We start from the raw sequence: 72,089 nt of genomic DNA on the forward strand, positions 1-72,089 counted from the left end.
TGCCATAGTACCTACCAAGAAGACAAGCATACGTGTACACTCAATCTAGGTCTCAACTGCCTCCAAATCTGAAAACATGAAGTTTAAAAACGTGAGTATAAAACTCAGTGAGTGAACATAAGAAGGGAACAAGCAATCGATAAGGAGAACTTGGAAATCATGATGCACTTGTTTCAAAAATAATGCAATTGATTTAATTTCTTACTAAAAACCCCTCATTTCAAACTTTGATTAATAGCCTCATACTATTGAAAAAACTCATGATCAATCCATGAAGTTAAATGGGTGAAAAATATGTCAAAATCAGGCAAGGTAGCAAGCATGACAGCAAGTTTCTCGCTGCAACGAGAAACATTCTTAGTTTGCATATGTTTCTGTTTTTCTAGTATCTCTCCCACTACAGAAGTTCAATTGACATGACTTTTAGACCATTAGAAAGATAAGAGGCTGGGCTACAACTTTTATGTTTATCACTTTGCCCAATTCTGACCGAAAGGTGGTCAAATCTGTGTCAAAGTGAAGGCACTGCACTAGAAAATTGGGAACCACCCGAGAGTTTCTCGCTGCAGTGAGAATCCATTTTCGCTGCAGCGAGAATTCTTTTTCCCTGCAGCTAGAAACAGGGTTGATTTGTGCCCCCACCACCCGAGAGTTTCTCGCTGCAACAAGATTCAAGGCAGATGACAATTAAGGGATTTTCACATGCCACAAAAATCCATTTCTACCATATTGCACATCAAAGTGAACACATTGACAACAATCAAGTTTCTCATTATTCATTTCAATCACATATTATAATCATAAACTTTCTATCACATATACATATATAAACATGTACACCACCCCGCTTCATTCATCATCATGTGCACTCCATACTCGCACATTTCAACATCATTATGTTTGTGTGCTCCCCCATATCGCGCACAACTAATGCCATCATGTGCTCCCTCACATAGCGCACAACTAATGCCATCATGTGCTCCCCCACATCGCGTACATAGGCAATATCATCATCATTGTGTGCTCCCCCACATCGCGCACATAAGCAATATCATCATCCACACTCCCGCACCCCGTCATCACCAACATGTGCACCCCCACATCGAGCACATGCGAGGTTATAATTATCACATAATATCAACTATCAATGCACAACATATATATATATATATATATATATACCAACATAATGTAGTAGTACTTGAATCCATAACAGCCACATGTCACAACATAGAGACAATTTATCAAGGGCTTGTTCCCATGCATAATTTAATGAAAAGCCAAGTAAAATCATTTAAATGTTTCATCCCAACACATATGTATTTCCCAAAAACACTTTGATGCAAGTTCACTCACTGATATTTGTTGAATCATTACTCGATTCCAACTTCGACTATTGCTCCAAATGAAAATGTGAGGTATTGTTGGAACCTATCACACACCAACATCACAACCAACTCAATTTGCATAAATATAATTCTAAAAGTTATTTCTTAAATCAAGCCCCACTAGTTATTCCCAACTAGCTTTCAATTACCATTTGACTTTCTATCTATTCTCTCTACTCTAGTAACACTAGAAATAAATCAACAAACCTCAACAATAAAACACCTCACAACTCCAATTACTAGCCTTTATCAACGAGCTAAAATCAATCCTCATTCATTACTCACCTTGGTGGATTTGTAGTTGAATTCCTTCTCAAGAATACTCAAGCTATCATGGAAAGTCTCTCTCTCTTTCTCTCTCTAAAATGTTCGACTAGTGAGAGAAAGTGTTGAAGAAAGACTTTTGAGGGTTTTAAGGTGAGAGAGTGAAAGAGCAAAAAAGTTATATGAAAGTGTGCTCAAAAGCATGAAAATTGAAGCTAGAGAGAGAGAGTTATGGAAGCTTTAAGGGAGGCTTCCATGGAAGATGAAGAAACGTGAGATGGGAGGAAGAAGAAGAAGAAGAAGCTGCTTGAGAAATGAGATGTTTATAGCCTAAGCTTATCCAAACTTCACTTAAATTATGAAAATGCTCTTAACAAGTTAGATTTGTCTTCCTCCAATCGTTTATGCAATCTTTTTACTCTTTTGACACTAAAATAAAGTCCATAATAGTCTAGAAATACTTGGGTACACGAAAACTTAAAAATTTCGACCTGAGATGAAAAATGACTATTTTGCCCCTACCTTAGAAATCATCATTATTTCTATATCCTTCATCATTTTATCCTTATTTTCATCATTCATTTATTTCTTAGGCCTACTTAGGCCTTAATAACATTAGAAAGCTACTTTCAAGAGCTCACTATGAGAAATGACAAAATTACCCCTAGTCAGTGATATCGTGTCTACTTCTAGCTACGAGTCTATAAAGATCAAGATCTCATAAATCACCTCAATCAAAATGAAATTTACAATGTTTCACATATACCACAACATTCGGTCCCTAACTCACAACAATGGCAATTGACGTATGCACATGAGTTTGTGCAGCTTGGTAGATACATGACATTCATAGAACAGTTGGCTGCACAATTTCGATCAGTAGGTGCATCGAACCAATTACTTGCTTTTGTCTAACAAATGCAACCATCGGGTGAAACTGTAGAGGGTGTAATGCCATTTTCAAATGAGACTACAACACTTGAGGATGACACTGCGACACTAGATGATGACACTACAATGCTCGAAGTGATACTGCATCTGATCAAGGAAATGAGGATTGGTTCGCTGCCGGTGAAGATAGATTTGATGACAATTCAGATGACGGGCCTTATGAATGGCATGATGATAGTTTAGATGATGATTGACTTTATGATAGTGACATTCCAAATTGCAATAATGTTAAAGGTGAAATAGAACATGTTGGAGGTGTTGATGTAGGAGATGTTCAATGTGATGACCCCATAAACAATAATCCCATCGCTGGTGGCAACGGGATTGATTCACCTGAGACATAACTCCATGACAGTTATCAAAAAAGGGAAAAAGTAGGGATATCTCGTACGTGACTTATTCCAGGTGTAGAAAGGTTCTCCTTCCAAACAATTACCATTGAGGAGTCGACATGTGCTGATGATTGCTTATACAAAGGAAGAATATTCCTCCAAGGCTGAGTTGAAACAAGCTTTGAACATGTTGGCACTAAAAGAGTAATTTGAGATAAGAGTAAAAAGGTCTTGTAAAGGTCGTTTTGAGGTTGCTTGTAAAGACAAGGCATGCAAGTTTGGTGTGCATGCAATGAAGTTACCTAAAAGACAATATTGGCAAGTTTGGACATTCCACAAAGTACACATGTGTATTGTCGATGGTTTGAAAATGTGATTTCGAACTGTGAGTGCAAAGATAATTGGTGAACTTATGTCTCACAAGCTTCAGGCTAATGGAATAACATTGAGACCTAAGTACATAATTGGTGAAATGAAGGTTCAGTGGGGATTGGAATGCTTGTATGGTAAGGCCTAGCAAGTGAAGAAGTATGTGGAGAGGCTTGTTTTCGATCCCTCAAAAGAGTCATTTCAACTACTACCCTTGTATTTTTATATGTTGGAACGAGAAAATCTCAGTACAGTCATTACAGTGGTTATTGATGAGGCACAACAATTCAAATATTGTTTTTGGTCATACGAGGCTTGTATATGAGGGTTTAGGGATGTAATGCGTCTTATAGTTGTAATTGATGTGACACATCTGAAAAGCAGGTTCATGGGTATTTTGTTTGTTGTTGTATGCAAAGATGGGAACGAGTGCATATCCAGTTGCATTTGGCATAGGCCATGTTAAGGATGAAGACTCGTGGACGTGGTTTCTTAGCAAGCTGCATGATGCGGTTGGTTGTCCTAAAAATACTATGTTCATTTCGGATCAGCATTTGGGCATTAAGAAAGCAATCCAAAATGCATACGCAGAAGCATACCACGGTTTATGCGGTTACCATTTGAAGAAAAACTTTAATGTCACAAACCCTAAACCTTACCATGTCACATATTCTCACCATGTCGTCTCACATATTCTTACCATGTCGTGTCACATATTCTATCCATATTGTCTCACATATTCCCTTCATGGCGTGTCACATACTCTCACCCTATCGTGTCGCATATTCTCACCCTACCGTGTCTCACATATTCTTACAATGTCGTGTCACATATTCCATCCATATTGTCTCACATATTCCTTCCATGGCGTGTCACATACTCTCACCCTATCGTGTCACATATTTTCACCCTACCGTGTCACTATTAGATTATAGGTGGCTTTTTCATATCAAAAGTTATGTCTCTTAGTAAAGTGACATATTAGAAAAGCACCTTTAAATCCAAAGGTTATGAGACAATTGAAAAACATCAATACTCAAAAGTTTGGATATGAAAAGTTATCTTTTCATATGGTAACTCAAAGGTTATGCCTTATGGTATTAATGATTATCCTTTCATAAGGTAATTATTGGAACAATACTTTTATCCAAAAGGTTGTTGGTCCCAAAACGAGTGCTAGAGGGGAAGTGAATAACACTTAAAAATATTTTTTAGGGTAGTTATTGATATTTAAAATTCGTTTAGAAGATTTAAGATGGATGGTTTGAAAACTTGTTGAGGTTAGCAATCACCAAGTAAAAAGAGGTTAAAAGAAATGGATAAAACATAATATTTATAATGGTTCTGTCCACTTAACCTACATCCACTACCTTGATCTTCCCAATCAAGGATTTTCAACCTAATTTTACTAGAACTAGTGGAATTAGTAGCTCCACCAAGCTATTACAAGGTGAACTTCTAACTTAAGCTCCAACCCATTCACAACAAGTCTTAAGTTTACCTTAGCTTAGCCTACCCCTTAGAATGTCTCGTACACTCTAAATAAACAAGAAATAGAAGATAAAAGGAGGTAAAAATGATCACCTAACTGATCTAAGTTGTACAAGCTTCAACTCAAACACTTTCACAAAGATAGGAAGGGAATACAAGTGTAAAAGAGAAGGTTTTTGCTCTTCTAAGCTCTTTTAAACTTTTTGAAATTTCACTTTATCATTTTTGACTGTTGGAGAGGCTTTAAATACTTGAAAGATCACATCTGGCCATTGAGATAGAAACTAGCCATTACAAACAATTTCTAGTCGTTATTTTGTCCTTTAGTGCTTAAATTCAAATCAACAGACAATGTTTCATTAATCAGTTAAAGATAAACTTTAACCAATTAAGTCTTCTCTAACTTGCAAACTACTTCTCTGTGTTAATCGATTAATGACAACTTTAACTGATTAAAAACTTTCTATTTTCAAGCACAGTTAAACACTATTTTTCATCAATCGTTCTTCAACTTATTAGAGCTCTTAGTAACTGATTAAGGCCTCTTTCCTTTCATTCTTAACTAAATAAAATGGGCTCCAATCAATTAAGAATTCTTCAACTTTGAATCTCTTGGTTTAACACCTTTTAATGGTCATCAACATTTTAAACTTGGATTTGGCGCTACTTGATACTTCAAGCTTGACCTTTAACCAATTAATTCCTTTGGTTAACTAATTAAAAAGCTTTTATTTTGCATTCAATATATTCTTAATCAGTTATGCCTTATGCTAACTGATTAAGGTTTTTCTTCCTTCCTTTGATGTAGCGCCCTGTATAGCGTTAACTAATTAAGGCTTCATGTTAACCAGTTAACGTTTTTCTAACTTTATTTAGCCTTTTGTTTATAGCTCTTTTAACTAGTTAACCATTCCTGTAACACAATAAGCTTCTTGACTTGCTTTCAAACAATAATTCTATTAAGGGTTTTAAACTTTGTCCTACACACTTCAATAATGTAGTTAGACATCAAAGAATGAGGAATGTTTGTTATCATAAAAAACGTATGGAGTCAACAAAGGTTGTGTCTTGCAAACAGGTAGAGGTGCCTTGATAAAAAAGTTGTCCTTAAAGAAAAAACACTAGCAAGTTCATAAAAAGGACTTGCTATCAACCATTTTGACACACCAAACAAACAAGACAAAAATTGAAAAATCAAGAGCAAAAAAAGCGTTATGTTCTGAATAAAAATTTAGAAAATAAACATAAACATTTTAAGTTCCCATCATCTGTCAAACGAGTCTGAATTCATTATAATCTACTTGTTGTAAAAAGTAGGCTCAAAGTCTAAACAACTTTGCAAACCTCAGGTGTGTCTAGTGATCACTCTCATAAAATGCAAGATAAAGTTAGACATTAACTTCATTGTATGCCTAAAGCTATTCGCATAATTCCCCTTTACATGCCGAATAGTGAGGGTAAAATAAGTCTTCTAAATAGCGTTTATTAAAGGCACGACTTGAAGTCAATTCTTTTGATTCTCTTTGAATTCTAACTAAACCCCATTTGCACCAACAGAATGTTTAGTCACTGTATAATTAAATTTTTCATGGTTTTAAAATTTTGGTTTTTTTACCTTTTGACCTAGAATAAGTATGTTTAAATGGTGAATTAAGGTTGTGAAATTGCTATATGGTAAATAGTTCAATGGGACAAAAATTATGACCCACTAGTCAAGGTGTCTGTAGAGTTACTTTCTAAATGAGATTGTGGAAGTTGCAAGAGAAAATAAGTTAGTGCCAATGATTGTTGAAACTAAATTAAATTGAATTAAAGTGGAACTAAAAAAAAGTAGTAGAGGTCAAAGTTTCATCAAAGACAACATGCCTAGATATATAAACTTTCTTTGCTTAAGGATTCAAATGTTTATAGACATTTTGATGGGATGAATGGCAACTCATTATCATTCATCTTTATCGCAAATCTATTATTTGGCGGATTTTCTTGCGAATATGGCTTTTCAATATCTTATTTGTATGACGCTTCTCAAGGATCCTCCTAAAGTAGTGCTTCAATTTTATTAAATTATGTTATGAGAATTTCATTCCTTTACATTACTTTGACATAAATGTACTATTTTATTTTCGTATAAAAAAAGTACAAGTGAAGCCTCTAGTTTATGCTTAGTATAAGAACCGCAACCAAGGATAACATAAACAACTAAATATATACTTGTAACTTAGCATAATTACCATCTCCATTGGAATAAACTGAAATAATAAAAATGTTAAAGAAATTATCAGCTAATTTTTTTAAATTTAGGAAATTAGAGAATGCATCATATTTTTTCTTTATAGGGTAAAAGACCAAAAAATAAATCAAATATATTTAGAATAATGATCTAAAAAAAAAACATAATAAGAATAACCATTAATAAAATTTTATTAGTGCTAGAACTCGAGCATCAAAGCAAAATAAGTTGGAAAGGACGATTGCTAACTAAACTTCACATCCCAAATGACAAGAGTTACATATAGAAAGTAAGATTGAGAGGAATATAGAAGAGAATTAGTCCTTAAAATATGATGGAGAATGTTATGTGAAAGGGATGACCAAGATGTTTGTGTCAATCATGAATTGGAGTAGCCATTCCCTCTCTATTCCTAAGGAACATTTGTTCCTTTGTTTAGTTGTCAAATATTGCAAGGAACAACCATTCTTCTGGAATCTCTATTCCCCAAAATCAACTAAAACCAAAGAAAAGCTAATACCAACCCTCCCCCCATGGTATTTGTTATTTCATGGCTAAGGAATAGCCTTTAAAAATGATAAGACCAAAATATCCCTTACAAGTTTGAAAAATTATAACCCTATCTATATAAAAACGTTCTTTTTTTCTCTCTCTCTCTTCCTCTTCTCCCTCCATTTCAACTTCTGCCTTTCTCCTTCTCTCTCTAATCTTTCACCCACCACTGAAGGGGGCGACGACAGAGGCAACGATAAAGGTAATTTTATGGTCAAATCTAGAGCTATTCATCCAGATCTTATCAAGAAAACGCTAAATATGGCATCTGCGGCTAAATCTAGTCGCAAGAAGCATCGGATCTAACGTTTCCAGACTAGATCCCCATGGACGGATCTAGCATTCCACTGCCAGATCTAGCCACGGGGAATGTCGATTTGGTGCCTCAATGGTCAGATTCAACCACAATGAGAGCCAAATTGACGCACCATTTCGTCAGCCACATCTTTGGTGGCCAACCAAAGGAGAAAAAGGAAAATAAAGAAAAAGAAAAAAAAATTTAAAATAAAAAGGTTAAGTTTTTAATTATATATTATAAAAATAATATTTTAAATTGAAAAAATCAATAAAAATTATTAATATTTTAATCATAATAATATTTAAACTATAAATAAAATATTAATATTTAAATTATTAATCTTTAATATTTTAAATAAATTATAAATTATTAATATTTAAAAAATAAAATAAAAATAAATAATCATATATTATAATAAGGAGTATTTTTATCTTTTTACCATCTATTCTTTTATTGTTCCAAAATTATTTTTTTCAACCAAATATTGTAATAAGTCATAATAACAATTCCTACCTTATTTTTTTTATCAACTAAATTATATAATAATATTTTCATTTTATTCCTCTGATCTATTCTCATAAAATATCTATTTTATTCTATTTCATTCTGTTACGGGAACCTAAATGGTTTAACTAAGGATAGAAGCTATCAAAGACCTTTAATTAATGTTCCAACAGCTACGTAGGATTTCCCTCATGGACAGATCCTTTACCACAAGAGTACTAGAACGGGACCTTCATCTTGCCCATGGTGAGCCCGACATGATTGGATTAAATTTGGGTAGTGACACAATATACCAACCCAACATACCTCTACCCAAACCATCCCAAGTTAAGAAAGGGATGGTTGAAGTTGGAAGTGCTATGGTGGTGGAAGTGTCGGATTCGGCTGGTGAAGAAGGCAAAAGATTATCGAAAAATGACAAGGTACTGAGTGAGGTGGATGTATTTGAGCCCATCATCAAGTTTAAATACAAAAAATTGGTGAAAAGGGGGAAAAGAAAGACAAGAATGTGGTAATGGTTTGATGGATTTTGTTCCATGATGGTTTGGGAACCGTTTGATGGTTCCTGTAAGGTGAAAATTGGGATTAGATAGTTTGATATGCAGAGAAAAGTTAAACGCATATTGTTGTTGGATGAATATATACAACACAAATGAGACGATAAGATTGCTACCTAAAGAGGTACAAAGTTATCAACAAATTATTTGAATTTTAACTTTATAAAATTGTCAACAACTTTGGATTAATTAAATCTTATGTACTTTTCTCATGGAGTATAGTTTACATAATACTGAAATGTTCTTGGGACACAAGCTTGGAGCTATATGACAACAATTATGAATCATAACTCATAGGTCATAAAACACTTGATCATAAATTTTGAAGGTGAGTTCACATTATTCCAACCTTTGTCTCAGAAATATTTTGACAAATTTATCTCTTTTTAAGACGAGTTATTTCAACAACTACTTTAAAGACATTTTTTAATTTATCATATAGTGTCTGGTTAACGGATGCTTTTATTTGTTAAGCAAAAATCCTGTGCTCTATAAATGTTAATGGAGGTCTCTAACTTTAAAAGCCAAGGATGTTATCGTTTAAGATTACGAGTATAATTATGTTGAAAATTTATAAGATATTTAATTTTATTATGGATATGTTTTTAGTTATTTTTCAAGTTTATGATATATAATATTTTTGAAATTTGAAATTCTTATAGTGTTATAACACTGAAAAACTTTATGATAAGAAAAAACAATTTCCAATTATCAAGCAAACCTACATTAAACTTAAAACTTCATTTTGTTATGTAAACAGTATGATCTGTCAAACGTTGGACCTAGGCGGCCCATAAGGCTCATGATTATCACCATGGCATGCCTGGCTCGCAACTCCAGCCAAACAAATCCATTCCATGGAAAAATCTCCCAACTTTGAACGTGTCATCTTGGCTCCGTGATTGGAACAACCAATCAAATCCTCTGCTCTTAACTCCCTAGTTCCAACTGAACTCCCCATGGCGCTGGCAACCGCGCCAAGCTCACCTCCTCAACTTCTTCCATCTAAAACCATCAACACCCAAAATGCTTCTTCATTCGACCACCACGGCCGCATCCTCTTAGCCTTGAAACAATGCACGAACATGTCTTCACTCAAACAAATCCACGCCCAAACCCTCCGTTCCGCCTCACCTCACCATCCAAAAACCCTCTTTTTGTACTCTCAAATTCTCCTTCTGTCTTCCTCCCTTGACTTCAACTACGCCCTTCTGCTTTTCAATCAAGTTGAAAACCCCAATTCCTTCATGTGGAACACTCTTATAAGAGCTTGTGCCCTTAATGTTAACAACAAAGAACAAGCCATTAGACTTTATCAGGAAATGCTAGAGCAAGCTCTGGTTTTCCCTGACAAGCATACATTTCCGTTTGTTTTGAAAGGTTGCGCTTACTTGTTCGCTTTTTCTGAAGGGAAACAAGTTCATGCCCATGCTTTGAAACATAGGTTTGGTTCCGATGTTTATGTGAATAACAGTTTGATTCATTTATATGCAAGTTGTGGGTGTTTGGACTTAGCTGAAAAAGTGTTTGTTAAAATGTCTGGAAGAAGTTTGGTTTCTTGGAATGTTTTGATTGAAGGTTTTGCTCAGTTTGGTAAGTTTAATACTGCTTTAGAACTGTTCCGTGAAATGCAAAATAGGTTCGATCCTGATGGGTACACACTGCAAAGTGTTATAAGCGCTTGTGCTGGTCTTGGGGCTTTGTCTTTGGGCGCGTGGGCTCACGCTTATTTGTTGAATAAGTGTGATTTTGATTTATGTAGCGATGTTTTGATCAACAATTCGTTGGTGGATATGTATTGCAAATGTGGATCTTTGGAATTAGCTCAGCAGGTTTTTGAGAGGATGCCGAGACGTGATTTAACTTCATGGAATCATATGATCCTAGGATTTGCAATGCACGGCCAAGCTGATGAGGCAATAGGATGTTTTGATAAAATGATTAGGACGGAGAGTTTCAGGCCGAATTCTATTACATTTGTTGGTGTTTTGAGTGCTTGTAATCACAAAGGCATGGTTTTTAAGGGTCGTGAGTTTTTTGATTTGATGATTAATGATTACGAGATTAAACCTGGATTAGAGCATTATGGGTGTTTGGTTGATCTTCTGGCCCGTGCTGGGTTTATTGATGACGCTCTTGACATTGTATCAACGATGCCTATGAGACCTGATGCTGTTATCTGGAGAAGTCTTCTTGATGCTTGTTGTAAGAAGAATGGAAGTGTTGAGCTAAGTGAAGAGTTGGCCAACCAAGTCCTTGAATCAGAAGGAGACATTGGCAGTGGTGTCTTTGTGCTGTTATCAAGAGTTTACGCTTCAGCTAGCAGGTGGGATGATGTTGGATTGGTAAGGAAATTGATGACTGATAAAGGTGTAACAAAAGAGCCTGGTTGTAGCTCACTTGAGATAGATGGTGTTGCTCATGAACTTTTCGCAGGGGACACATGTCATCCTCAAACTAAAGAAATATACCAGATGCTAAATGTGATTGATGAAAAACTAGCGTCGGTAGGGTATTCACCTGACCATTCACAAGCACCTATGGTTGATGAGCTTGATGAGACTAGACAACATTCTCTTAGGCTGCACAGTGAAAGAATTGCCATTGCTTTGGGCCTTTTGAAGTTGCAACCAGGCATGCCAATACGTATTTTTAAAAATCTTCGGGTATGCAATGACTGCCATGAGGTAACTAAATTGATCTCTAGAATTTTCAAGGTTGAGATTTTTGTACGTGATCGTGCCAGATTTCATCACTTTAAGGATGGCTCCTGCTCATGCTTGGATTATTGGTGATGATTGTTTGAAGTGTAAAGCAATGTGTAAGTTGCACAATGTACATGACATAAATTTTAGAATATCTATTGAAGCTAAGATACAGTTAGACGGTTGTGTCGTGCTGCTGTATCATGTAACTGAAATCACAACAGGAAGAGGTTATGAAATAATTTTTTTTTTTCCTTTGGATGCATTCATTGCTTGCTAACATATGACATCCGTGATACGGACAGGACAGCCAATCTGTTGCAACAAGCTGAGATCTCAACATCTTCTTTTTGCCTCTTGAAGAAGTCTATATACATACCTAATTCAGTTGCTGAAGCTCAATTATAATACTTGTATTGCAATCATGTATGCGTATAACTGTGTAACAATTGACTCCAATGAACTTACTGGAAGTGCCTTATCCGAGGTCAACTGGACATGGTTTCATCATCATCTTAAGATGAAAATGGGCAATCGGTATAATAGGATGCAGTTCTGGGATTCGGACAAGGATAGATGAGAGCTGTACAGCTAAGAAAATGCTTTCTCATGTGCCTCCCTCTCCCTCACATTGAATAGATCTCATTCTGCCAGGATGGCTAGCAGGAGAAGAAAGATGGTTTTCCTGCTTTTAAGTTCGCTTCAGCTCCAGGTCAATATATTGAGTTTAACTTTATCATTAAATAAATAAATAGATAATGGCTTACGACAGCCACTCCCATTTATCAATTTTAGTTCCATTGTTTGAACCACTTGCTTCTGCTTGCATTGGCAAATCTTGACTTCCCGGTTCCCACTCCAGCCTGTCATGCGTCCAAAGTCATCAGATTTTAGATTGCTCCCAAAAATCATTTAACCACCATTTGCGAATAAAACTGCTCCAAGTTGTTTAACAACCGTGAAAATTGGAAATTTACTGCCCTTCTACAGCTAAATTATTTTCTCTTGAAAATTAGTTGCTACTTTCCTGTGAAGAAATAACCAAACCATAATCCCCCTTTAATGTTTATGACAACATCATGTTTTCAAGTACAACGCTTGAAGCTTAAAGCCACTTGATTTTGCAGTCTGCTGCAAACGTTTTATGTGCTAATGGTAACATAAAATAAGACAAGTTCATAGCACAGCAACTAAAATCAACTGCAATAATTTCATTGATTAACCATGAGCCAATTTTGTAACAACATAAGCTCCATAATACCTTATTGGTCAAACATAGAAACTGCAGGAAGTTGGAGATAACAAGCAATCAGTCATCCATATCTTGAATTTGAAATATGTTTGGCCAAAAAATTCTACATCAAAAACCAATTAATGAAGCACATAAGGACGCAAGTATCAAAATTAATATTTTACAAAGGATAAATTTGTTGGCAGTGTGCTATAATTATCCTCTGCTAAAGCAAGAACATTACTCTCTACTGGATTTTACCCAACTTTATCGCAGTGAAAATGCAATGGGATGAAGGTTACTCACTGAATGCTTTTAGCTAGCATAAGAAGAGACTTAAGTAGAATGTACAGAGCATGTATTTTTGAATCTGTGTCGTGAACAAAACTATGAAGTTCCTTCAAAGCAGCTCACAAATTAATTCCTTGTTTTGCAAAATCTCTCGCCACTGCAACACCCAAAGAAAAGAAAGTAAATGATAAGGCACATAGATAAAGAGAAACCATGTCATATGAAGCAGAAAGAAAGGGCCAAGAAAATATAAGGTATTACAAGGCCACCATAACCAATGGAGCTATACAGATGATATAGTGAAAAAGAAACGTCTCAATATTATGTTAAAAGAATTTATCGAATCAGATGCAGTTAACATTAAACTGTTCCAAAACATTTCCCCAAGGCTATGCCTGTTAGGAGAGAGTGGGGAAATGGCAAAAGTTAGGTGGAGAAATAGAAAGATGCCCGGTATTTTGTTGGCCTCGCAAAAACTAAACCAAGTTGGAAAGATCAGAGAAAATGATAGTGTCGTAAGTCAAATTTATATATTTTCCAATTTGTTCTTTTTCAAAATTTTCCTTCTCTATCTTCACTTGTAAGCAGCATACTGGTAAATTAAACCAGTTATAATTCTTTTCTCTCATTTCATTTTACTTCTGCAAGCAAAGAAAAGAAAAGGAACTTCTTTCTTTCAATAAATTTTCTGTCACAACAAATAGACCACATCCCTTAATACACATATTTGGTGTTAAGATTGTGAAGGCAGCGTATTTGGACCTATACAAGAATTACATTTGCAAATACTTAACATATTGCAATTGTTCTTTGCAAGTTGCAACTAGTCCACCAAGCAGAACATGACTAATAGATAATCGAAGTATGAACACATAAGAAAGGCAAGCAAAATGGCAATACACATCAATATTATTTATCGCATCGACTTTATTAAGCTCTCAACTTCATGATAAGAAATTCAACTTCTATCACAAATGGAAGAGAGAATTTACTATGCATATGCATTAAGCATAACATGTATTGAAAAGAGTTGATAGAAAAATCATAGCAACTCAACGAGAAGTCTCACCTTTTGATGCTAATGGAACTAGAACAACATGCATATCTGCATTGTTGGGAGGAAGCTGCAAGCGAAGAGGAAAAAGCTTCCCATTTAACGGACTGCGAGTACACACCACAACATCCTCAAGGCCTGACTCTTCCTTCAATTTGTGAGTCAATTCATCCACACTATTACCCTTAAAACTAAAAGAGTAACCCTCCACTGCCTCATCATCAACCTCCCCATTATCATCTGCTACATGGTAGTATATTGTCCGACCTTCCGATTTTGGCGGTGAACCCACGTATGAATCACTTGACTACAAATAAAAAAAATAAAAATTTGAGTAAAAAACCCACATAAGAATCACTTGGCTACATATCAAACAAATGAAATGAAAAAACAATTAACCCAAAAGTTAAATTATTAAAAGAATAGATTTCAAGAAATAACTTTGGCCCTGCCCTAACTCTGATACTAGATTGCAAGCTAAATGAATGTACAACCAATGTGTATCAAATACCGTAATTGATGATTAAGAAATACTAACAAAAGGTTAAAGACAAGTTTAGATCTTTCAACCTCTTGTCTAGAAAAGTTTCCAGATTTGCCTGAAACTGCAGAAGGCGAAGTAAATTCAAAGTCCAATGAATCAGCGTGACGAATAGCAGGAGGAAACGAGGGCTGATGGCCACTCCCTGGAGACTTGACTTGAATCTCCACAATATCCACATCCCACAACACCCAATCTTGTGTAGCAGTCCTATGAGGAATATCGTGCGTCACCGAGTTCCTCCAAGGCGGTAACCCTCCATTTGCTCTCAAGAAGTTACCGTACCGAGTCTTGAGCTTAACCTGAGACCCTTCTCTAATGGGTTCCCACTCGACCGATGAGTCGAGCCTCCTAGGGAGTGACTGAATCACCTTTCGACCGGTCATCCCAAGTAAAAAGGGTTGGTTCGAGGCAGTGAGATACTTGTTGTAAGAGCTTTTCAGGCGGATGATGTTTTGGGATCCGGGGACGAACTCGACGGTCCATCGGGCGTTTTTGGAGGATCCGTTTCGGTCTTGAGTAACGGAATCCTCGTCTTCCTCGGCGAGGAGATACTTGTCGTGGTGGCTGCGGAGACGCACCGCTTTGGCGTTGAGGAACAAATCCATTCCCGTCCGGTAATTGTTGGAATTGACCTGTTGAAAAAAATGGAAGAAGAAGGAAGAGGAAGTGATTAAACAAAGACCAGACTTTTCTCCTATTATTATCCTAATTATTTTTTTTTATTTACTGGAGATGAAGTCTTTAAAATACGAGGGAAAGTGAGGGTGGGTAGATGGGTGCCAGTCAGGGCCAGCCACTGTGGAACGAATCATGCACACGCGGCAATTACGTGGCAGATTTCCTTCATTTAAGGTTAAAGATTTCGCCCAAGTTTCGTGTGAGTATACTTGGGCCATATTGGATTGAAGGGAAGCATTATCTCACCTTTTCTTCAGTTTTCTTTAAATAAAATCACTTTTAAAGGTTTAAAAGTTAATTAAATCAAGGATTCTTAACTTTACTATCAATATGTTTAACGGATGTCCTTGATATTTACAAAGTTACTATGTGTCCTTATCCATGTGGACAAATTTTATCATATGTCATATGTAGCTAATTAAAGTTTTTTTTTTATTTTTTTCCGACCCATTCCCCGGGCGGCCAGATCTACAGCCCTGCCGATGCCGCTCAGGGGCGAGCGAAAGAAAAAAGAAATATTAAAAAATAAAACTTGATTGTCATGGTATCTAACAGTAGAGTTATTACAAAAGTCTTTAATTGAATTCTAAATTGATTAATAATAAACATTAAGATAGTTTAAGTCCCAAAAACTAAGTTTTACCTGTTTTCAACTAGTCAATTTTCAATATTTTAAAATAGGATAGAAAATCCATTTTTTTATCTAAAGACCTCTAACCTCGACTATCGACCTACTCCCTCAATTATAACTATCACTCAAATAACAGATGTCGACCAATTAAACCGTGTGACTGATCACTGTCGGCTCCGATCAGTTGATTGTATCTATAAGAGCTCAATCTAATCTTATTTTTCAAAAAAAAGAAAAAACTAAGAGACATTTGAAATTATTTATAATGAGAAAATCAATTAGCGTATGCTTCACGTCTTTGCCCACTTCTTAAATCATGTGGCTAAAGACAAGAAGGTTTGTACATATTCAGTTTTCATACGGACAAAACAACAAAGGAAAGGTGATTCAAGGAATCATTCATTGTCCATGACTCAGCAATCTTTCGAAGGTGAACCCCACTCGGGATAGGCTTTCATTTTTCAGCTACTGTGACGCCATTACTTAACCGGTCAGTTGTTTTAAGGATAGTAGGCGGAGATTCACCACAATTGGGCCTATACAATATCTCACAATCTTTTCTTTCTTTTTGTAAATTGCTCAAGGAATGTTTTATTTTACTTTTTCTACATAATAATAATAATAATAGTATATACATAGAGAGAAAAGGGTCTACGATTGCCTTAATTTATATCAACCGTGAAAGAAAGAGACTTATACCCGCCAAGGTGCAGGATTCACGAGCAAAAAGGCATGATTATGGACCTCAAACTCAAAGTTTTTTTGTTTTTTGTTTAACAAAGCTAGTGCGGGAGGGTTGGTGAAGTGGAGTGTGATTAATCCTGCCACCATTCAGCATGCTCTGACTAATTATTAATTCATTTTTTTTACTATTTTAACTAATGGTTTAACGCCCAGAGGAATAAACACATATCTATAGGGACTCTCATGTCCTAGTCTAAGATTACTACTACTTGACTTGTAGTCATTGCCCTATATGAAAATACTGATTTCCAACTCGAGTTTATATATGTATCTCTCTCTTGTTGCTATATTACACCCTATATTTTACACTTGTTCATGTGCTTGTTTGTTGATTTTGTAGTTTGTTTAAAGGAGTAGATTTGGTAAAGAAATTTGATTAAGTTGTTAATGAACTTTCATACTTACACACTTATTATTTTTATTATTGTTTCTTTTTGGTGTGTTCATACTTATATTACATGAATTTGTTACGTATATTTCGTCTGTATATAAAAACATATACATAGTATGAAACTTATTGCACATGTAACCATCACTAACAAATGTCTTCATCAATCCTGACACCTTTTCAACGGATTCACACCTCTGTATATGGATGATCTGACGCCATAATATATTGCTCCTAAGTTTTTTACATTATAATATTTTGAGGTTAAATTTAAAATTACGCATTATATTTTAGGGTAATTGATTAAATTTATCATTTTATTTTTAAACAAGTGTAATTTTATAATTGAATTTTTTTTAATTCTGTTTGAAAATTGTTGAAAGTTAGAATATTCATCTATTAGTTCATGAAATATTCTTTTATCATTTAATTTTTGACAATCTTTTAACCAAATGAAAAAGGATAGTGATAAAATTACACCAAATAACAAATTTGATCCATTATCTAAACTAAAATGATTATCCTCATCAGCATTGAAAAACACTAGTCATATTGGATTTGCATCGCAATCCAAGAGATTAGCCCACTAATTAGTGAGTGCTCCCTATCTTTTATAGAACCCCGAAACCATCCAATACACTTGCAATATGGAAGACTCAACGCAAGCCATGGACATCCCCTAAGAACTTCTGGAATGGTGTATTGCACCTATTATCCTTCTTTGCTTAAAGGAAACGTTGATAAACAGTGTGTGAACTCTCTCTATTCACAATTACATATTAAACGTCTGATTCTAACAATAATACAAATATAGTTTGTGTCCCTTTCGTGCATGTTTTAGTACTATAGATGATAATGTGTTTGCATTAGGCAAACAAGAAAAAGTCTGTTTTGCTGAACCCAGTCAGTCAAAATTTAGCTCTACCCACGATATGCATTCACTACGATTTCATCCCTATGGATTGAAAGTAACTTTGGTTTTATTTGGTGTAGATAGATCGTCAAAAGTAATAACCTGATATAGCTTTCTGTCTTTTCTTCTACGATCAATAATTGAATCAACTTCCTTTTAATTAAACCTTGATACCAATCAAGTAAGAAAACTTAAATTAACAAGTTTATTCAGGGAAAAAAAAGTACCTGTTTGGCTGACAATTTCGGCGACCCTGTTGAAACGATTGAAAACCTTGGAGAATTCACCGATGACACGACCGAAATAGGCGAGTGAGCACCTGACCCTAAAATATCATCGCTCAAAGCCTCCAAAACTTCATCAGACACTGACGAAAAGCTCGAAACTGACGACAAATACTCCATGAACGACCCGGACTCTGGCACCTGCACTGCCTCCATATCCCATAATATCCATTTCTGCGTAGCGCCAGTATGAGGTTCGTCGTGAGTGATGGAGTTCCTCCATGGAGGTGTCCCTCCGTTGGCACGTAAAAATTTACCGCACCAGGTTTTCAGCTTGATCTGGAACCCGTCTCTTATAGGCTCCCACTGGAGTTTCCAATCCATCCTATAGGGTACCGTTTGCAGCACTTTTTTACCTGTCATGCCCAAAAGAAAGGGTAAATCGGTGGCTGTGAGGTACTTGCCATGACAGCTTTTGAGGCGGATAACGTTGGGTTTATCTTGGACAAGCTCGACGAACCACCTAGCTCTTTTTCCTGAGCCGTTGCGGCTTTGACGGACGGTTGCTTGATCATCGTCGGCCACTAGGTACTTCTCCAGGTGGCTTCTGAGTTTCACAGCCTTTGTTTTTGTAAAGATCTCCATGTACGAACAAGACCAAGCTTAGAAGTTATAGAAAAAGAATTTAATGGAAAAGGGCGTTTTATAAGTGAAGAAATATTCTTATGTACACAGAGGCAGAAAAAAGGGTGTTCTTTTGCCTAGAAAGAGTGGAGAGGGGCCAGGAGATGCATGGGATTAATTAATCCAGATTCTGTGGGTAAATGATAAAGGAATGATTTGTTTGATATTTCTTGTAAGGATTAAACTAGTAGGAATTATTTAGTTTCTTAGTTAGCAAGGATGCGAAAGCAGGGCCCGAAGAAGATGAAGGGGAAATGACCAAAGAGGAGTCTAAATCTTGGGGTTGACGACGAAAGTTCCGGGTACATGCCATCGTTTTTTACAACGCAAATGGTCAATTACCCACGCGCTCGGATAGGATGATGATGTGGCAGACTAAAGAACGCGGCATCCAATTTATGGGGCGACGAGGGTGCAAGTATTTCGTTGTATGACGCGTGGGTCTGGCCATTTGGAGGAAGGTCTTGTATTCCCAGTTCCCCCTACCTCTAGAAGCTCAGCTTTAGACCATGACTTCATTTCTAAAATCTATATAGATCAGCGGCAGCGTTCATACATGAAAAGGTTTGGGGAAACATCATCAGCCGCTGCCCTACTCAAGTTTGAATATTGAAGGAAACATTATTTTACTGCATACAAATTTTTAAGAATGATGGCACGGCTGATGCCCCTTCTATTTTTACCCTTTTTAACCTCACCCAAGAAAAGAAAAATGATCATGAAACGTACAGTAAGTCAAGATCTATATTCGTCATTGCCTACAAATCTTCCAGGAAAATGTTATACTTGGGTTTTCAAGAAGGGCGCAAACCTTCCCGCAATAATGGAAGATTCAATCTACACATTGAGAGAGGAAAAGGGCCTTTTATCCCAAATCACAGGGTGACATTACATACATAATTTCAAATTCCTGTTCTTTAATGGCCAGCTCCAAAACTATTGAAATGGCATACTGTTTAAAGCCCAAAATATTGTTTATATGCAACAAGCTCCACGCCTGCATAATTCCCAAAAAAGTAATCAAGCCCAGTGTTGGTGTCAATACAAATACTTAAAATTTCAACCTTACTAAAATTTTAACAAGACGCAGAGGCAGAGGCAGCAATTTAGATTAGTGTTAAGTACTGTAGGGTGTAGGCTCTGGGGAATTAGACCACCACGCACAGTTCCAGATTCCACTGAAAGACCCCAGCTAAATAGGGGGCGTGGTGCTCTGGTCAGTGGATTTGTTTAAGTCTTTTAGCTTATGCTTTTTATCTATGTGTGAACCCAACAAATGTTTAATACTCTAGTTTGAAGAAAGGGTTTACACCTAAGCTATGGAGAGTAGTTTCGTTTTTTCTTTATTATTATTATTATTAGTTTCCCAGAAAACGAAAATATAAAAATAAAAACAGTGTCCCGTGAACGGCGTGAACCTTCCCAGTCTTGACACTACTAAGACATGAAATTTCCGAAGGAATTTCATGGGATATGATGCCATTGTAAGATGGGGGTTTCCTCAAGATCCTCAAACATTTACACTTCGAATACTCCATCTCATCCCAATTTATTACATATGTTTATTACAAGTGACTATCATGGTAGTAAATGGCAATTTCCAAAGTTACCATTTCTTTTATATATTTAAAATTAGACCCTAAATCAAAGCGATTGCACACATTCAAAAAGCAAGCCGTTCTGAAAAAAAGATAAAGAAAGCAAGGAAAGTAGGGCCAGTATTTTCCTTCACCCTGACCCTTGGCTTTCCTCGGGCCCGCGCCCATTCTTTTTCCTTTTTCTTGTCTTCACCTCACCTCAGTTCACGTGACAACTCCTTCCCCACCCTGCTTCCCTCACCACGATACCGAATTGAGGTCTTCCTCTCCCTCTCCCTCTCCACTCCAAGACTCCAAGGACCTAGGCAACCACGCAAGGCAAACATAGATAGCGCTCAACAATTCAGATTCAGATCCCTACCTTTGACCCTTTGATGACCTCTATCACTTGCAAAGTCTCCCATCTTCCTTCATGCCTCCACCACCATCAATCTCCTCTGTATTAACCGCCATCCTCTTCATCTCTCTTCATCAGCTGGTCGCTGAAGCTACTGTAACTCATCACTCATGTTCCTCTCATCCAGAAACCTTCTCTAGATCCCCATGTCCACCCTTCACTTCTACTCCCCCTTTCCCCTTCTCTCTCTCACCGGGCTGTGGCCACCCCTCTTTCCACATCAAATGCTCCACTCCTTACTCTACTATCTCCATTAACAACTTCTCTTTTGCTTTACTCAGATATGAACCCAACTCCACTTCCCTCACTCTCTCCCCCCAACCCCCAACAAAGCCCCGTTCCAATTGCTCTTCTTTCCATTTCCTTTCCATTTCCACTCACTCCATCGATCTTTCAGGTTCCCCATTTCGAATCTCCGACGGTTCTTGTTCAAGACTATCCGTTCTCCACTCTTGTTCCCCTCCAAATCTCCCAAACTGTAGCCAATGCCCCTGGGAATGCGGGCTCATAAAAAACCCAGTCAAACTCCTCCATGGCTGCGGATCCACCCGCCCTCTTCCGGGACAAGGCTGCCAACCTGATGTCTTGGGTTACCTTGAAAATTTCTTGTTCACAATGGGTTTTCAAGTAGAATGGGACGAAGCACAAGACTCTTACTTTTCAAGCTGCAAAAACTGTATATCAAAGAATGGTATTTGCGGCTTCAATTCCTCAGACCCCAACAAACAATTCCTTTGTTTCCAATCCAAAACCACCATTTCCCCACCTTGGATTCACGTAGATCACCCTCACAGAATCGCAATCTTATCCTCTGTCTTCACTTTGACATGCATTTTCGTTATTATTTCAGTAATAATAGCTATTTTTCGATCCAATAAACTCAAATCTCAATCCATAGAAGACCCAACAACTTTATTCCTCCGCCTTCACCGTTCCGCTAGTCTCCTCCCGCCCGTTTTCACCTACGAAGAACTCGAATCTTCAACCAACAAATTCGACACAAAACGCAAAATCGGCGACGGTGGCTTCGGGTCCGTCTACTTAGGCCAACTCTACGACAATCGAATCGTAGCCGTTAAATACCTCCACAAAAACAACCAGTCAGGCAAAGCCTTATCATCCAAATTTTTCTGTAACGAAATCTTAATACTTTCTTCTATTAACCACCCGAATCTCGTTAAACTTCACGGGTATTGCAGCGACCCTAGAGGGTTACTTTTGGTTTACGATTATGTACCAAATGGAACCCTAGCTGACCACCTTCACGGCCGTTCAAAAACCTCGCTGACGTGGCAAGTGAGGCTTGAAATCGCTTTGCAAACTGCTCTAGCTATGGAGTATTTGCATTTCTCCGTCGTGACGCCGATTGTTCATCGCGATATTACGTCATCAAACATTTTTGTGGAAAAAGATATGAGAATTAAAGTTGGGGATTTTGGGCTTTCCAGGCTTTTGGCTTTCCCTGAAAATTCGTCTTCCGAGTCGGATTTTGTTTGGACTGGGCCTCAGGGGACGCCCGGGTATTTGGATCCGGATTATCACCGGTCGTTCCGGTTAACAGAAAAGAGCGACGTTTACAGCTTCGGAGTCGTTCTATTGGAGTTGATTTCCGGGTTAAAAGCGGTGGATCAAAGGAGGGAAAAGAGGGAAATGGCGTTGGCTGATTTGGCTGTTTCGAAGATCCAGATGGGATTGTTGCATCAGCTGGTGGACCCCGTTCTGGTGCATGATGGGGAAGCGATGGACGGTGTTGATGCGGTGGCGGAACTGGCGTTCCGGTGCGTGGCGGCTGATAAGGATGATAGACCGGATGCGAGGGAGATTGTGGAGGAACTGAAACGGATCAGGAGCCGTACACGTGTGCTTAGAGTGTCGTATTCGAATGGGAGTAATACTGACGTGTCAAAGGGTTGATTTGGAGTTGACGTGACGTGGGGGGGGTTAGGTAGGGGTCCACGTCCACATGTGGGGAATTTGACCTGATCATGTGTCAGAGGTGTTTCTTTTTCATATTTACTGTGGTTTTACACGTTCTTTTCCGCGCCTGTAGCTACTTTGTTTGTTCAAGTCTTAAGTAGTAAATTTTGGGAATGTACAGTGGAGTGGTTGGGGGGGAATTTAATTTTGAGACCCCACGAGATTGTAATCAATGTAAGCATACATGGAACAAGTCAAGTAGCAGTAATAATAAGCTTTGTGCAATGCTACGTCCCAACTAAAATTCCAAAGCTAATAGTGGCGTGAATCATTCTGATTTTGGTAGGATAATACTTTTCTTGCAAAATGGGGCCAATGGCAATGGGATGTAGCCTTTGTATCTCAACTGGTTTTTCCCTTGGGTGCTACAATTATTCATCTCTTTCATTACCCCATTAATTGACGTGGAAAGCTTCAATCTATTGCTTGCCCTCCATGCCCCAGTTCCCAAGTTGGCGGAAAACATATTCAAATTTTCTCGCGGGGCATGCACTTTCTTTTCAAATCTCACTTGCCCTCTTTTGCCCACATGTAGCTCTAGCCTGTAGGGCATGGCCTTTGTATAAACAGGGTAGGTGCCTGTGTGAAGTCGGTCATATGCGCTGAAAAAGCTTTGCATCACCCTACCGAACCCACACTGTTGTCTTAAACATGGACACCGCAGAGCAGACTGAACCGCAGAAAGCCGAAGTTTTCATGATTTCATGCAAATCTACAGATCATTTCATGTGCTTTCTTGTTATGTCAAAATGTTGATTCAACCAGATGATGTAATTTACATGACATGTTATTTTGATAGGTTCCTTGAGGTAGTGAACGATAGTTCGACCTCTTATTAGACTAAAGCACCCAGATTATGGTTTATCTAGACAAGTTGTGCTCAGAGAGGCTAGTTGAAATATGCTGCTTCTAATACTCTGGCTTTCTCACCAATAGTTGCAGCTTCCTGCCTGCCACTCAGAGTATAACCTGTCTCCTGGACATTAGATAAAAGAATATACACATGCATTAATATGCATAATGTCATGTTTAAATGAGCATAGCAAACAGCTTATATATGTCAAGGTAGAGTTATATATACCAGCAGACGCCACAGGAAAGGAGCTCCTTCCCTCTTCTGGATCTGTTTCTCAATTGATTCAATTGCTATAATTCAGATAGTGAGTCAGCAACCAAACACCATAAATAACTAAATATAACTATCAACAAGATTAGGTGTCCTACCTTTGGTAACTTGTCCAGTATTCAGCAACATACTGTACCAGACTTCACTAAATACATCAAGCTGTTCATCAGAAGCCCCAATAATCTGACATGAAGAAACAAAAATCAATATTTTTTACCAGATATTTGACAATGCAACCGAATTACCAACAAACAAATTAATAGTTGATAATGGTACCTTACAATTATAAGCATCAAAATCTGGACCAAGTATTTCTAGTGCTTGTTTTTCATTACCTTGTCCATACTCGTATATGGCTTCCGCAAGCTAACAACAAAATTTAAAGAGAGAGAGGTAAGGATAATTACTTGGAAAAAGGATAGGCGGAAGCATGATAAATAAACTAGATCTCGATAAAACAGCTGAGTCTTGAAGAAATAAGAATGACACTTCACACAACTAAGGCTGCATAAGATGATAGTTGCAAATCCTAAACCCATCATAAAATTTTCTAATCCATCTAAAAACATTGAGAAAAAGGAGAAAATAAAGAGAGTTTTGTGAAGGTAATAACAAAAATCTTAACCATTTAAAACACATATCAAGACCTCTGGTTCTCTACAAAGTTCAACTAAAGCTATATGGGAGAAGTGAGACACCTCTGAAGGTTGCTTATAAAGTAAAAACATAAAAGTATAAATACAGCGATTGGAAAAATTTATTATAAATGGCAAAGGAAGAACCAATCAGAACAGACCAGCATTGCTCTTTGCATTACTTGTTGCTTCTTCTTGCTCATCATGGAAAATCTACACAGAGTAATATAACAGCAATGAAGCAACCACACTTAAAAATGTCACAAAGGAAACAGAAAAATCTTTCTAACCTGGATTTCAAGCCCTTCAATAAATCTTCTGCTTTGGCAACTTCCCCAGTAAAAGCTAAGGCCCATAATATCAACACATCAAAGTGCCACTCCATGAACCAGTTAGCCTAAACAATGCAGTGACCACAGACATCACAAAACAACAAGGTCATGACATAACAGTATTGGGTCAAAAGGAAAGAGCATTTACTTTGGGCCTTCCATTAAAACAAGGAATAAACATGACCTAAGGAAGTTTACACCTGAAGTACCATTTTAGTTTTTAAGTAATAGTAATGTCTCCCTCTTGTTGTATAAATGTGATACAGTACTTTAGATCCTCACACTTTTTGGTCTCTGTAAGAGAAAGTGACTTCACTCAGCAAATTAAATAACAGTAACAAAAGTGAGAGTAGCTAGAATCACATCTAGGACATTTTGTGTCTGTCTAGAACATAGAAACTGCTTAATATATGTCAGTAAAACACTGCTATCAAATTTGCATTAAGTGAAGGGGGGATAAAGACCTAAGGATCTAGAAAAGGTACATTATAATTTTATATATTGTTAATCCTTCCCCCAAACTCTTTCCAAATGTTTTGAGTTTTTTCCAGCATAAATCTTTGCCAAAGAAATAGAAGCTGATATTAATCCAGAGCTGATACACATAATCAGAACCAAATCATATAGAAAACTGGGTATATGAATAAACCATGTATTCCAGAACATGTCCAAACTTCCACTTCACTATGGAAGACAGCCAGTCAACCACAGTATCATATACCAATGTTCTATGATGCCTACACATGCACTAAAAATTCATAAATTACAAAGAACTCAAATGTAATTTCAGGTTCAGTCAAGAGGCAACCCAGAACCAAGGTAATGGAAATTTAGCAACCCATATCAATTATTCCAAATTCCAAGCATGCATATAAATTATTGTTCATTAGATTTGCCAACAAATCTTTTATGATGCAGTAGAAGGCAAACATGAAAGGAGAGGCACTTATCAGAAAATTTGACAAGAGTTTTCAAGAATTTCACAGGACATTGCAACCTCAAAATTTCAATTATAAACTGATACAAGCATGAAAAAGTACAATACATAAATAAACTTGTACATGAGAGTCAACTCACTTGATCTGTTAGATGTGCTGCCAATATTTTCAAGCGATCCTCAAAGAAATCTAGCTCTCCCCGCACATGCACCCGCAACAACAGGCCCAGAGCATTTAGGTATACCTAAATGTGCAGGAGAAGTCAGAACTTGTAATTCGAAATTTTGGTGATTTTGAAAATAGATCTAGCAATTTTGAATACATCCCATAAACACAACACAAGAAAGAAATGGAGTTAAGCGGGTTTGGATTTAAGATTATTATCCTTTGTGTCTTGAATGGGTTAAATCCACTTAACCTGCATAAGACATGTTTGACCTGTTTAATTAATCATGTTATCGTGTTAATTCATATAATATGATATGTTTAACCTGTTTATGATACCCACTTAAATAAATTAATTGTGTTAATAGTGTTTAAATGGGTTTGTCATGTCATGTCATATAAAATTTAATTCGATTTCTTTAGTATAAGTATCAATCATGTTGTGTTGTGTAACATGTGTAATAAATGTATCCATGTATATGTTTAGAATCTTGACCTATTTAATTAATTGAGTCATATCCGTGTTTACCAGATAATTGTTAATATCATACCTAAACACAATATGCAACACAAAATTGCCAAGTCTAGTTGAAAATATGGTAAAAGCCAGAGAGAAGAAAGTACCTCTGCACAGATTGCATCACTTCTTTCCAACTCCTTCCATATACAATGGTCGTAAATTTCTCTGACCTTTATAATTGGAGAATGACCTTCCAAATAACAAAGAGCCACATGCCACCAATTGTGGGTCAACCTAGATATTTCTTTTCAAACTCATTAAAACTGAGAGAAGACAAGAAATAAAAGTATCCTTAAAACTCATTAAATGACCTAAAAGGCATACATGAATGATGAACAAGAACCCCATGAAGATGAGCATTCTTCCATGAACTGCACTGCTTCTTTGTAACGACATTCATACTGAAGAACATGGCATAACTGCAAAAGAAAACAGACACTGAGAATTGGCTGAAGAATTAACTGCCTCTGGCAATACTATATGCATACATAATAAATATTAATACCACAATTACTTTCATTTTGTCATAAACAGGATGTGAATGAAATGACCAAACTTTCCCTGGTTTGTTTTACAAATGTAGTGGAAACAGCTTTCAAACAAATTACAATGGAGTGCTTTTAGTGTATACTTAACAATAAATCAGTTGAAGATGCTATTTCAAATGCATATGGTCAAAGATAAATTCATTCAGCATATAAATTCTATGATTGTAAACAAAAACCTCAAATACAAACTACGGGAAATAAATTCAGTGTCTATTTTTCAAAGCATATCACAACAATTAGAACTTACAGCATGTTGTGCCCAAAAGTCTTGCTTGTTGATCTCAAATCCCTTTTCTGCAGCACTCTCTGCATCTGCCATTCGTCCAAGCTCTAATAGCGGGAATGCAAGCATGCCATATATGTAATTTTCTTGTTGATTTTGGGGTAGAACCTATTGAATATACAAATCAGTAACAACTGAAAAGAGCTCATGGAAAAACTGAAAGTTGTTTGAATCACAAATAATTACAACATAATATGGCAAACCATAATATTGCTAGATGTTGTACACATTAATCCACAAGTGCAACAGACACTTGCAAGAAAATGGTTACTGGAAACTAACAATTTCCCCACTTTATTTAAAAATCAGGAATAATAATTCTTTACTGGATAAAAAGTCACCTGCTGGACAAGACCCAAAGACAAATCAGGTCGACCCATATAAAAGCACAGCACTTGCACCCTCTTCAATGAAACAAGATCTCTTGGAAAATCTCTTAAGAGCTGCAATAAATGTATGGGAATCAAATACAACAAACAAAATTTGCACAAACACTCAAGCCTAAATTTAAAGGAAAAGCTTCTATAAAATTGTTAATAATGTTGCACACCACCCCTATCATGTTACAAATTGCTAAAATTATTCAACATGTAAACCATGTTAACAACCACAAGACATTCATGATCTGCTTCTATAATAAGAACACAAGGTAATATGGCAAAACACTTATGAAACGCACAGCCTTTGTGCTGTTTTCCATGTCTTAGTATTTAAGCCCTTAAATTTCGTATCATATCATGGAATGCCTTGTTGCAAGACAAGCATGACAACACCTGCTAAATTATCCGAAATTCTGGTAACTAATAACAATAATATAGTAGAAAGATTAATTTACATACAAATATTTTTTAAGGCATAACAAGAAAACGCAAGGACAAGGTTTTCCCAAGTCATCTAACATTAAACTTATAACGAACTAATGGCTCTAGATTAAATTCTATGAGCGGCAGCAGCAACAACTAAATCTTGTAGTACAGTAGGAATTAGTTTTACGAACAAGAATAGGGATCAGTCATGTAAAGACCAATCTCATTGAGAACAGAAAATACTGCGTTTAGCTAAAGAATAAAAGGAATGTTAGAGGCTAATCTACCTTAGAGTGCAATTCCACGGCTACATCATCATCTCTATTCTCAGAAATCAAATAATTGACAACATCAAAAACAGCCTTCTCATAAAAGGTGGCTTGCTCCTGCTCAAAACAAAGAAATGGAAAATTGCAGCAATTCAATATCAAGATTCTCGTCAGGATTCCTTGCACCTTCCAAGGGAAAACCAAATATAAGGAGAAAAAAATTACAAGTCTAGACTTGGCAGCTTCTATATGGAGAGAAGCCTCAGAAGGGTCAGAGGAGAAGAGAAAATGAGCGGCCAAAATGTTGGCCAAAACGCAGTCCTTGTCATGAACAGGCGCTTCTAAGATCACTCTCCTATCTCTGCCATAACTAAGCACCTGTGACAGTTGCACGCACAGAGTACAATCAAGAAACTCTAAACAAAGAAAAAAATTTGAAAAGAGAGGGAGAAGATTGAAGACCTGGTGATAGTAAGCGTTGATTGCAAATATGCAAGAATCAGAAGAGGTTTTGACTTCATAACCCGACTTATCGAATTTCACTCCTTCCATTATTGCGAGAAAAAACAAAACGAAACAGAAACAGGAGAGAAGAGAAGAGAAGAGAAGAGAATATTTAACAAGGAATGAAAATAGTGATGGTAGCGTGGGTGATGCTCGGAAGTGCGTCGGGGAATCCAAAACCGGAGTTGGAAAAGATTATAAGGCCAGGGGAAAACTAGTAGACAAAAGTCCTATTATGTTTGATAGAGATCCTAAACGGCCCTTAAAAGGCCAACGTGGGTAATTGTCACTTGTCTCAGTCTGCTTGTTTAGGGGCCTGAGATGGCAACTGGCAACAGTGCCTCCTAGGTCCACATGCCAAGCTTGGAAGGGAATTCCTGTTTATAAAATTCATCACACAATTTTCATTTTCTTTGATCCAACTTAATTCGGCTCCTTTGAGGGAATTATTTTATTCCATTGATTTTGTTGGATGTACTACAAACTCATTTAATGCTACTACAAATTACAAATTAATTACTGTTTTAGACAAAACAAATCTTAATTGTTGACAGATTAGCCATTAAAATGGGTACAATCTCAACTAATTATCCTAGGGCTGTTTTTCAATAAACTTCTTTGTTTATTGTAGATACTTTGTTTTGGTTAATATTTATTTTTTAAAGAATTATTTTATAACATGACATTGTACAAAGAATAATGAGAACAATTATTACAAGTGAAATACTACTTCATTGGAACAATTAGAATAAGTGGAGCAATGGTCCATGCGAAACAACTAATACAAGTAAAACTACTGCTTCTTATAGAATAGTCATTTCATAAGGAGAGTAGTGAAAGCAACTTGGAATAAGCGACAAAATTTGCAAGTTACTTTCATCTTGAGATGTTTCAGAGAGTTTAGCTTGATAACTCAAATATGGAAGTAATTAAAAGGTCTTCCTCTTAATCTTTCCTGAAATATAAGTGTTTTTTCCTCTTACTTTGTTCTCATGTACTTGTTCACAAACATCTTATTCTTTTAACATATTGTCGTATAACTTTTCCTATATATCTCCACTCAAGAATAAATCTCATTATATAATTAACGATCACAAAATCCATTACTTTAATAGTCACATAATAGATTTCTAATTGTTACTCAACATTAAAAACTCAATAATAGTCGTCCAATATTAAAATCTTTATTTATTACGTACATTAAAGCCTACTCTCGAATAACCACAAATTTTGTCACTATATAGAGGCTTCACAATTTATTAAGGGGACTTTTTCAGAACTACCTTATTCTTACTCAAAGCTTCTCTCTAATGTCTTTTACCCTTTAATTCTCTAATTATTTTTTACTTATTCTCTTCCTCTTACCATGACACTGAGTAATTCAGGAATTACTCCAATCTTCCTTTCCGTCGCTTTTGGTACATCCTTTACTATTTACAACACTTCCTCTCCTTATCACAAGAACCCTTTTTACATTTTAGTGACTCAAATTGGGAGTAGTGATTGCATTAAGTAAAACTCTTACTACCACAAATTTTTGTTATCAAAAAAAAAATGGAGAGTTCCATTAGCAACCAAAATGCACTTGTTCGCTCATACATTTAGAATCTGATGAGAACAATCCAAGCTTCTCAAGAAAGGATGCAAACATTAAAGGACGATAATAGGAGAATAATGGAGACTATATCCCAACTCATGTCCTCTACTGCCATCTTTGCTAAAGCCCAACCTGTGCACCTTAATGAGATACACTTGACAGAGTCACTCCTTTAGTAACGAAGATTGAGGGGAATAAAGGAAATAGAGAAAGTGCAGTTGATGTAGTAGTTGCTACGAACCCCAATCCAACTAACTCTATTATTGTAGTTACATTGGCCTTGAACTTACCTAGGAAATTGTGACAATGGAAGAGCTTCAAAGGCTGTTAGATCAAAAGAGCAAGGGCTTGAATTTTTCTAAGTTTTATCTCAAGTTGCCTTACTCAACTAGTGTAGTTACAAAACCATACCCTAAGGACTATACTAGCCCCAAGTTCAAACAATTCAATGAAAAAATTAGAAATGCATGGGAATATGTCATGAAAATTTGTGGAGACTCTTGAAGTTGCTAAATTGGATCATGACCTCAAGTTGAAGGAGTTGTCCAAGTCTCTTATTGAAATGGCTTATACGTGGTATGTTAATTTCATCCTTGATTTTGTTTAGTCTTAGAATCAGATGTGTAAGATGTTTGGGGAAAAATTCTTTTCTACTTAAGAGAAAGTTATTCTCGTTGATCTTGGAAAAGAGTTCCAAAAGTCCAAGGAGGATCTCACGAAGTACATCTAATGCTAGAGGTTGTTGGACATAAATAATCTCCTGATGAGAAGGAGTTGGTAAAAGTGTGCATTCAAGGGATGTTTGATGAGTATAGGCTACACTTGGAGAATCTATCTCTTTCAACCTTTGCTATTTTGGTGGAAGTTGCGTGAAAGACCAATAATATGGTTTTTAGACGGAAGGGACTCACTTGCTTCAGTAGAAGGAATACTTCAACGGTGAATGCCATCCAAGGAAGAGGTGGAGAAAGAAAAGGTCCAGTTTGAGCAAATTTGCATCTTAAAAGGGATGTCCTAAGGAGAAGGCTAATGACTTTTCTCCACCATTCTTAGAATCTTTAGATAAAGTGAGAGCTTTTCTCCAAGAATGGATCAAGAATGGATAGATAAATTTACCTTACAGCCTACGACCACCAATAGAGGAAGAGAAAACCAACCCAAGGTACTGTGATTATCATCGAGCAGTTGGTCATCCATTTGCTAAATTTAGAAACCTTTGAAGAATGTTCCATCAACGAGTGCAAGCAGGAGATGTATTGATTGGAAATAATAGAGTCCAGAATAACCTTTTTCCCACTCATCCAAATCCTTAAGGCAAGTAAGCGTAATATTCATCTCATCGTGATGACCCTTCTTCTTCAAACATTCAATTTAGTGATGCAAGGGAAGCTACTATGGTCACTTCTTCGATTTCTAACTTATTCATGAAGACCTATAGCTTCAAGAATTTCTTTGACCAACTTAGGATTTTAGAAGAAGCAAGGAAATATGTGACTATAACACTAGTTTAGATAGTTGGAGAACAGAATGACGAGTGTAACTTAGTAAGATGACCTATAGGGAAAATGGCTAGTGGGTATTAAAATGCTATTGTGTTTATAATAGCAGACATGTGTACACTCCATCCTTATCATAATAAGCCTCTCTACATGGAAAGCACTATAAATGAATTTTCTATTAGGAGAACATTCAGTGATGATAGTTCTTTTGTGAATCTCATACGTCTATCCATTTTGAAGGTTATAAACATAGATCTGAAGAGTTTACATCATCCTATGACTATCATTTTTTTATAATAAGGAGATCATGACTTTAGGTCAAGTGACAGTGAACTTCAAGATAGGGCCAATTCGAGATTAGGCATGTTTCCATGTTATTGATGCAAATGTGACTTATCATGCTCTAATTTAAAAAATTCTTGCACATGCAAAATATCATTCATTTTTCACGCCATCAATGTTTTAAGGGACATTGGAAAGAGAAGGATATTTTTATTATAGCCACTAAAACGTCATTTGAAAGGGATGGGGTAAATTATACAAAGGTTTCTTTCTTTAAGGATCCAACAGAAGATGGGGAAACAACCATTGCTAAACCTATGGGTGTTCCACTTCTGTGATGGGAAGAGTATGTTGGGAATAAGGCAGAGAACAATGGCAAGAATAAAAACAAAATGGGAAGAGAAGAACATGACACACTTCCATAGATAAGGAAGTAATGGAGGAAAAAACATCTAATGGGTTAACCTTCTATGCACATGAAGATGGAAAAATTGTGTGCTGCTTATGATGGGATGCGAGATCTAAAGAAACATTTTCTCTTGACCTCAAACTTTGGGAGCCACCGAATGCATCACCATCATGTCTTTAGGTGGAAGTAGAAAAAGAAGAAGTACAAAAGGTATTACCTATGAGGAACAACTCCAAGATCAACCCAAGCCTCAAGGTGATGAATTAGAGGAAATAAATATGTCGAAAGAAGGAGAAATGACCAAGCTATTTTTTATAAGCAAGATTTTTTCTAATGAGCAAAGGGTTGCACTACTTGAGTTATTGAGAGAATTCCAAGGTGTGTTTGCTTGGACTTATGAGTAGATGCCTAGACTAAATGAAAACCTTTTTACTCACAAGCTACACATTTCTCAACAAAGTAAGCCAGTGAAGCAACATGCTCATGTATTCCGCCATGAGATAAAATGTTAGATAAAAAAAGAGATTAACAAACTTTTCAAGGTTGGATTCATCAAACCCATACATTATCTAACTTAGCTAACAAATGTAGTTCTTGTGCAAATGAAAAATGGAACAATTCGAGTGTGTGTAGATTTCAGAGATTTGAATAAGGCATACTTAAAAGATAAATTTCCTTATCCTAATGTTGATACTTTAATGGATGCTACAATTGGTCATGAGATGTTCTCCTTTATGGATGGGTTTAGTGGATACAATCAAATAAGGAGGGCACGAGAATGTGTTGAGAAAACAACTTTTAAGATTCCATTTGTTAATTTCTACTACACTGTCATGCCATTGAGGTTAAAAAAATGTAGGTGCAACCTACCTACGTGCCATGAAAGCTATCTTCCATGACATGATGCATGACTGTATGGAATATTATATGGATGATATAGTGGTGAAGTCCAAGAAGGCTTCTAATCACCTTGAATACCTCAAAAAAGAATTTGAATAGTGTAGAAAGTATAATTTTCGCATGTATCCTTTCAAGTTTGCATTTCGAGTAACAATTGGAAAATTCTTGTGTTTTATGGTTCATAAAAAAGCATAGTTGTTGATCCTATGAAAAATAAAGGCTAGTCAATCCATGTTGTCTCTAGTGAATTAAAAACAACTCAAAAGCTTGTTGGGGAAAGTCTCTTGTATTAAGAGACTTATTCCAACTTTAGGAGAAATTATTGTGCCTTTCCAAGTCTTACTTAAAAAATGTGTTCCATTCACATGGGATGAACTGTAACAACTAGCATTTGAGAAGACAAAAAAGATTCTCACTTCTCCTGCAATAATGACCATGTCTATCAAAGGAAAGCCAATGATGTTGTATTTGACTTCTACTCCATATTCAATTGGTACTTTACTTGTGCAGGAAGTGGATGGAGAAGAAAAACTTGTGTACTACCTCAATAGATGCTTACACAGAAGTGAGTTTAATTATCCACCTATGGAGAGAAGTACTATCTTGCTTTAGTGTATGCAAGTCAGAAGCTTCGACATTATTTCTTGGCTCATAAGCTCATAATAGTGACAAAGTCAAGCCCCATCAAGCTCATAAAAGTGAAGGTAAAGTCCTCCACGCTGTAATCATAGTATGAGAAAAAGTGCTCCACCATACAAGAATAGCATGCCATATCCATCAATTTTTCTCTACAAATGTTGAGCTTAGAGGTGACACGTACAACATCAAGTATTCCAATAGTTGAGAGAATTTTAACATAAATAGGATTCTTCAACACCTTGTTTACCCACTCATCCCCACCATGAACAAATTGAGAATTAGAGCTTAGCTTTGTAACGGTGATAACTCTATGATATAGAGTTATTTTGCTACATTTTGATTATAAAAAATAGTTAAGTCTTTGTGTTTTAAAGTAATTTTAGGTAGTTTTTATGCTTTTCATTATTAAGTTTAATACATGTTGGAATAATTTAATTTTAGTAATTTTAGCTCGTATTTATGTTAAAAGTCCTAATTTGATCCATAATTGATTTAGTCCTTGTTTTAAAGGTGTGCAAGTACATAAAACTTCGTGGAGGTGAACCGAGCAAGGATGATTCAATGTAGAATTTTCTAAATATATTGTAGTATTTTGAGCATAGCTCTCCCTACAAAACTTATAATTTGTTGATTCTTAGACCATTGGAAATATGAGAGGAAGGGCTACAACTTTCATGTTTTCCACTTTGCCCAATTCGGCATGGAAGAAGGTAAAAATCGCAAAATTTTTTTTGAAAGCCAAGAAAAAATATAAGTAAGAAATCACAAGAAGAAAACTTGCTCAAAAAGATTTGTAAAAGAACAAACTGTGCTCTAAATTTTCTTTTGCTTTGAATTTGAATAAAGCAAATTGTTCATAGCTGCTTCGTATTTATAAGACACATAGAATCAAGGGCTTTATGAAAAAGATTAACTTTCCTTTTACCACTTGTATCTTGAAAATCTCGTTTTATATCGAAAATTTATTATTGTATAATCAATCAAATTTTACACAAGATATGATAACACATCTTACACAAAACAGTAACGTGTTATAACCCAAGGCATTACTATTTAAGGTGTTACTATCTAAAGTAGTACTACTTGAGGTGTTACTGGCTAAGTGTTGTTCAATTTGCCACGCAAGTGCACGTATTGTTAACAAGTAATATAATGAAAAATAAAGTATTGTCCCATGAGGAATTGCACCAAAATCTTTTGTTAACTATTACAATTAATAGAGTTTAATCTTATTCAAACAACCAAATCCAAAATTACTGAAAACTAAAACTAATAACAAGAATAATAGTTTAAACTAGATAAATCAATAAAAAAAAAAGCCTAGAATTACAATCTCCCTTTAACACTTTAGTTAAATCTCTTATACTCTCTCTCTACTTACTAGATAGTTGAGTTGTTAACCTAGAGTTCTAATTTATTTATAAGTTTCTTCTAGTGTTCTTCTAAAAATCTCTCTCTCAACCAATTCATTATATTCCTATGCAAATTGAAATTAAGAAAGACAAATTAAGCTTAAACTCTAATTACGGCTACATATGGCATGTAAGTGTATTCCTACCTTACACGTGAATCAAATTAATCAATTATCTAATTGATATTGAATATATGATATTTCATCCAAGGTTTACACTAAACTCCCTCTTCTAGTTCTGTTGAAGTTACCTTATCTATCTAGTTGGTGGCCAATTAATTAGATGCATTAATCACAAGACTGAAATAAATAACTTAAACACTATCAATCATAAGCAAGAAAGAGTACTAAAAATTCAAACTAAATGTTGGGTTCAATTGCAATCGTAGATAAAGAAATTTAGTTCCCCATAACTACTAAAAACATCATCCCAAAAAGTTTAACCATTAATACAAAACAAGTATAGAAAAACTAAAGAAGAAAAGAAAACTAATATTTGTCAAGTCTTCAATCTTCAATCTTCAAGAGTTTTTCATTGCTTTCTTGCTTGCTTGATGTCTCTTTTTCTTCAGAGAAAATCTATCTTAATTTTTCCCTTCAAGTGCTCTGAAAGAGTCTTTAAATAGGGCTCAAAATCCTACTCGAATTAAACTCCCAAATTTGTCACTGCTCAAGCTACTATGTCGGCACTACGATGCCACTCGCTCAGTGCTGCGGTGCCAAGCTCTTTGTCTTGGCTAGTGCAACTTTCTTTTTCATGGTGCCGTGGCACCCATGTATCCATGGCCGTAATGCCCAAGGTTCTATCTTGTTTTCTTTGTTCTACTTCACTTATTGAAATTGTGACATTATTTTCTCCTTTTTTCAGGCTGAACTAGGCAGAGTGGTAAACATGAAAGTTATATTCCTATCTCTTAGCTTTCCATTGGCTTAAAAATCACATTAATTGGACTTCTATAATGAAAGTTATGCTCAAAAAACTAGAACATGTATAGGAGAAGCATGGACCTTTTATGCATTTTTCTTTAACAATTTAAGCTCTTTTCATTACATACTTACAAAACCAACAAGCTAATCAATAATAACTAAACTAAAAGCAAATTATAATCAAACTAAAATAAACAAACTTAAATTAAATCGACCTTACATGATTTACTAAATTAAACAAATAAATAAAAATACCTAATTTTCTAAGCTAAATCTCAAGAACTTAACCAATTAATACTCAAAATATGACAAAATACCTCTATAACATAACGTTATTAGAATCTCAAACTTAAGATTTGCCAATCATCAAGCAAAAACATAAAAGAAAACTTTAAACAAAACAAAACATGTAGATAATGAAAAGAATTTAAATAAGAAAACAACTAACTAACTAAAGAAGAGTTGCACCAAACCAATGATCTCCCATATATTTTTCTAAAGTCGGAATAACTCTCAAGCCCAGCTCCCTGTTAAATTTTTATTAATAATCAAAAAATAAATTACATTATGGAGAAGGACATAAACTTTACCTCGAAAAATAAAATGAAAAAGAAAAAACCTAAGAGAAATATTACTCTTATAGCATTTAATTTCCTTGTGCATTGAGATGTAATTTCTTTTAAAGTGAACTAATATGCAAAAATAAAATAAAATTGCTAAGAGAGATATTATATTCCTAGCAAATTTTAATAATGCTATGGGAAATAATATTACTGAAATGCCCCATACTTTGATATGGTGATAAATAAATTTGGTCGGATGCGAATTGAGGCATAATAAGGAACTTTGGGAACCAAAGAGACAAGATAAAATTGTTAGAATAACATAATATTTTATTAATGAAATAATATTAAAATATTAATATTTAGCCGGATGTCGAAGTCAGTCATGAAGAAGGATCATATGGCTGATCCAAGTGGGGGAGAAGATGTCAAGCCTGACTCTGTAAAATATTTGTCATGACATACATGTGATAGATAGCATGTTTGCATGCTAGGAGAGTCTAAAAAAATTTACAAAAGTCGATATTGTACTTAGAGGTACAACAAAATTGATTTAAGTCTCGAACTTGATCAAATAGAGAATTTAAGATGAAATTAAGAATTTTAAAGTCCCAGAATGGTTTAATATGGTGATTTGGAGTTCGATGATCAATTTGGAGTCAAACCGAAAATATCACTATCTAGGGGTAAAATGGTAATTTTGCCACTCGAGGACAAAATGGGAAATTTTTTTGAAAGATTTTGATCATATTTGACTTATTGGAGTATGATTTAAGGTTGAGAAGTGAAAATTTGTAATCTCGGTATTTTTTGAAGCATAGGGGTAAAATGGTAATTTTGCCACCCTAGGGGCAAAACAGTAATTTTCCACCACCAGGACACTTGTCCAGCACATGAATTTTATCCAATATTATCATGAATAATTGAAGGAATTTATATGGTGGAGAGAGAAAGCTTAATAGTTAAGAAATAAAAATAGACTTGTGAAATGGTGACACATGGCATATTTATAGCCATTAAATATTTAGCTTTAAAATTTACACAAAATCAGCCCATTTCTCATTCATATGGCCAGCCAAAGAAGAACAAAGGAGGAAAGGAAAAAAACAAGAACCCTAGGTGGGAAAATTGAAGAAAAAGTGTGGGATTTCAAGGGATTAAGCTAATAAAGGTAAAATTTCTTAATTTTGACTTGTGATTTACACTACCCATGCTTTCTTTTTCATTTTCCATGGTTAGATTTCATGTTTTTATGGTGAATTCATGGCTGGTTGGAATGGGTATGGAGAGAGAATGAAGTTGGATTGATTTGATTCTAAGTTATGTTAGTGTTTTTAGTTAGTTTATCATGTCTAGAAACAAACCAACAAGAAAAATTCATTTTCTCCCATTACCCATCATTGGCCAAATTTTCTAGGGAGGATATTGTGGCTGAAATTGATGATATTTTATGATATTTTGGTGGTATTTGATGTTTGGTGAGGCTAGAAATTAAATGGGAAATTTTGGTGGGAAAATCTGAATTTTTGCTTAACGTATAGACATGTGTGATTATTGACCCGAGACTGATAAATTGAATCTCATTCACAGTCACTGAGGTAATTTAGGTATAATTGGAGTATAGAAAGTGACAAGAATTGATTTGGAGTTAAATTGGAGATTTTAGCCGGTTAGGCCGAGTATAGTGTGACTTAGGTTGAATATCACATTTAAGTGATTAATCAGACATTTTGCATCCCATCGCATGCATTCATTTAGAATTAGAGAGCCTGAAATAGTTTATGATAAATTGACACAATTTATTGAAATTCGTGTCACGTATAATGTATAGGTAGTGAGCCTTCAAACAAGGGTAAAGAGATTGTGCCCGAAGACTGAGAATAGGAGTATATCGAACTCCTAGTACTGTGAGTAACCTTATTATCATTTTTATTATCTAAAGTACATCTTAATTCGATTTTGGTGAAATTTTATGAAATGAGTTAAATGACAAATTTTAGGTTTTATAAACAAAAATGAGTTTAAATAAAAAGATTTTATAAATTGTTTTGGAAACTGAATGATGATTTTGAAAATAGAGTAATTGGAGACCACTGATATACTGTAAATTTAAGATTGAATTGATGGCTTATGTTATTGTGTTCGCATGACTGACTGGGCTGTGTTTTATGAATTGTATGAATTGTTTTATTTTACCCTTGTAGGCTGGGTAGTAATATATTAGCCCTGTCATGCTGTCAAGATTTTATTGTATGGTGGGTTTAGCTTACTGTAGTAGGTGGGTTTCCGTGGACTAGCTTATTAGAGGGGCACAGTAAACCCCGTTATATTTTACCTCGGTTGGAGAGGCGAGTAAGGTAACTCCCGAGGTATGATTTTAGAGTTCACTTCATACCAAACCACCACGTGAAGGTGAGCTCGGCCAAACGCCAAGGAACGACTATATTTTCAAAATGAATACATGTTTTATGAGTACATGACTTTCTAATAGCCTTGGCGGACTCAGTTAGGATAGCCCTCGGCCAAGGTATCTCAGATAACTGAGTATGATAATAATTTTTGGCATAAGCCAAGCTTTTTAAGAAATTCATAAGCCATACTGATTACTTGATTTAAATAAATTGATTTCATTTGGTTGAAATAAGTTGAAAAATGATAAATTACAGTTTGATGAAATGTTTAATAGTCTCATTTTACTCACTTTTAGATATTTTAAATGATATTTGTTTACTCATTGGGATTTTATAATCTCACCACCCTCATTTCCACCCATTTCAGGCATCAGGATAGTCGGTAAATAACTCATTTCATCGAGGACTACAATTGGATTGACATCCTCAAAATATGTAGGTTCAATTCTTTTGACACTTTTAATCGCTTGTGGGCCCACGTGTCACTGTAAATTTAATTTTATACTTTGGTTATCTATATTACAATATATATGAATCTATTTTGCTTTTTCTCTGTAAAAATTATTTACGCAGTGTTCTAAAAATATTGTTTTATGAAAAAATTGAATATTTTATTCTATAACTTTATTATATTCAAATAGTTATAATTTTATTTTAAATGAAAGTTTTAGACGTTTAAATTTATTTTTGATTATGAATTATGTGTTTTATACTTGCATACTACATTTTTAACTAGTTTCGAAACTTTTAAGGAAAAATGACCAAAATGCCCCTATGAGACATAAATCATTTTTTTATTGATTACAGTTGGAAATAGCTTAAATTCTTTTAGAACATGATAATTGGTAACGGTTGCTCATTAGGAAAAAGAGAAACTGATATTAAAGCCTTGCGGGGTTTCGGTTGATAATCTGGATAATGAGTGTCGATCGGGATAACGAGGTGATTGTCACAGGCTCGATGGGAGTTCCGGGTTGTGACAATTACTCTTTTACAATAAGCTAATGTTAAACAATAAATACTAAGCATTATTCCCTTACATTTATTTGAACTTAACATATGCTAAATTCATTTTATCTAATTTTAAGATGCCATATAGCTCACCTTCGGCATGATGAAAAGCCTTAAGTTTGCTATGTGAATGGCCTTGGTTAGATAAGAAATCCGCTGCTTGATTACCCTTACGATGGATATAAGTGATTCAGTAGTTGAAATGTTGTAAACAGTTTTAAATATAGGCAAAAATGTACCAAATATCATAAGATCCATGAGTACCTTGGGCTATCATATGGACAACCACCTTTGCATCCATTTCAATCCATAAAGTGTGAACATTGTAATCCTGACATAGAAAGAGACCTCTTTGAAGAGCAAGTAATTAAGCTTTCATTGGATGTTGTGCACCAAAATTTTTAGAGAAGCCAAAAATAAGTTTACCTGTATTATCTCTCGCTACACCTCCTCTTGCTGCATTTTGACAATTATCTCTCGAACTTCCATCTACATTCAATTTAATTTCAGACCTACCTAGTGTCAACCATGTGATTATTTGTGGCGGAATGGGGGCAGGTTGATTCTGCAAGGAAACATTCCACAACTTCCATCTACATGTCCCTTTTCCATTGTCGCTTGCATATAAGATCTCCTTTATGAAGCTGCATCAACAACTTCATGATCCACTGTATAATTTGTTATTGATAAACACCTAATTACCTGTGCTTAGAATCATTCCTTTCAACCCATAAAAACCAATATATAAATATTGGTAATAAAACATGAATATGTCTTGACTTTGTAAAGCTGCTTGAGTAATACCAAGCCCATAAGATATACAAAATATTACGTGGTTGTTCAATTGAAACTTGAAAAAATTGTGAAAAATATTTCCACACATACCTTGCGACAAGATTTTCCCAAAGCACATGTAATAGTGCCTCTTCAGATGTACAACACTTACATTTTGAAACCTTTAGCCTTTAATCTTATATCAACATGCAACCAGTCATGTATAACTCTCTAAAAGAAAAGGGAAATAATTAGAGGAATACTTTTATGCCAAATTAAATCATAGGCATTATTTTCGAGTTGCTTTTGATGAATTGATTCCCATACACTTTTAGTATAAAAAACCGCATTAGAAGTATAGATCCAGTATGCTACATCATCACTATCATTTTCTATTCGAATTTCAATAATATTTTCCACCATGCAATTAGGTAAATAGCGTTTTAATTTCTCCACATCCCATTTGTCGTCCTTATAAAAATAATGAACTTTAATAGAAGAATGCAAATGGGAAGAGAAAAAATTTACCAAAGGTGTGTCTCCCATCCAACAATCATGCCAAAAAAGTAAGTCTCCTTTGCAAATTTTCCAATGTATATCCTCTTCTGTAATTCGACATCCACGTTTTAACCTTTTCTTAATCGAAGAGTCATGGATTTTTGTATTCACTTGTATAGGTCCACCACAATACTTTTGTTTCATGAATCAAGCCCAAAGACTATTGGAAGAGCGAAGTAACCACCAAAACTTTATATTAAAAACTTCAAAAATATCCATTAAGCTTCTAATCTCTAAGCCACCTTCCCTACTAAGATAACATATTTTTTGCCAAGTAAACCAGTGAAAGTGCTCAATATATGCCGAATCCCCCCATAAAAAGCTATTGAAAATTTGCTCTATTTTTTTGATCACACATATTGGAGGTTTGAGTACCAATAACAAATATAGTGACGTAGAAGAAAGTACACTATGAATCAAATTAATTTGACCACTTAGAGATAACACCTTGTTCTCCCAACCTGAAATTTTATCTTGAATATTAAATACCAAAGAGTCAAATAAGAATGATTTTTTTGGACCTTTATAAAATGGTGCTCCCAAATAAATAATTGGTAGTACTTTATGAGAAAATCCTAAAGCTGATGTAATAATTTGGACCCTGGAATGAGAGGTTTTGTTGCTCAAAATAAAACAACTCTTTTCCTAGCTAAGTCGTTGACCAGGCACTATCTCATATTCTTGCAAAAACTTCCAAATCCTCCCTAATGTTGATCGGCTACCATTGGTAAAGATAACAATATCATCTATAAATGCCAGATGATTAATATTCATAGGGCAACTTGAAGAATATCATACTGATGGATATTTCTCATATAAATCATTTAACCTCTGTGACAAGTACTCTGCTGCCAATATAAAAGTAAATGAGAGATGGGATCACCTTGTCATAGCCCTCTACAGATTTGAAGTACCCAATCGATGAGCCATTGATTAGTAAGGAGAACCAACAATTAGCAACACATCATTGTATGATGTTAACCCACAGTTTAGAAAATCAAACTTTTCTCAACATTTTATATAAAAAATTCAAATCAAGCAGGTCATAGGCTTTCACCATATCCAATTTAAAAATCACATTTCCACCATGCACGTTTTGATCAATTTGGTGAATTAATTCTTGAGCCAATAAAATATTATCACTGATGAATCTTCCTGCTATGAAGCCACTTTGATTATCTGAATTAATAGTAGGCAAAATTTTTGGCTAAATGGTTAGCAAGACATTTAGTAATTATTTTGTTCATTACCGTTGATAAACTCTGTGATATAGAGTTATTTGGGATTAATTTTGGCAATAATTTGGCTAGGTTTTTGTAGTAATGCATAAAAATTAGTAGGTTTTATTTAATTATTTTAAATTAGTTATTTTAGGTGAGTCAATCTAATTTTGGTTAATTTTATATTTAATTTGGTGTTAATGTAGTTAAGATAGGTTGTTATTGATTTAATTGTGCTTTTGCAGGTGTTTGAAAGAATAATTTTAGTAAAAGAAGGAGAGCAATTTCAAGGTGTAGACTTTCAATGCATATGTTTCTGTATTTTGGCCATAACTTTCTCTACAAAGCTCCAAATGAAGCGCTTCTTGAACCATTGGAAAGATAATAGAAAAATCTATAATTTCATGTTTACACTTTGCCCAGTTCGGTCTGGAAGATGGTCAAAAATCTTGTTAAAATTGATGTACTACAGTAGTCCTAGAGCAATTACAATTTCTGTTAATTAATTTGGCAAAGCTGCGACTTACATTGTCTAATGAGGAAATCCTAGCTAAAATTGACTTCTTTCTTCACTCAACTTGGCCTAACTTTAAAGCCTATAAAAACAACCTTTTTGAGGACTAAAAAAAAGAAGAAAACACCAGATTGACATATGAGAGTCAAGCTATAGAGTCAATGAAGCTAAGAAGAATTTGCAGAATTCAAGGAGATTTGAAGATCAAGAATACAATTCTTGAGTTTTTCTTAATTTTTTTTTATTCTCTTATTTTCTTGATTTTGTTTTAATGTTTATATTTTATTCAGTGATGATGTGTGACTTGATGGGGAACTAAATTGTTAATCTAAGATTGTGATTGAACTCAATATATAGTCTGAATTATTTATCTCTCTTTTACTCATGTTTGATGGATTTAAATTGTTTATTTTATTATGTTCTTAATGCTTCTAATTGCCTGATCACCAATTAGATTGAATTGGAAACCTAGGTTAAACCTTGACAAAGGAGATTTAGGTAGACCTTGAATAAAATAGTGTATGATCGAATACACTTAGTTGATTAGGTGGTTTGATTTGCATATAGAGTAGACATACACTTATAAGTCGTACGTACCTAGGATTAGAACACAAACTTAATGAATCTTTCTTCAATTTAATTTGCATAGACATATAGTAAATTAATTGGGAGAGATATTTTTATAAGAAACTCGACACAAACTTGTAAATAGTTTAAGACTCTAGGTTAGCAACTTAATCTATTAAACTGAGTTAAGAGAGAGAGACAATAATCAAATAAAGTATTGAAGGATATCATAATCTTAGGTCTGGTAGTCATTTACATTTAGTAAAGTAAAATTTGCTGATATATTAGTTTTAGTTATTAGTTTATTAATTTAAAATTTTCTTTTAATTTTATTTGTTTAGATAAAATTAAGGTGTGTTAATTTTAGTAGTTAACTATAAGGATTAATTCAATTCTCTATGGGATCAACACTCTACTCATCTCTATATTATCTTTGCGATATGTACACTTGCGTGAGTAGAAAATTCAACAACAAATTTTTGGCGCCATTACCGGAGAATTGATTTTTAATTCTTTTTTGTTAATATTAATACCAAGCATTCTTAATTTTAATCTAGACTTTTTTTTTTATTTTTTTTTATTTTTCATGTACTTTTGGTCATTGTATGCGAAGAGCTCGAAATTTGAAAATTGTTCCTTTTGATCCAGAAATTAAGAAAACTTTTTATAGACTTCGGAGGAAAAATAAAAAATTTTTGCTCCAAGTAAAACAATGGTTGATCAACAAGAGGAAGAGACTAAGCCTTTGAAGAATTATGCAGTCTCACAAGTACAAAATCTCCACTTTAGTATCCAAAGACCTCATATTTTGAAATTAAGCCATCAATTATTTAGATGATTCAGATTACTGTTCAGTTTGGGGGTTTGCGTAATGATGATCCGAATGCTCATATAATAAATTTTCTGGAAATTTACGATACATTCAAGGCTAATGGTGTTACTGATGATGCCATAAGATTGAGGCTTTTCCCTTTTTCATTGAGAGATAAAGCAAAGAGTTGGTTAAATTCGCTTCTTGTTGGTTCCATTAATACTTGGGATGATTTGGCTTAAAAATTCTTAGCAAAATTCTTCCCACTTGTAAAGTCATCAAAAATGAGGAATGATATTACTTCTTTCATGCAATTTGATTCTGAATCACTATATGAGGCGTGGGAAAGGTATAAGGATTTGATGAGAAGATGTCCTCACCATGGATTACCTAAGTGGTTGCAAGTTTAGACTTTTTATAATGGTTTGCTTTGACCTTTTAGAACTACCATTAATGTTGCCGCTAGGGGTGCACTTATGAGTAAATCCATTGATGAGGCTTATGATTTGCTTGAAGAGATAGCTTCTAATAATTATCAATGGCCATATGAAAGATTGGGTACAAGAAAAATTGCTGGAATTCATGAATTAGATGTGATAAAAACTGTTTCCACACAATTGGCCTTTCTCACAAAGAAAATAGATAAGCTGAGTGTTAATGCTGTTCAAAACTCCTTTATGACATGTGAATTTTGTGGGGAAGGACATTCCAATGACAATTGTCCCATCTATTTTGAGTATTGTCAATTTCTTGGAAATACGCAACAGAACAATTCCTATTCCAACACTTATAATCTTGGTTGGAGGAATCATCCTAATTTTTCATGCAATAACAACTAGGGGTCCTCATCAACGGCTAAGTCAAACTTCCCCCCTAGATTTCCATCTAGAGCCCCTATGCTAGAAAAAAAGCCTTCAATGGAGGATATGTTCATGCAATTCATGACAAAGACTGATGCATTCATAACAAAGACTGATGCATTTATGATAAGGACTGATGCCTCCATTCAAAATCAAGCAACTTTAATTACAAATCTTGAGATACAAGTAGGCTAACTTACCAGTGCTTTAAATACTAGACCTCAAGGTACTTTACCAAGTGATATTGAACCCAACCCAAGAAGAGAAGGTAAGGAACATTGCATGGCAATTACTCTTTGCAATGGAAAAGAGTTACGTAAAGAGGTAAGTAATCAAGCATTAAATCCTGAGATCTCAATTCAATCTGATGAGAAAGAAATTGAAAAAGATGCTAAAAAAGAAATTGTGGTTGAAGAATCTACAAAAAATTCAAAAGAAAAATCACAATATGCCCCCACACCTCCACCACATTTTCCTTAACGTTTTCAAAAGCAAAAACTTGACAAACAATTCCAAAGATTTCTTAAGGTATTTAAAAAACTACACATTAATATTCATTTTGCTGAAGCTTTAGAACATATGCCAAGTTATCTTAAATTCTTCAAAGACATCCTGACCAAAAAGAGGAAATTGGAAGAGTTTGAGACAATTGCACTTACTGAAGAGTGTAGTGCTATAATCCAGAATAAGCTTCCACCAAAGTTTAAAGATCCAGGGAGTTTTTCTATTCCATGCATTATTGTAATTTTAAAATTTCAAAAGCTTTATGTGATTTAGGTGCTAGTGTTTCAATAATGGCTTTATCTATTGCCAGGAAACTTGGATTTCAAGAGATACAACTTACTATAGTTACCTTGTAATTACCAGACATAACAATTAGGCACCCAGTTGGGGTTGTAAAGGATGTTTTGCATAAAGTTGGGCATTTATACATTCTGGTAGACTTCATTGTGCTTGAGATTAAAGATGATGTTGAAATTCTTCTTATTTTGGGAAGACCATTCTTAGCTACAGCTGGAGCACTTATTGACGTGAAGAATGGCAAAATAACTTTTAGAGTTGGAGAGGAGGAAGTGATATTTAATTTGTTCAATGCAACTTAGTATCCCTATACAGATAGTTGCTATAAAGTGGATTTAGTCAATGAGGGTAAAGGTAAGCCTATTCCACCACCTTTAATAGAGCAAGCACCAATTCTTAAGACAAAACCACAACCATTTTCTAGCTATCTTGATTTTGTGGTTGGACAGCGAGTAGTACTTTCTGATTTACAACTCCATCTTTTGCCATGGAATCTTAGACCTTATTAGGGGAACAAGTTTAATGTAAAAAAAATTCATCCTTATGATGTTATCAAGATTTAAAGTGGACTTACCAGAGTAGTCAAGGTCAATAAAGAAAATCTCGAGCTGCATAAAGTAATGAAGAAGTCGGTACTATAGTCAAGCTAGTGACTATAAAGAAGTGCTTATTGGGAGGCAACCTAAGCACTCTAACTTACTTGATTTTATTTTATTTTTATTTATTTAATTATTAAATTATTAACACTTTTTTTTATTTTGTGCAGGTTCATAAAAAAAATTTTTTAAAAAAAATTTCAAAAAAAATTCAAAATGAAAAGTGGTAAGCCGTAGCTCCCATTATGGGAAGCTGCGGCTTCACGGGGTGTAAAGAGCATGAGCCACGACTCACCAGGCTCAGAGCCACGGCTCCACAAAAAAAAAAAAAAAAATTCAAAAAAAAGGGGTGGTAAGCCGCGGCTTCCCAGACACAAAAGGACGCGAGCTGTGGCTCACTAAGCTAAAAGCCGCGGCTCGCTCTTAAAAAAAAAAACCCATAAGCGAGCCCCCCTCCCTTTTAAGTGGGCTACCAATTGCTACCCACTCCCCATAACCCTTTTTTTCCCTTTTTTTATGGGCTACCAAACATTGGGCAGCCCACTAACCAAACCCAAATTTTTTTTTATTTGAACTACCCATTACCCATTTACCCAATTACCCATTTACCCACTTTACCCACTAACCCATTTACGCATTACCCAACAAAAACTTTTCCTTTATTTATTTTCTTTTTAGTTATTTTTATTATTTATTTTATTTCTCTACATTAATTAATTAATTATTTTTTTTTGTAGTAAAAAAAAATTTCCTCCAAGTGGCAATGAAGGTGATAACAATAAAGAGGAGAATTAGAGCTTTTCAAAAAATTCATCCAATCATTAGGGGAGTATTCTTTACTTTTTCTTTATTTTTTTTAACATTGAGGACAATGTTTAGTTTAAGTTTGGGGGGGGGGGGAGTGAATTTATTTTTCTGATGGTGAATATTTTGTGAAGTTTTAAATTTAATTTTGTGTGCATGTTTATCTAGATTTATAAATAATTTAGAATTAGTTGATAAAAGAATTTAATTTTGTTGAATTTTAGGAATCTAGAGTCAGGTTATGCTAATTTCTTTCAATGATTTTTTTATCCAATGAAGATAATTAGTTGTCTTGAATTTTTAGCCTTTGGTAAATAAGGTTTTTGTTTGGATTCATGCTAAATTTTTTTGTTAAGTATTATTGTTAGGATGTGATTTCCACAATTTTGAGCACTATATCTTTTACTTGAATTATTATGAATATTTAGAGAAGGTTTATATTGATGAGAATTTTAGATTAAGTCATGAATTCTAGAATTTACTTGATTTTCTCTCGAGGTGAAATCCTAGGCAATACTTAGTTAGGGAGATGATCTAGGCCATCTTTGGACTGTTTGAGCCTAAAAAGCCAACCTTGTTAAATTTTATCTTTAGTATACCCCTTTTGAGCCTAATTTCCCTTTTCTTTGTTTAACTACATAATAATTGAGCTTAGTCTTAAAATTAAATTTCCAATTTTGCAACCCTCACTCTTAAGCATGTATATTGTTTTAGGAAATATAAATTGAGCTACATGTTGAAAAAGGTGGAAAGGTGACGTTGATGTGAAAGAAAAAAAAAAGAAGAAAAAAAGTTCAAAATATGAAAAATAACCCCACTACCTATAATACAAAGAAAATAAGTTAGGGGGTGTGAAATTGCGAAAAAAAAAGTGTTGGATGAAAGGAAAAGTTCAAATGTGGAAGAAAAGGTGTACTAGGAAAAGGAAAATAGAGCTCTATATATAGGTCCTACAATAGATATGTGCTTAGGGTGATTTGAGCCACCTTAATATCCTTTATCATACCTTGACCCTAACCATACATTACAAGCTTTATAAAGTCCTATTGATCCCTAGCTTTGTATTGGTCTACATTAGTAGAGAGAGAGATGAAAAGTAAACCTATGGAAATCTAGTATAATTTGAAATTTGTGTTGGCATAAACTCATCCGGATATTATGATATTCTTGGTAAAAGATTCACACACATACGAAAATCCATTCGAGATGTGCTTGCATTAAAATTGAAACATGAATTTGAATGGGACCTTTATTTTTCCCTAGATTAATGATTTATAGACATACTTTTGATGAAATTATAAAGAATCGTTGAGTTGGTGCACTTTATCTTTAGTAGTAGTAATAGTAATAGTAGTAGGAGTAATTATATTTATTTTAGTGTTCATTAATTGAATTTGATATTCGTACGTTAGGTTCTTTTCTATGTTCTGCTTGAGGACTAGCAAAATCTTAAGTTTGGGGGTGTGATAACTCTATGATATAGAGTTATTTGGGCTTAATTTTGATAATAATTTGGCTAGGTTTTTGTAGTAATGCATAGAAATTAGTAACTTTTATTTAATTATTTTAAATTAATTATTTTAGGTGAGTCAATCTAATCTTGGTTAATTTTATATTTAATTTGGTGTTAATGTGGTTAAGTAGGTTGTTATTGATTTAATTGTGCTTTTGTAGGTGTTTGAAAGAAGAATTTAGTAAAAGAAGGAGAGCAATTTGAAGGTACAGACTTCCAATGCATATGTTTCGGTATTTTGGCCATAACTTTCTGTACAAAGCTTCAAATGAAGTGATTCTTGAACCATTGGAAAGATAAGAGAAAAATCTATAACTTCCATGTTTACCACTTTGCTAGTTCAGTCTAGAAAATGGTCAAAAATCTTATCAAAGTTGACATACTATAGCAATCCTAGAGCAATTACGATTTTTGTTAATTAATTTGGCAAAGTTTCAACTTACATAGTCTGATGAGGAAATCCTAGCTGAAATTGACTTCTTTCTTCACTCAACTTGGCCTAACTTCAAAGCCTATAAAAACAACCTTCTGGAAGACTAAAAAAAGAAGAAAACACCAGATTGACATCTGAGAGTCAAGTCACAAAGTCATTAAAGCTAAGAAGAATTTGCAGAATTCAAGGAGATTTGAAGATAAAGAATACAATTCTTGAGTTTTTCTATATTTTTTTTTATTCTCTTATTTTCTTGGTTTTGTTTTAATGTTTATATTTTATTCAATGATGATGTGTGACTTGATGGAGAACTAAATTATTAATCTAAGATTATGATTGAACTCAACATATAGTATGAATTATTTATCTTTCTTTTACTTATGCTTGATGGATTTAAGTTGTTTATTTTATTTTGTTCTTAATGCTTCTAATTGCCTAATCACCAATTTGATTGAATTGAAAACCTAGGTTAAACCTTGACAAAGGAGATTTAAGTAAACCTTGAATAAAATAGCGTATGATCGAATACACTTAGTTGATCAGGTGGTTTGATTTGCATATAGGGTAGACATACTCTTATAAGCCATACGTAGCCAAGATTAGAGCACAAACTTAATGAATCTTTCTTCAATTTAATTTGCATAGACATATAGTAAATTAATTAGGAGAGATATTTTTATAAGAAACTCGACACAGACTTGTTAATAATTTAGGACTCTAGGTTAGTAACTTAATCCATTAAACTTAGTTAAGAGAGAGAGAGAGACAATAATCAGATAAAGTATTGAAGGATATCATAATCTTAGGTCTGGTAGTCATTTACATTTAGTAAAGTAAAATTTGCTGATATATTAGTTTTCGTTATTAGTTTATTAATTTAAAATTTTCTTTTAATTTTAATTGTTTAGATAAAATTAAGGTGTGTTAATTTTTGTAGTTAACTATAAAGATTAATTCAATTCTTTGTGGGATCGACACTCTACTTATCTCTATATTATCTTTGCGATACGTACACTTGCGTGAATAGAAAATTCAACAACAACTGTGCATAAGCTGATAGGTCTAAAATCCTTCCAATGTGTTGGTGAAATATTTTTGGCTAGTAGAATTATTGTTGTCGAAGTAATTCCCCTTGGTAGTGCCACACCATGGAAAAAATCTTTTATTGCTTCCTATAAATCTATATAAATGATATCCTAATAGCATTGGTAAAAGTATGAAGAAAAGCCATCTCGACCAACTAGACAATTCTTTTCTATGCCAAATACTACTTCTCTGACTTCCTCAAATGTTGGAGGTACAGATAAAACATTATTATCCTCCATTGATATAACACTAAGGATTAAAGGATCATTAAAAATTGATAGATCAGAAGTTTCAGGTTGCATAAGGTTGTTGAAAAAATCAATTGCTGAATTTTGTACTAATATTGAACCATTAATCATATTGCCATCAGAATCTTGAATTTGGAAAATATGCTGCCCAACCTGTTTCTTTGTCAACATCATAAGAAAAAATTTAGTGTTACGTTCTCCTTCAACAGTCCATTTAACCCTAAATTTTTGTTGAAAAAAATATTCCTCTATGCTCAAGGTACCATTTAGGTCTGCATTTGCCTGATGCATTACTTCTCTATGTGGTCTGATTATGCTGAAATGTAATCTCACATTTTGTTGCCCTATTTTATGCTTGCTAAAGATTTGAGAAAATATCTCCAAATATCGTTTTCTTCCAATATCGAAGGCCTTACTTAAGCTTTTGTTGTTTCAACCAAAATGCCTTAATGCAAAAACCATGTATAGGAGTATTCCAATTCCCTTCCACATAGCTAAAAAAATTATGATGTTTAGTCTAAGCATGTAAAAAATGGAATAAAGATGGCCTTTAAGACATCAAATTAAGACAAGAAACAAGCAAAGGAGCATGATTTAACCTATCTCTTGCTAAATGCTATACCCTTGTAATCGAAAATAGTTCAGACCATTACATATTATAAAAGACTTGGTTAAGGCTTTGAAACATACATGAGTTAGCCCAAGTATACTGGATTCCTTCATATCCTGCATCCATCAAACCATAATTTAAAATAATTGAAGCAAACTCCTCAATTGCACCATTGTTTGGTAAAGCACCATACAACCTTTCATTACCACTCAACAAAGTATTAAAATTCCCTCCAATAATCCACAGAGTTCGCAATTGATCAAAGATGGACCTTAGGCACTCTCATAACATTATTTTCTTCATTCGTAGACATTTGGCTTAGACAAATGAAACAAAGAAAGGTTTTGCTAGCCAAGTTGAAGATAGTCGAATATGTAAGCATTGCACATGATCTATAACATCACTTCACAAGAAATATCATGGTCCCAAAAGACCCATATTTTTGAAGACAGATTATAAACCGTCTTCTTGAATCCTAAATGATGTCTGAAGAAATTATTTTTGAAGAATCTACCATAAGCTCTAATATTGTAGTGAATTTCAGGTTGTGCATTAATTTCAACTTTTTAATTCGCCTAATCTCAACTTGTCCTGCTATTCCTTGAGCATTCCATATTAGGCTATTAATCATGGATATGAGGAAGAAATAAATTCTTTGGAAGCATACCTACCATTTTGCCTTATGCTTCTTTGTTTACGCTCACTATAATCATCATCAGAATTAGACTTAACATCTTGAGGAATTGATGGGATATCACTGGTGGATTTCCTACACTTTTCCTTGAAGGGATGAATTTCCAATTTTTGACTTGAAATATCTACAGAAGAAGAGAAAGAAAAGTTTTGAATGTTAGTACCACAATCTGCCAGCTTAACTTCCTTTTCATTTTTTTGTCTAGCTTCAACCTTTTCAGTAGTTCTCCTTGACATTAAAGGACTTTCTGTTTCAACTCGAGATGATTCCAACTTATTTTTTTACTCTCCTAGCATTGTTTTTTCACTTGGTAAGAAGGTAGTGATCCCATTTACTACTTGCATGTGAACTGCAATCCTTGAGTTAGTTTTCTTCTCCTGAAATTTGGAAGAATGATCTCCAAGCTCTTCCTGCACCTTAGAACCCACTCCTTTCCCAAGTTGTTTTTGTTTTCTACACTTTTTAATATTCATTGATTTATCTATAGCCCACTATAGCATGGCTTCTTTAATGTTTTCTGCCATAATACTATAAAATGTTTCAACACTTTCATCACTTGAAAAAACTGTATCGTCATTACGTTCATGCTGCACACTGGAAACCTTCATCTTATTCTTAATTTTTTTATGAGGAAATTATGAGAAATAACCCTTCTCACAAGGTGATTTCAGAAATAGCCACTTATAAAAAGTTATCTGTTTTTATCCAAATTTGGCATGAGTATACTAAAATTCCTTTGAAAACATTTCTAGCAAATTAATCTCCCGATATGTCTTTCTCGCCTTAGAGGAATTAAATGCTTAGCTATTTTAGCTCTCTCAACTCTGTTAGTTGAATTGTATTAACTCTTCCTCAACATTTCTGAACTATATCAACTTTCTTAACTCTCTTAGCTCTGTTAGCTCTCTGTTGAGCACTATCGTCATTGTGTTGTGGTCTATCTCTCGACATTTAGCTATATCGTAGTCGATATAAAGACCCTAGAGCAGAGATGACATCAAGGTATGTTATTGGGTTTATTGCTGCAACCTATTAATTCTTGAAACTTTGTGTGTAAATTAGAACATTGCCTAAAGTTGTTACATGGCATGCTTGTAAAAAATAATTTATTAAAACAAAAAAATTACATGTTTTAATACATGGCTTGTAGTAAAATTTGTCTATACATGAGGTGTAGTAAACATGGCATGTAGCAAAATCATCAGAACATTGCCTAAAGTTGTTATAGGCCATACATGTAACATCTCTAATGCACATGGCGTGTAAAAAATATATTAAAATAACACGTTTTAGTACATGAACATTTTTATTGAAAATGGTGTGTAACACGTTATCAACATGGTGGGTAACATTTTTTGAACATGATGTGTAAGAAAATTTTTTCAACATGACATGTAACAACATGTTTTCAATAGGGCGTGTAGCAAAATTTTAGAACATGGCATGTAATGTGTAACATGACTGACAAATTTTTTTTTTCAAAATTTCAGTGGCGTACTAATTGTGTGACTTACGATAAGACACGATGGTTAGTGGGTGGATGGCATTTACAAGGGTGGTTAGTCACGAATGCGAGTGGTTAAGAGTGATTTGTCGTTTGCAGGCTTGACGAAGCTGGTTGAAGATGTTATTAGGGTAAATTCAAAAATTTACAAGATTGAGTTACATGCATTGATCAGTACATCCAGAGAGCTATCATGCCAATTATCAAGGACAATGACGATGTTGCATTAATTCTACTAGTTTAGAGGAATGTTCCGGTAGTGTACATCACCATTAAAGAAAGCCATACAAATGTTATGTCACATAACAAAGCTGTACAACATGGTAATCACCTCAATCAAAATGAGATTTACAATGCTTCACATATACCAAAGCATTCAGTCCCTAACCCACAACAATGGTAATAGATGTATGCACAAGAGTTTGTGCAGCCCGGTAGACACACGACATTCACAGAACAGTTGGCTGCACAATTTTGATCAGCATGTGCATCGAACCAATTACTTACTTTTGTCTAATAAATGCAATGATCAGGTGAAACTGTAGAGGTTGTAATGCCATTTTCAGATAAAACTGCAACACTTGAAGACAACACTATGACACTAGAGTATGACACTACGATACTCGAGGATAATGCTACATTTGATGAGAGAAATGAGGATTTGTTCCTTGTCGATGAAGATATATTTGATGACAATTCAGATGACAGGCTTGTTGATGGCATGATGATAGTTTAGATGATGACTGGCTTTATGGCAGTAACATTTCAAATTGCAATAATGTGGAAGGTGAAATGGAACATGTGGAGGTGTTGATGTAGGAGATGTTTTGTGTGATAACCTCATATACAATAACGCTATCGTTGGTGATAATTGCATTCGTTCGTTGAAGACATTACTCAATGACAGTTCTCGAGAAAGGAAAAATACAAGGATATCTCGTACGTGGCTAATTCCAAGTGCAGAAAAGTTCTCCCTCCAAACAATTACCATTGATTAGTCGACATGTGCCGATGATCGTTTATACAAAGGAAAAATGTTTTCCTCAAAGGCCTAGTTGAAACGAGCTTTGAACATGTTGGCTCTAAAAGAATAATTCGAGATAAGAGTAAAAAGGTCATGTAAAAGTCATTTTGAGGTTGCTTGTAAAGGTAAGGCATGCAAGATCGGTGTGCGTGCAATGAAGTTACTTGAAGAAGAATATTGGCAAGTTTGAATTTTTTGCAAAATACACACATGTATTGTCGATGGTTTGCAAAGGAGATTTCGAACCACAAGTGCGAAGATAATTAGTGAACTTATGTCACACAAGCTTCAAGCTAATGGAGTAGCATTGAGACCTAAGGACATAATTGGTAAGATGAGGGTTTAGTGGAGATTAGAATGCTTGTATGGTAAGGCCTGGCAAGCGAAGGAGTATGCAAAGAAACTTGTTTTTGGTCCCCTTGAGGAGTCATTTCAACTACTACCCTCGTATTTTTATATGTTGGAATAAGAAAATCTCGACATAGTCACTATAGTGGCTACTAATGAGGCACAATGATTCAAATATTGTTTCTGGTCATATAGGGCTTGTATTTGGGGGTTTAGGGATGTAATGCGTCCTGTAGTTGCAATTGATGCGACACATTTGAAAGGTAGGTTCAAGGGTCTTCTGCTTGTCGCTGTATGCAAAGATGCAAACTAGTGCGTATATCTAGTTGCATTTGGCATAGACCATGTTGAGGATGAAGACTCGTGGACGTGGTTTCTTAACAAGCTGCGTGATGCAGTTGGTTGTCTTGAAAACACTATGTTCATTTCTGATTAGGATCTTGGCATTATGAAAGCAATCCAAAATGCATACCCAGAAGCGTACCACGGTTTATGCGGTTACCACTTGAAGAAAAACTTTAAAAACAAGTTCAAGCGCGATGATGTTTCAATGATTTTCACTCTTGCTCTAGATTGCTATAAGGTTTCTAATTTCAACAAACATATGTTCTAGCTCAAGCAAATTAACGCGGGAGCCCACTCTGACCTTATGAGAATAGGCCTTGAGAGATGGGCATGTGCATGATCATCGGTAAGGCGATACCAATTCATGACATCCAACATTGTGGATTGTGTTCACTCATGCTTGAAGCATGTAAGACAATGCCAATCACTATTTTGATTGAGTTCATCAAAGACATGTTCCAATGTTGGTTCCATCATTGGTACGAGGAGGCCATTAAGGTGACTGATAACTCTATGATATAGAGTTATTTAGGCTTAATTTTGATAATAATTTTGCTTAGTTCATGTAGTAATGTATAGAAATAAGTAGATTTTATTTAATTATTTTAAATTAGTTAATTTAGGTGAGTCAATCTAATCTTAGTTAAATTTATGCTTAAATTGGTGTTAATGTGATTAAGATAGGCTGTTATTGATTTATTTGTGTTTTTGTAGGTATTTGATGAAAGAAGAATTTTAGTGAAAGAAGGAGAGCAATTTTAAGGCACAGACTTTCATCGCACATATTTTGGTATTTCAGCCATATCTATCTCTATAAAGCTCCAAATGAAGTGATTCTTGGACTAGTGGAAAGCTAAGAGAAAAAGATATAACTTTCATGTTTACCACTTTGCCCAGTTCGGCTTGAAAAATAGTCAAAAATCTTGTCGAATTTGATGCACTATAGCAATCCTATAGCAATTATAATTTCTGTTAATTAATTGGGCAAGTCTGCAACCCACATAGTCTGATGAGGAAATCCTAGCTGAAATTGACTTATTTCTCCACCCAACTTGGCCTAGCTTCAAAGCCTTATAAAAATAACCTTTCGGAGGACTTTTAAGGGAGAGAAAAGAAACACTAGATTGGCAGCTGAAGGTTAAACCACAGAATCATTGAAGTTAAGAAGAATTTAAAGGATCCAAGGAGATTTGGAGATCAAGAATATAATCTTTGTTTTTTTTTTTTATCTTTTTGTTATTCTCTTATTCTCTCACTTTTATTTTTAATGTTTAAACTTTATTCAATGATGATGTATGATTTGATGGGGGAACTAATTTTTTAATCTAAGATTATGATTGAACTCAATATGTAGTTTGAATTATTTATCTCTTTTAGTTATGTTTGATAGATTTAAATTGTTTATTTTATTTTGTTCTTAATGCTTCTAGTTGACTGACCACCAATTAAATTGAATTGAAAACCTAGGTTAAACCTTGACGAGGGAGATTTAGGTAGACTTTGAATAGAATAATGTATGATCAAATACACTTAGTTGATTATGTGGTTTGATTTGCATATAGGATAGACATACACCTATAAGCCATACGTAGCCAGAATTAGAGCACAAACTTAATGAATCTTTCTTCAATATAATTTGCATAGACAGAGACTCGACAGAGACTTGTAAATAATTTAGGACTCTAGGTTAGCAACTTAATCCATTAAACTGAGTTAAAAGAGAGAAACAATATTCAGATGAAGTATTGAGGGACATCATAATCTTAGGTCTGGTAGTCACTCGAATTTATTAAAGTAAATTTGCTAATAGATTTTAGATTAGTTTTATTTTTAGTTCATTAGTTGATTAGTTTTAGTTATATTTTTAATTGTTTGAATAAGATTAAGGTGTGTGAATTTTAATACTTCACAATAGAAATTAAAGCAATTCTTTGTGGGAGCGATACTTTACTCATCATTATATTATCTTCTGATACGTATACTTGCTTGGGTAAAAAATTGAACAACAATGACCATGCCCCTCAGCCCTTGGGCTGCTAGGCAATTAAGCAAACGGTTTAATGATGCACATTACTTTGTAGTTAAGCTTATCAATCGAGTGGATTGAAGGTAAAGATAGGAAGATGGACGGACTTGTAAACCTATCAAGGAAGACATGTTCATGTTGTGAGTTCCAGATAGATCTATTGACATGCAGCCATGCCATTGTGACAATAAGGTACGAATATTTGTATTTCTTATTTGAACCCTAATTAGTGTAGCTTTTACATTGTGCTTCAACATTGAGATCGTTAGATTTTTCAATAAATGCAAATGTGAAGCCATTGAATTCTACGTTGACTACTACAAGACAACCTTTTTAGTGGATGGTTATGCGGGGTCCATTTGCTCGGTAGGGCATCCTAGTGACTAAGACATTCCCTCTCATCTAAAAAAAAAAACGTTGTTTTGCCACCACCTTGGAGAGGCCAAATGAGAAGACCTAGGAGGAAAGGGATTTCGTCGGCTGGTGAAGGCAATCGACCACAGAGATGTTCACAATGCAAAAGGTACAGGCATAATAGGTAGAACTATTTATCCCTGTTTGTAATTCCATCCACAAATCTAGTACCATATCCAAGTCAATCGGTGCCTCCACGAGGACAACGACTGAAAGCATGTTCAACTTGCAGAGAAACCGGTCACACACGCAATGCTTGTCCAATACGAAGGACAATGTCTTAGAACATAAGGTGTCTTGTAGATGAAGACAGCTTGTCAACCTAACTAAATGTGCGAGCCATGTCCAATACCTTAAAGTTTCGTACATTCATATTTTGTGTTTAGGGTTTAATAATGGACTGAGAAAATGTCGTCATTGTATCCATGGGCAAACCACTTTGGAATGAATGGTGTAGATATGTTATGAGTCTTTCTAATATTTTAATTTATGTTGATGAGTAGAATTTTTAACAAGTTTTATAATTTTAGATAAATAAGTCATGGAAATATACCTTACAAAAAAATGATCTCACAAGGCTCAGATTTTGGGCAATAATAACATTCTACTAATTGTCATATTATATTGTTACATGTTTCAATTGTTAGATGTCGTTGGCATCTTGTCGTGACACATTGAGTCGTTGCAATATTATAGGGTGACATGCCATGCTACAATTTCACCTACGTCGGTTAACATCTTATCGAGACAGGCTGAGTCGTTGTAGCATTATAAGGTGACATGCCACACTCCAAAGATGTCGTTGCAGTATTATCGGGTGACACACCACACTAAAAATGTTAGATGTCATTGACATCTTGTCATGACACATCGCCATGTTATTGTAGTATTATAAGGTGACACACCACTCTCCAATTGTTAGATGCCGTTGACATCTTGTCGTGACATGCATGAATTGCAGTATTATAAGGTGACACGTCACTCTCCAAAGATGTCGTTGACATCTTGTCATGACACACATAAGTCGTTATAGTATTATAGGATGACATGCCATGCTCCAATTGTTAGATGTCGTTGACATCTTGTTATGACACTCTACCATGTCATTGTAGTATTATAAGGTGACGCGTCACTCTCCAAAGATGTAGTTGACATCTTTTCATGACACACATGAGTCATTGTAGTATTATAAGGTGACATGCCATGCTCCAATTGTTAGATGTTGTTGACATCTTGTTGTGGCATGCATGAGTCATTACAGTATTGTAAGGTGACACGCCACTCTCCAATTGTTAGATGTCGTAGACATCTTGTTGTGACACACTTGAGTCATTATAGTAATTATAAGGTGACACGCCACACTCCAATTGTTAGATGTCATTAACATTTGGTCGTGACATACCGCCTTGTCGTTGCAGTATTATAGGGTGACACGCCATGCTCCAAAGATGTCGTTGACATCTTGTCGTGACACATTGGGTCATTGTAGTATTATAGGGTGGCATGCCAAGCTCCAATTGTTATATGTCGTTGACATCTTGTCATGACATGCTGCCACATCGTTACAGCAGTATAGGGTGACACATCGTGCTCCAAAAATGTCGTTGACATCTTGTTGTGACACTCTGAGTTGTTGCAGTATTATAGGGTAAAGGTAGGATAAAGGATATTATTATAAGGCTCAAATCATCCTAAGCACATCAATTATTTTAGGACCTATATAAAGCCCTAATCATATTCAAAGTAACACCCTTTTTTTTTTTTACTTCAAACTTTTCTTTTGTCCAACACTTTATTATTTTTCTTTTCTCTTTTTTCCTTTTTTTTATCACAATTTTAACCTTAAAAACTTATTTCTTTTTAATATAAATAGTGGGGTGAATACTAGCACAATTGAAGTTTTTTCATCAACTCCACCCTTTCTACCTTATTCAACGACTAGCTTAATGAACTTCCTAAAATGATTAACATAATTAAGAGTGAAGGATGCAAAATTGAAAATTTATTTATAAGCTAGGGTAAACAAATATGTGTTTGACAAAGAAAAGATGATATTAGGGATAAAAATATTTACTAATTGCAAGGTAACTATAATAGGTTATATCTCTTTAAGTCCATGTTTCCTAGAAATAGACAAAGGCATAAGTGAAATACTAGCACCCAAATCACACAAAGCTTTAGAAAATTCAACTTTACAAATAATACAAGGAATAGAAAAACTTCTTGGATCCTTAAGCTTTGGTGGAAGCTTGTTTTGGATTAAGCACTACACTCCTTAGTAAGTGGAACCATCTCAAAATCTTCCAATTCCCTCTTTTTGGACATGATCTTTTTAAGTAACTTCACATAAGATAGTATTTGTGCCAAGGCATCTGCAAAAGGAATGTTAATGTGAAGTTGCTTGAAAACATTCAAAAACTTGTCAAATTGCTTATCTATTTTCTTTTGCTTCAATGCTTGAGGAAAAGGAATGAGAGGCACATCTGGCTTGACTTGTGGTGGTCTGGATACTTCCTCCTCTTGCTTAACTTTATCAACTTGAACTTGTTTGCTAGAAGTATCGTCTTGATAAACTCTATCTTCACCATCAGTCTCCTTACCACTATTCAAAGTAATTGCATTACATTTCTCATTTCTATCTATTTTGGGATTTGTTTCAATGTCACTTGGTGAAGTTCCTTGAAGCCTGTTATTAATGGCATTGGCAAGTTGACCCACTTGTGTCTTTAGATTTTAGAGTGATGTTGTTTTACTCTAAATGAGAGAACTAGTCTTTACCATGTATTGCATGGTGAAGTTCCTTAAATGTTGATGAAAATTCTTGTTTGTTACTCCACGAGAAACTAAGATGATTTTTCCAACTAGGATTATAGTTGTTGGAGTATAGATTATTCTACTGTCTATTAAAGTTTCCAACAAATTGTATAGATTCATCATTATTAAAACACTATTCACTAAACTGCCTATCTCCACTTAACTCACACATAACAAAATGACTCAAAATAGCATGGACACCCAATGTATCAATTTTCTTAGAGAAAGTAACCATTTGTGCAGTCAAGGCTTTAATTGCATTAAGCTAATGAATACTGGCAACTTTTCTTGGATCCAATCTCTCAGATGGCCATTGTTAATTGTTGAAAGCCATCTCCTTCAATAAATCATAAGCCTTATCAATAGATTTTGCCATCAGTGCTCTTCCTATTGCAGCATCAATGGTGGTTTTAATTAGTCCTAGGAAACCATTATAGAAAGTTTCTACTTGCAACCATTTAGGTAACTCATGGTGAGGATATCTTCTAAATAAATTCTTATACCTCTCCCAAGCCTCATACATTGATTTCGAATCAAATTGCATAAAAGAGGTGATATTATTCCACATTTTTGCTGTCTTAGCTAGTGGAAAGAACTTAGTCGAGAATTTTTCAACCAAATCATCCCAAGTACTAATGGAACAAGCTGGATGCCAATTTAACCAACTTTTTGCCTTGTCTTTTAGTGAAAACAAGAATAGCCTCAATCTAATGGCATTATCAAAAATGCCATTGGTCTTAAATGTATCGTAAATCTTTAAGAAATTTATAATTTTTTGCATTAGGATCATCATTCTGCAATCCCCCAAACTGAACTAAAGTCTGAATCATCTGAATGATTGTTAGCTTAATCTCAAAGTTATTGGCTTAGATGGGAGGTCTATGGATGCTAGAATTGTGAGACCTTGATCTTTATAGACTCGCAGCTAGAAGTAGACACGATGTCACGGACTAAGGGTAATTTCGTTATTTCCTTAGTGAGCCTTTAGAAGTATGCTTTCAAACATTATGAAGGCCTAAGTAAGCCTAAGGAATAAATGAATGATGAAAATAAGGATAAAATGATGAAGGAAATAGAAATAATGGTGATTTTTGAGGTAGGGGCAAAATGGTCATTTTTCATCTCGAGCTAAAATTTTTAAGTTTTCATCACTTGAGTATTTCTAGACTATTATGGACTTTGTCTCAGTGTCAAAAGAGTAAAAGGATTGCACAAAGGATTGAGGAAGACAAAGCCAACTTGTTAAGGGCATTTTCATAATTTTAGTGGAGTTTAGATAAGCTTTAGCTATAAATATCATTTTCCAGCAGCTTCTTCTTCTTCTTCCTCCCATCTCACGTTTCTTTCATCTTCCATGGAATCTTGTTTTGAAACCTCCATAACTTCTCTCAAGTTAACTCCAATTTTCATGCTTTTGTGCACTTTTTCATAAAACCTTTTGTGCTCCTTCACTCTCTCACTTTAAAACCCTTAAAAAAGTCTTACTTCCATACTTCTTCTCACTAGCTAGGTGTTTTAGAGAGAGAAAGAGGGAGCTTCTATAATAGCTTGAAAATTTTTAGAAAGGAATTCAATTACAAAGCTACCAAGGTGAGTAGTGAAGTAGAGTTGATTTTTAAGTATTGAGAATGGCTAGTGATTAGACTTGTGAGTGTTTTGTAGTTGAGGTTGTTTATTCATTTTAGAGTGATTAGGATAGTGAAAATAGATAGCCACTTAATGGCAATTGGAAGCTAGTTAGGAGAAAGCGTTTAGAATTTATAGTTATGTGAATTAAGTTAATTGTGATGCTATTGTGATGATAGGTTCCAACGAAGCCCCACCACCCCATTCGGACCATTAGAGGAAGTTGGAGTTGGGTAAAGATTTAACAAATAACGGTGAGTGAACTTGCATTTTAAAATATTTTGGGAAGTGCTTACATGTTTAAATAAATCATTTGAAAGTTTCATTTGTTTTGTTTTAAAAATATACTTGGGGAACAAACCCTTGATGAAATGTTTCTATCTTGTGAAATATGCAATATGAATAGTTCATGCGTTCTCAAATTATATTGGTATGTACGTTATGCTTTGGATGCTCCTTTTGTATGATAATGATGACCCAGCTATATGCGGTGTAGGGAGTGCACATGAGATGATGATAACCCAACTATGTGCGGTGTGGGAATGCACATGAGCTTATGATAATGATATTGCATTGTGATTGTATTGGTCCCAATTATATGTGCTAGAGGGGGGGTGAATAGCGTAATTTGGCTCTTGATAAGATGAAGAACTAATTTACAGAACAAAGAAAATAAAAACAGAGTAGAAAATGGGAAGGGATTTAGAGTGGTTTGGTCCAAGACCTACGTCCACTACCTTGATTATCCAACCAATGATTTTCTAAACAATTCTACTAAGAACCAATGAAATTCACAAGCTTTCACCAAGCTTTACAATGGCTTTTACCAGGCTCAGCCAAAACCTTTCATAATAGTTTTTCACGGGCTAAACTAAAACCCAACACCTAGCTTTTCGAGTCTAAGTTAGAACCTTAACACATTCAAGCAAACCTAGCTTGAAACAACCACTTAGAGTGACTCCCTCACTCTAAGAATACAAGAAAAGAAGTAAAAGAAAGTACCTGTGATCACAAGGTTGATCTAAATGGTACAAGGTTGAGTGTAGAATACAAATACAAAAGATTGACGCTTAAGTGCAGAAAGGTGCAGAGGAGATTTTCTGGTTTTTCAGCTCTATATGACTTAAGTCTTTTCCAAAACTTCCAAAGAACTGATTTCTTATCATTGAAAGACCCTTTTATGCTTGGAAAAATAGCTCTGATTGCAGTTTGGCAGTCTATGGCCATTGAAAATAGTTGAGAGTTGGTTTTAGCCATTAATATGTCTTTTAGTGCTTTGGTTCAAATTGCAGATAGAGAGCTCTTAGTCGACTAACTTTCTTCTTAGTCGACTAAGTTGGTTCTGTCTTTTGGTCGCAGATTCTGGTAGAGAGCATTTAGTCGACTAACTTATTTCTTGGTCGACTAAGTTGATTCTGTTTCTCAATATTCTTCAGCCTGCCATTTCTCCAATTTGAATCTGAGCCAACCAACATTCTTCTTTATTCAACTAAGAAGCTTCCTTCTCGTTAATTGATCATGTCTCCTTATTTTTATCTCCCTTTTTTCTTTTGATATACACTTTGAAAAATTGATTTATTAATTTCATACATTATTTGTCCTGCACACTCAAGTAGAAAAATTAGACACAAATGAATGGGAATGTTTTATTATCATAAAAAACTAATGGAGCCAATAATCTCCCCCTTGTTGATGATGACAAAACATTCCTTGATTAACAGCACAATGTCTTTATATTCTTTTTAGTTTTTACAGAAAATGAGGATTGCTCCCCCTAAGTATGTGCTCTCCCTTAGTGTGTGCATATTTTGCTTATTTATTTCAGCAAATTTTATTCATGTCTTATAGAAAATGACACTGTACATTCAGAGTATATATATATGCAAAACTTTAAAGTGATTTACAACAGGTGAATGTTGACAGATTATCATAAAAAATTTAGCAGAGTCTGTCAACAGCATATTGTTATCAGATTTTCCTTATACCAATCAATGTTTATCATATATATCATACTTATCATCCATACATATTCACAGACATATTTCATTCTCAATGCTATGCCATCAGCCCAAAATTAGTATAATCGAGTGAATTGAGATAACAGCAGAAACTTAAATGACAGAAATTTATCGACAAATTTAAGCATTCAAACATTAATATGTCAATATCTAGAATATAAACATATCAGCATTTCATTTTTCACACAAAACATAAACACAAGATTAACTAAAATGTTCAATTGTCAACAGGGCAAAGATAGTAGGAAAACAAAAAGTAACAACTGATATTCCTAAATTGTCCCTGGTTTATTTCTGCTTCCTTTCTTTCCTAAATTCCTGGTACCTTCACCCTAACATTTTTTTTAATTAATTTTCTAGTTCCTTCCCCTTCCTTCTCCCCTTAAGGTTCTGCCATACTTCTCCCCCTTTTTGTCATCATCAATTCCTAATCAGCTTCTGAGGAGGATGAAGGAGAGGAATCATCATCAGTGTAGTACTTGACATTGAGAGATTGAGGAAATGGTTGAGGTGGTGATTTTGGAGGAAAGGGTTCAGGTAAGGATTTGTTAGAGACTTCAATTGGATTTTGAGGGGAAGAAGCTGTTGCTGGCTTGAACTTTTCTGCCAATCTGGAGGACTTTCTTCTTTTGAGGAATGCTATTTTTGTTACCATTGTTTTCTTCCCTTTGGCAGGTGGTTTTGTCTTTGTTTGTGGTGCTACAGTGACTTATTCTTTCCCTTTTCTAGATTTTTCTTTCACTTTAGGGGTTGGTGCAGATGTATCTTGCTGAGCTTCTGCCTTGGCAGCTTCTTTTCCAGCCTGTTCATCCTTAACCATTTGGTGGAAGACATCCATAATGGATACCTCTTCTGAATTTGGAGGGAAGGGCTGCTGTTTCTCAAGTTCTGAAGGAGCATTTTCATCTGGTGAACTTAGCACTTTTGTTCCTTATTCTGATTTGTCTTTGCTTTGGTGTTCAGGTGAGGGGACCTTAGCTAGTTGATCAACACTAGGGTGAAAGTCCTCTGTTTGAAAGACAGGGCTAGTAATTTTATAAGTGAAGCCTTCAGCTTGAACACCATAACTTGCTTCATGAGGAGCAGACCCTTTTGCTTGCAAAACTAAATCCTCAGCACCTTGCTGTGCTGGTGCAATACTTGGTGTAACAGATTTATCTGCAGCAGTAGGTTCTAACGACATTTTTCTTTTTCCCTTCAGTTCATTTTCCAGTTTAGTAATTTTCTCTTTAATTTTTTGCATTCTAGCTCCTTGGTCTGTGAGCTTTCCATTAATTATCATAAGGAGATTGAAGATTACCTTATTCCAGAATTAGGATGGTACTCCATCTGGTTAAGCAGATAGGGTGGATTCTTTTCCTGGACTAGCCTTGAGGGTTTTAATGAATCTTTCTCCATCAAGTTTGTACCCCATTTTGGACAAACTAACAAAGTAAATGGCTTGGGCTTTGGTATTTACCATGTCCAGTTCATATCTTTTGGCCCAGACTCTTTTTTTCTACTCTAAGGATGTGATAACATTTCCATAAGGCAAATTAATTTTCTCAAGCTTGCATGCACCTTTCATCCTTTCAATCATGAATCTGCCTAGGTTTAGAGCAACCCCATTAAAAGCATGTTCCATCAGCCAAAGATCCTGAAGGCTGATGTAGCTTAAACTCCCACTTCTGCCATGGATATTTGCTGCAACAAAGTAGTGCTGAATTCTTATCTGGGGACTGGCTATCAAACCAGCATTGCTCTTTGATGAGTGCTTCTCCTTTCTCCTAGTAATGATTTCCCACAAAGAAGATGGGTATTATTTCTCTGGGAATTCAAACTCTCCCTCCTCACATTCAACTTTTAGCAAATTACCAAGATCATCAGCAGTAACCACAAATTCTTTACCATTCAAAAATACATTTAGTCCATTGTTAATGTAGTCATTAGAATCATCTAGTTCTTCCTCTCCTAATGCTATACTAGCATAAAATTCTTTCACTAAGTTGGCAATGTAGGATCTATTTTTAAATGTGCTATACTCCTTCAGTTTCAATTCATCAAAATAATTTGATAGACTGGTCTAAATTTCTGGATTTTCACTAAAACTTTCCTAGTCAATGTATTTCCCGTAAGTGATAGAAGCATTCTTTATTTTCCTAAACCTCTCTTCATGTATTTTATTGTTGAATTTAGAAGAAGAGGTAGTACCTTTCTTGGGCGTTGTATCCTTATCCTTCTTTTTCTCTGATTTTTGCTTCTTTTCTTTCTGTGATTTCCCAGATTTCTCAGTCATTGAAGCAGACCCAATTTTCTGTTTCTTCTTCTACATTTCTGCTTCTAACCCTTCTTCCAGTGGCTTTTTTCCTTTTTTCTTTTCAATAATTTCTTTCCTCTAAGAGGTTTTTGCCATTTCGATTTGAGATATTTCTGATAGGGGTTTTGAGGTTCTAAGTGGCAAGGGTTTCAGTTATATGAGAGTCAATTTCAGAGGGGAAAATGTAGAGGAAATGGGTTTCAATTTTCAAATGATCGATTTTCAAGGGAGAGAGAAATTGTTAGCAATTTTATTTCCTTTTAGAAAATTGTCCACCTTCCCCTTAAATATTGCCTCATATCATTTTCTTAAAATTTCAAAAATTCTCTCTAAATTTTGGTTATTCACTTAGGCAATTTTTCTCCTTTTTTTATTACTCGGTAAACACATTTTTTTTCATTATTTTATTCCTTCTTCATTTTATTGACTGAGTCTTACTATTTAATCTAATAGAACACTCTTAGTTGACTAAGATTCAGCTTAATCTACTAAATGCATTCCATTTTATGTGCATATGCCAAAAATTTTCTCACAACTCCTGCAAACTAATCATTCCTTAATTCCTTCTAATTTCATAGAATCTATCTTCATTTAGAGGTTTGGTAAAAATGTCAGCTAATTGATGTAAAGTATTCACAAATTCAATTTTGACATCTCCTTTCATTACATGGTCTCCAACAAAATGGTGCCTAATCTCAATGTGTTTAGTCCTAGAATGCTGCATAGGATTTTTAGATATATTGATTACACTTGTGTTATCACAGAAGATTGGTACATTATGGACTGCAATTCCAAAATCTCTTAGTTGTTGTTTGATCCACAAAATCTGAGCACAACAACTACCTAGAGAAATATACTCTACTTCAGCTGTAGAAAGTCTTACAGAGTTTTGTTTCTTACTTGACCAGGATACTAGCATACTTCCTAGAAATTGGCATGTTCCACTAGTACTTTTTCTATCAGTTTTGCTTCCTGCAAAGTCTGCATCCGAATAGCCTACAAGATCAAATGATGATTCTCTAGAATGCCATAATCCTAAGGTTTGTGTTTCTAAGAGGTATCTAAAAATTCTCTTAACAGCAGTTAGGTGTGATTCTTTAGGCTGTGACTAAAATCTAGCACACAAACACACACTAAACTGGATATCTGATATGCTTGTTGTTAAGTAGAGAAGTGATCCGATCATACCTCTATAGAGCTTTTGATCAATACTTTTTCCTTTCTCATCAGCATCAAGTTTGGTGGATGGACTCATTGGTGTGTAGATTAGCTTTAGCTTCAGCATATCAAACTTTTTGAGCATATCTTGAGTGCATCTTTCTTGGTTGATGAAGATTCCTTTCTCACTTTGTTTGATTTGGAGGCCAAGAAAGTATTTCAACTCACTTATCATGCTCATCTCAAATTCACCCTACATTTCTTTGGCAAAATTCTTGCATAGAGCCTCATTAGTTGCACCAAATATAATATCATCCATAAAAATTTGAACAATAATTAAATCATTTAAATATCTTTCGATAAATAATGTAGTATCAATACTACCCCTAATATATCTTTTTTCAACCGAAAATTTTGAAAGCCTTTCATACCAAGCTCTAGGAGCTTGTTTCAATCCATACAAGGCTTTATGAAGTTTGAAAACATGATCTGGTTTTTCAAAGTCTTCAAATCCTGGTGGTTGTTCAACATACATTTCCTCTTGAATGAAACCATTTAAAAATGCACTATTTATATCCATTTGATACAATTTAAAATTCATAAAGCATGCAAAAACAAGTAACAACCTTATGGCTTTTATCCTAGCAACTGGTGCAAAGGTTTCATCATAGTCTATTCCTTCCTCTTGATTGTATCCTTGCGCTACTAACCTACCTTTATTTCTAACTACATTTCCTTGCTCATCTACCTTATTTCTAAACACCCATTTTGTGCCAACAATAGGGTGATTTGAAGGTCTAGGTACTAATGACCATACACGATTTCTTTTGAATTGGTCAAGTTCCTTTTACATGGCCATTATCCAACTTTCCTCTTTTTTAGTTTATTCAAAGCTTCTTTGGCTCAATTTGAGATATGAAAGCTGAAAACTCACAAGTCTCTCTTGTTGCTCTCCTAGTTCTAACTCCTTGAGAAATGGCACCTATGATTTGATTTTGTGGCTGGTCTCTTACAAGTCTTCAACTCCTTGGAAGGTCATTGTGCTGATTTTCTATTTTTTGTAAATTATCTAGAGGTGGAGTTTCATTTTCTTTTCTAGGTGAGCTTTCTTCATTATTCTTATTGTTCTCTAAGCTCATTTCTTCCATTTGTTTTTCTAGGATTTCTACATCATCATCATCAACATGAATTTCCTTTTGTAAAGCATTTGACTAATCAAAAACTACATGGATTGATTCTTCAATGGTTAAAGTCCTTTTATTAAAAATCCTATAAGCCTTTGAGTTTAATGCGTATCCTAAAACTATTGCCTCATCACTTTTTGCATCAAACTTTCCTAAGAGCTATTTTCCATTATTTAATACAAAACATTTACAACCAAAACTCCTAAGGTGAGAAATATTTGGTTTCCTACCATTGTAAAGTTCATATGGAGTTTTTGAAATCATGGCTCTAATTGATACTCTATTAAGTATATATGCAGCTGTGTTTGCTACCTTAGCCCAAAAATATTTTGGTAGGTTATTCTTACACAGCATAGTTTTACCCATTTCTTTGAAGGTTCCATTTTTCTTCTCTACAACTCCATTTTGCTGGGGTGTTCTAGGTGCAGAAAAATTATGATTCAACCCTTTTTCATTGCAAAATTTCTCAAATTCATCACTTTCAAACTCTCCTTCATGATCACTCCTAATATTAAGTATGCCTAGTCCTTTTTTATTTTCAACTCTCCTACAATGACTTATAAATACTGGTAAAGCATCATTCTTATGAGTAAGAAAATAAACCTAAGTATACCTAAAGTAGTCATCAACTATTACAAAGCCATAAGATTTTCCTCCTAAGCTAGTTATGCTTATTGGACCAAATAGATCAATATGTAACAATTCAAGAGGTTTAGATGTTGACACAATCTTCTGAGTCTTAAAGGATGTTCTAACTTGTTTTCCTAGTTGGCAAGCATCACATATTTTGTCACTTTCAAATTTTATGTCCAGCAGTCCAACAACTAGATTTTTCTTGATTAATTTTGACATAGTATGCATACTTACATGTCCTAATCTCCTATGCCATAACCAACTATCATTTTCAGCATTTGCAACAAGACATATTTCCCTATTTATTTCAAGATCCTCAAGAAAAACAACATACATATTCTTCAATCTCTTTCTTGTAAATGAGACTTTGTTTGTACCTATGTCTATTACTTCACACTTATTTGAATCAAAGCATACTTTAAATCCTTTGTCACATAATTGATTAATGCTCAATAAATTATGCTTCAAACCCTTAACTAATAACACAAGACTGATTTGAGTTTGAGAGTTTTTACCAACCGTACCTATCCCATGAATTCTACCTTTTGAGTGATCACCAAAGGATACGGTACCTCCCTTCCTTTTGTCTAGTTGAGCAAATAACATTTCATCTCATGTCATGTGTTGTGAGCAGCCATTGTCCATATACCAAGGCTGATTTTTCTTGAGTTGAGCTCTTGAGCACGTCTCTTTTAAATGCAGCTTAACCTATAAAATAGAATTTCAGTTTTTCTTTATAGGTACCCATACTTTGATGGGTCCTTGAGTGTTAGTTGCAATATAAGATCCTTTTGGAACCCAAATTTTTCTAACTTTCTATAGGTTATTTTTCTTAAAACAGTCATATGACAAATGTCCATGTTTTTCACAACTATAACATCTAGATGAGGCATTACAGGAATTTTTCCTAAAATATGAGTTCCTACTTGATGTTTCCCTTTTTGAACATTTGAGAGCTATGTTTTCATCAAGTGTTTTTTCTAAAGCTTCAAATTTATTATCCAGCTTTAATTTTAAAACATCAAAATCTGTTTTTGAGTGTTCTAACTCATTTTGCAGAAAATTTCTTTGCTAAAAAATAGAATTGAACTCTTGTCTCATCTTTTTCAAAATCATTTTCAAGAGACACAACCTTTTCCTTTAATGTTTTGTATTTTGAAAAAAGTTTTTCAAATTCATCATAAAGGCTATCATACTTATCTTGTAAATCATAAATGCAAATATCACAAGGGGATGAGGATACCTCGATTTCATCATCTTGTGCCATCAGACAGAGGTTTGCTCTTTTCTCAAATTTTTCATCTTCAGCTTCAGAGCTTGATGTGTCACTCTTCGACCATGCAGCTGCCACCATTACTTGGATTTCTTGTTTTTCTTTAGAGTCTCATCTTTCAGCAATGGACATTCGAGCTTGAAATGGCCAGGTTTCTTGCACTCGTAGCTAAGCAGCTCCTCCTTTTTGTTGGAGTCATTTTTGTTTCTAATTTTCCATGAAGCACCTTGATCTTTTCTAAACCCTCTTCTAGCTAGTCTCCAATTTTTTCTGCCCATACGCTTTCTGAATTTTCTTGCAACCAGAGCTAACTTTTCATCATCATCACATGACAACTCTTTAAGTTTTTCTTCAAGAATGTTGGCTCTAAGTGCAATGCTTTTTTTCTTTTCCTTTGCTTCCCTCCTATCTTCTTCTTCTTCCTCTTTAAGCTCTAGCTCATGAGTAAGGAGAGAACCACAAATCTCATTTAAGGTAATAACATTTAGGTCCTTGGCCTCTCGAATTGCAGTCACTTTAGGCTTTTAATTTTTTGGTAGGCTTTTAAGAAGTCTTTTAACTATTTCA

General features: G+C 34.7%; 4 protein-coding genes across 5 annotated transcripts; 2 read left to right on the top strand and 2 right to left on the bottom strand.

Moving 5' to 3' along the window:
* LOC18609297 (pentatricopeptide repeat-containing protein At1g59720, chloroplastic/mitochondrial) lies at positions 9,668-11,896 on the top strand. The gene has a single exon (XM_007044332.2). It carries the CDS (start codon positions 9,896-9,898, stop codon positions 11,729-11,731), a length of 1,836 nt encoding a protein of 611 aa, XP_007044394.2. The 5' UTR covers positions 9,668-9,895; the 3' UTR covers positions 11,732-11,896.
* On the bottom strand, positions 12,823-19,293 carry LOC18609298. 2 transcript variants are annotated; one of them, XR_001926680.1, is made up of 5 exons: positions 18,343-19,293; positions 14,788-15,393; positions 14,233-14,524; positions 13,179-13,320; positions 12,823-12,996 (listed from the first exon to the last, which is right to left on the bottom strand). XR_001926680.1 is itself a non-coding variant. In XM_018115615.1 (4 exons), exons 1-4 carry the CDS (start codon positions 18,982-18,984, stop codon positions 13,283-13,285), a joined length of 1,578 nt encoding a protein of 525 aa, XP_017971104.1. In that variant the 5' UTR covers positions 18,985-19,293; the 3' UTR covers positions 12,823-13,282. The 2 variants fall into 2 exon arrangements, 1 of the variants encoding a protein (XP_017971104.1); XM_018115615.1 differs by having other exon boundaries at positions 12,823-13,320.
* Positions 20,582-23,286, top strand: LOC18609299 (LEAF RUST 10 DISEASE-RESISTANCE LOCUS RECEPTOR-LIKE PROTEIN KINASE-like 1.5). The gene has a single exon (XM_018115863.1). The coding sequence runs from the start codon at positions 21,034-21,036 to the stop codon at positions 22,930-22,932; it is 1,899 nt and encodes a 632-aa protein (XP_017971352.1). The 5' UTR covers positions 20,582-21,033; the 3' UTR covers positions 22,933-23,286.
* LOC18609300 (tetratricopeptide repeat protein 38) lies at positions 23,662-29,351 on the bottom strand. The gene is made up of 14 exons (XM_007044335.2): positions 29,080-29,351; positions 28,843-28,995; positions 28,636-28,734; positions 27,884-27,985; positions 27,507-27,650; positions 27,036-27,130; positions 26,816-26,945; positions 26,166-26,270; positions 25,047-25,153; positions 24,918-24,969; positions 24,398-24,487; positions 24,220-24,304; positions 24,077-24,141; positions 23,662-23,971 (listed from the first exon to the last, which is right to left on the bottom strand). Exons 1-14 carry the CDS (start codon positions 29,167-29,169, stop codon positions 23,885-23,887), a joined length of 1,404 nt encoding a protein of 467 aa, XP_007044397.1. The 5' UTR covers positions 29,170-29,351; the 3' UTR covers positions 23,662-23,884.

Source organism: Theobroma cacao, chromosome 2, assembly GCF_000208745.1.
Source record: "Theobroma cacao cultivar B97-61/B2 chromosome 2, Criollo_cocoa_genome_V2, whole genome shotgun sequence".
Taxonomy (NCBI): Eukaryota; Viridiplantae; Streptophyta; class Magnoliopsida; order Malvales; family Malvaceae; genus Theobroma; species Theobroma cacao.

Coding starts and splice junctions, on each gene's coding strand:
- LOC18609299 (XM_018115863.1), top strand. CDS start 21,034: ATGCCTCCACCACCATCAATCTCCTCTGTATTAACCGCCATCCTCTTC.
- LOC18609297 (XM_007044332.2), top strand. CDS start 9,896: ATGGCGCTGGCAACCGCGCCAAGCTCACCTCCTCAACTTCTTCCATCT.
- LOC18609298 (XM_018115615.1), bottom strand. CDS start 18,984: ATGGAGATCTTTACAAAAACAAAGGCTGTGAAACTCAGAAGCCACCTG. Junction 14,525..14,787: donor GAAACTTTTCTAGACAAGAG/GTTGAAAGATCT, acceptor TTTTATTTGTAG/TCAAGTGATTCATACGTGGG. Junction 13,321..14,232: donor AGTTCCATTAGCATCAAAAG/GTGAGACTTCTC, acceptor TGGGTGTTGCAG/TGGCGAGAGATTTTGCAAAA.
- LOC18609300 (XM_007044335.2), bottom strand. CDS start 29,169: ATGGAAGGAGTGAAATTCGATAAGTCGGGTTATGAAGTCAAAACCTCT. Junction 27,131..27,506: donor ACTTTTGGGCACAACATGCT/GTAAGTTCTAAT, acceptor TTTCTTTTGCAG/TTATGCCATGTTCTTCAGTA. Junction 24,970..25,046: donor TTGAAGGGCTTGAAATCCAG/GTTAGAAAGATT, acceptor TACTCTGTGTAG/ATTTTCCATGATGAGCAAGA.